At 35.4% G+C, this 65,372-nt stretch overlaps 1 protein-coding gene, 2 long non-coding RNA genes and 1 pseudogene across 3 annotated transcripts in view; 3 read left to right on the plus strand and 1 right to left on the minus strand.

Annotated features, from left to right (window-relative positions):
- LOC124898070 (serine carboxypeptidase-like 9) overlaps positions 1–9,618 on the plus strand; it is a 53,768-nt gene extending 44,150 nt beyond the window's left edge. The window contains exons 7-22 of the mRNA XM_047411691.1: positions 5,012–5,055; positions 5,161–5,242; positions 5,725–5,776; positions 5,890–5,914; positions 5,958–6,147; positions 6,660–6,906; positions 6,983–7,105; positions 7,206–7,308; positions 7,414–7,451; positions 7,594–7,692; positions 7,814–7,891; positions 7,983–8,114; positions 8,493–8,564; positions 8,712–8,833; positions 8,933–9,046; positions 9,150–9,618. Of these exons, the coding sequence (XP_047267647.1) occupies positions 5,012–5,055; positions 5,161–5,242; positions 5,725–5,776; positions 5,890–5,914; positions 5,958–6,147; positions 6,660–6,906; positions 6,983–7,105; positions 7,206–7,308; positions 7,414–7,451; positions 7,594–7,692; positions 7,814–7,891; positions 7,983–8,114; positions 8,493–8,564; positions 8,712–8,833; positions 8,933–9,046; positions 9,150–9,267 (1,639 nt within the window). The 3' untranslated portion in view covers positions 9,268–9,618. The remainder of the gene's footprint in view (positions 1–5,011; positions 5,056–5,160; positions 5,243–5,724; positions 5,777–5,889; positions 5,915–5,957; positions 6,148–6,659; positions 6,907–6,982; positions 7,106–7,205; positions 7,309–7,413; positions 7,452–7,593; positions 7,693–7,813; positions 7,892–7,982; positions 8,115–8,492; positions 8,565–8,711; positions 8,834–8,932; positions 9,047–9,149) is intronic.
- Positions 9,619–15,518: 5,900 nt separating this feature from the next.
- LOC107868667 lies at positions 15,519–16,047 on the minus strand (annotated as a pseudogene).
- Positions 16,048–37,867: 21,820 nt separating this feature from the next.
- On the plus strand, positions 37,868–39,312 carry LOC107869490. The gene is made up of 4 exons (XR_001673822.2): positions 37,868–37,901; positions 38,004–38,159; positions 38,241–38,609; positions 38,690–39,312. It is a non-coding gene; the product is annotated as an uncharacterized LOC107869490 (long non-coding RNA).
- Positions 39,313–47,232: 7,920 nt separating this feature from the next.
- On the plus strand, positions 47,233–48,983 carry LOC107869489. Its single transcript, XR_001673821.2, has 2 exons — positions 47,233–47,771; positions 48,775–48,983. It is a non-coding gene; the product is annotated as an uncharacterized LOC107869489 (long non-coding RNA).
- The last annotated feature ends 16,389 nt before the right edge of the window (positions 48,984–65,372 follow it).

Genomic DNA, 65,372 nt, shown 5'->3' on the forward strand with positions numbered 1-65,372 from the left:
GGACAACTTTGGTGGCCTCGAGTTGGGTAGACATGAATGAGTTATCTTTGAGCTCCCTCTCAACCTCTAAAGCCGCATAAAAGATGCCATCTATGGTGTTGAATTTGTGAAGCATCATGCAAGTGGAGATTTCCTTGTTTAACCCAACCTTGAAGCGCACAATGTCATGAATTACTTGCTCGCCTCGGTGGTCAAGTTTCGATGTCAATTGTTGAAATTCATCGTAGTAAGCCATGACACTCTTGTTCCCTTGCCTCAAATTGTACAATTTAGCAAGGAGCTCATGCCTATAAGTCTCGGGCAAGTATCTTTGTCGCATAAGGTTCTTCAATCGAAACCAAGGAGGAGGTTGTACCCCAATAATCTAATTCCCAAACCGTTTAACATACTCCCACTATGTATTAGCATACCCTTTGAAGTGAGCTATAGCATAACAACTTTTTTTTTCTTCGGTGAGATCATTAAGTTGGAAGATCTTGTCACAAGATGACTCCCATGTAAGGTAGGCTTCGAGATCACTCTCACCTTTGAAAACGGGAAGGCTCACTTTGATGGAATTGAGGCCTACATCTCGGTTTGGGTAGCCATCTCTCACCTCTAGGCCTAACTCCCCATATCTACGCCTCATTCTTTCTTCCCTCAAGTAAACATCATCATACGATCAATAACCATCATGTTTTTCTCTCCTACCATAGCCCTCGACATGGATGGGTCTATTTGGGTCAAGTGGAGCTTGTAGTGGCGGGATTGGATTTGGATAGTGAGGTCTTTGGTCAAGTGGAGTTTAGATGGGAGGGTTCGGGTTTGGTGATGGTATTTGGGTTCCAAGCCCTTCTTGTTGGACTTGGTAAAGTGGAGGATGGCTTGGTCTATCTTGTTCTCGGCTTCGGGAGTAAAGATTGGTTTGATTTATGGCAATTGGTGTATATTGCATTTGGTGCAAGGTCTCGAGAGTATTAGTTGGGGAAATGTTTTGAAGGGTAGAAGGTCAACTCCTTTGGCTTTCCACACATTCTAATCTCCCACTCATTGATTCCACATCCGTATCTAATTTCTCAAGACCCACATTCAACCTAGCCACATCCCGGGACATAGTTTCAAGGCGAGCCAAAATGAGATTGATGGCATTATTATCCATTGTTTGAGCATTTGAAGCCTCAGGTTCCATTGTGGTGGTATCGAAAATAAACTTTCAAGTTACGTTCCAATCAAGATACCAAATCAGTCTGCAATGTCACACACAACAATACAATGCAAAACCTACAATACAAAACACACGTTATTTCAAAACAACCTTCCACAATGAGATCCCACCTTCAAGTTTCTTCAAACTCAAGCTCAACATTGGTGGATGGCTCAAATAACCTCCAATTTAGCTCAAATTCGAACCCTATACTCCTATAGTGTTAGAGAACACAAATCTAACACTAAAAACACAATAAAAACGCAAAATCAAAAACTCAAAATTTGACCTAGGGTCAAAAACGGGTTTAGTATATTTTTTGGGGATTTTTGATTTTGAAACTTCTTTTTTTATTGGGATTTTCAATTTCTATACTCTAATAGTGTTAGGGAACAAGATCTAACACTAGAAACAAAAAAAAATCATGTTTTTTGAAAGACCCTAAAAACGTGAACAGTAACTTTTTTTTTCAAGATAACAATCCCAAGATTGATTTTGTTGGAACAAAATCAAACCTTGCTCTGGTACCAAATGATACGGAACAAACAAGGAAACACGAAATCACACCCAAAATAGTCCACAAATCACAACAAATCATGGACCAAATAGGGACCTCTCTCGGATTCACTATCTATTCACTATCTAGAACAAGAAAGAAGAGGATACAAGGTGTTAATACACCAAAAAAGCCAGCCAACAACAAGTTTAGCAACACAAGATGAAGCTACAGAATATTACAATAGCAACAAGAACAAATGGGTTACATTAACAACACAAGAAGCCGAAACTAAAATAAGATACAAAATAGGTAGTTAGACAAGTGTTGATGTAGTCTTAACAACCCAAGAGCATATTCAACTCTTGGACCTTTAAAACTTCACAAAACAAACACCTAAATCTTACAATTGACACAAGAGATGCGTCCACCACCAAAGCACCAACGTATCAAGCAAAATGTAACACACAAGAGAATCTACCCTTATGTTATGCCCTAGTTTCAATTGGACTCTCTCTCACTCTAAGAGAAGTATTCTTCAATAATAATGATCAACTAAAGAAATAAACTCTACAATGTTCTATTTATACTACATTACAATAATAGACAAAATGACAAAAGGGCCCTTTAGTGACTAGTCTTCAAAAATACTCAAAAGTGTCCTGATCATGATCATACTTGTATCATCATGCTCCCTGCCCTAACTATTGCCGCTTGGCTATCACAGTGTATATATACTGGTGCCACTGGTTTGGGCCAATAAGGAATATCTTCCAAAAAATTTCGGAGTCATTCTATTTTTTCACCAGCTTTATCCAATCTGATAATTCAGATTCCATTATAGAGAGAGCAATACATGTCTATTTGAATGATTTTCAAGAGACTGCTCCTCCATCGATAGTAAATACATATCCACTTGTGGATTTTACTTCGTTTGATCTGGTGATCCAATTTGCATCACTATATCCTTCAAGTACCGTGGGATATTTATTATAATGTAAAGCATAGTCTTGAGTGTATTTAAGATATCCCAAAACTCTTTTCATTTCCATCTAATGAGTTTTGTTGGGATTACTCGTGTACCGACTCAACTTGCTAATAGAGCATGCTATGTCTGGTCGTGTACAGTTCATTATATATATTAAACATCCCAATACTCTTGTGTACTCCAATTGTAAGTCACTTTCACCTTCATTCTTTTGAAGTGCAAAGCTCACATCCAAAGGAGTCTTGGAAATATCAACTTTCATATACTTGAATTTGTCAAGTACATTTTTGATATAATGAGACTGTGAAAATGCCAAACCTTGTGGAGTTCTATGGATTCTTATACCTAAGATCACATCCGCAACTCTAAGGTCTTTCATATCAAACTTGCTCTTGAGCATTCGTTTCGTTGCATTTATGTCAGAAATTTCTCTACCTATGATCAACATATCATTCACATATAAACAAACAATGACTTGGTGATTCGGAGTGTCTTTAATATAAACACATTTATCACATTCATTTATCTTGAACCCGTTTGCCAACATGGTTTGGTCAAACTTCGCATGCCATTGTTTAGGTGCTTGCTTTAGTCTATATAGCGACTTAATAAGTTTACACACCTTATTCTCTTTTCCTGGAACCACAAAACCCTCAAGCTGTTCCATGTAAATTTCTTCCTCTAATTCTCCATTTAGGAATGCGGTTTTCATATCCATTTGATGGATTTCAAGATCATATACCGTCGGCAAGGCAATTAACATTCGAATCGATGTTATGTATGTATCAAAGTAATCAAGGCCTTCTTTCTGGTTGAAGCCTTTTACTACAAGTCTTGCCTTGTATTTGTCAATAGTACCATCCGCCTTTATTTTCCTTTTGAAGATTCATTTAGAACCTAAAGGTTTATTTCCTGGAGGAAGATCAACCAATTCCCACGTATGGTTGCTTAAGATTGAATCAATCTCACTATTGACTACCTCTTTCCAAAAGGATGAGTCTAACGATGACATCGCTTCTTTAAATGTTTGAGGCTCATTTTCTAAGAAAAATGTTACAAAATCTGATCCAAATGAAGTTGACGTTCTTTGACGTGTACTACATATTGGATTCTCTTCATTATGTACATTCTCACTTGATTCATCTCGAGGTTGTTTAGACCCACTAGACTGTTCATGCTTAGTTTTATATGGATAAATGTTTTCAAATAATTCAGCATTATCTGATTCAATTGCCGTATTTTCATTTATATCCGGATGTTCGAACTTATGAACCAAAAATCGACATGCTTTACTACGTTTAGCATATCCTATGAACACACAGTCCACAGTCTTGGGTCCTATCTTAACCATTTTAGGCATAGGAACTTGGATATTTGCTAGACACCCCCACACTTTGAAATATTTCAAGTTTGATTTCCTTCCTTTTCATTTTTCCTAAGGAATCGATTGTGTCTTACTATGGGAAACTCTATTGAGTATACGGTTGGCTGTAAGGATAGCCTCCCCCCAGAAGTTTTGCGGTGAAATGGAACTTATAAGTAAGGCATTCACCATTTCCTTCAACGTTCGGTTTTTCCTTTTCGCAATTTCGTTAGATTGAGGTGAATACGGGGCCGTAGTTTGATGGACGATTCCATTCTCTACACATATTTGCGCAAAGGAAGATTCATATTCTCCGCCCCTATCACTTTTTATCATTTTTATCTTTTTCTCTAACTGTTTTTCAACTTTAGTTTTGTATTTTCTAAACGCATCTATTGCTTCATCCTTACTGTTTAGAAAGTAGACGTTTTGCAGTTTCCAATGAGCAAATGCACTGCAAGCTACAGGTCGTGTATGTGGGCTGTGTATGCGGTCGCATGTCACCCTATAGTGTGAAACAGTGTGCCTCTTCTCAAAGGATCGCATCCCTTCGTGATGTGCGTTGCGTATGCGTTAGCATTGCGTTCGAAATGCGCCCGCACTTGGAGAAAATTAATACCTATTAGATTTTGGATTAAAATTTCACTTGTAAACAAGTTCCAAATAAATTTTGTCTAAAAGATTAGATCCCAAAGCCAAGCAAGCAATGATGACAAGGAAAGGCATCACCTAGTTCTTGCCTCACTATCTATGTGGAGTTAGTGTTTCTCATTATAAACACTTTCAAGTTCTCTTCTCCCACCAATGTGGGAGAAATGAGTGAACTTTCTAATTTTGGAGTACACTTTCTAAATTAGTGTCTCCCTTCTCCCCACCATTTTTCCTCCATTTTCCATTCACGTACACCTTGAACCCAATACTTACATGTTTGAATTTGTGTAAACATATTGCAACCTGAACTTTTCTTATTGAAACATGCAGGTATACAAGGACATACTCAAATAAAATGACATTTGCCACAGTGAAGGAAAGCAACTATTTGACTTCTATGGAGGGACTAGTTTCATTTTCTTATGTTTTTTCCTGTTTCTTTAGCAAGTTAAACATTCGTTTCGTTAAAACTGTTGTGCAGGGTGGAGGACATACAGCTCCAGAGTACAAGCCTGTTGAATGTCTAGCCATGCTGACGAGATGGTTATCTTATCAACCTCTGTAATTAATGTGGAATACATTTCGAGCTCTTCAGATTTATCTACTGCCCACATTGTTGAGTTTATTGAGCATTGCCAAGTTTCATTCAATCAATAATTAAACAATAAATTTGTACACAAAAGATATTTTTATCTTACGTTGATTTCTTTAAACGTTAGTGGTCAGAAACACATCTATGTTATAACCCTTTCGCGAATTTTATACTTCAGCTGCCCATTGTTCTTTTTATTTATCTATCTTAACTGTCTCCTTGTATTAAAATATAACTCGATATTGATTTGACCAAATATTTTTTCCATTCCATAACAACGTGTAGGCAACCATCGAGGAGACGAGTAGTGATGAATCCCTCGCAAATGTTTGAAATTAGAGTCAATTTTGCTCCTGAACTATTTGAAATAGGACAATTTTAACTTTAAAGCTAGTATTTTTAGTTACAGTTGACGTTTTAGTTACGCTATCTCGTTGAATTCAAGCATCAGATGTAGCAAAGATGTTTGTTCAGATTTACATTCATGTGTGTGCATTATGAATGTAACTGGAAAGTTGACTTGTATATATAAAACATTTTCCTGAATTCTTGGATTTCTATATATGAACACCTGATATGCATGTCTAATTAACAACTTGTAAGTTACAACGTGCAGCATCAACCAACTGTCTATTTTATTGGTTTTTCCTAGTTATGTATCTCCATTATAAAGTTCGTAAAAAGGAAGTCTCTATGACCAAAAAAACATGGCCAAAAGAAAGAGAAGTCTTGTGCTTTGCTGCAATTTGTTTTCAGTTCTTCTTTTTCTTGTTGCAGAAATATTGCATTTTCCTGAGCGTGTTGTGGCTGCTGGTTCACCCGTCAAGTTTCTTCCGGGATTTAAAGGGACGCTTCCCTTTGAACTTGAAACTGGGTAAGTGTAAACAGTTTTATTTTATGTTTAGTCGTACATTATCATGGAACAACAACAACAACAACATACTCAATATAATCCCAATAGGTAGGTGGGGTCTAAGGAGGATAGAGTGTGCGCAGACCTTACCCCTAACCTGTAAGTTAGAGAGGTTGTTTCCACTTAATCCTGGAAATGTTTCTGTTTATAGCTACTAAGCAGGATCGTGGCCAATGTTTGAGTTGAAACTGAAAAGTGTATTTGAAGTTAGAAAGCTTTTGTGCAAGTTGTCAGTCGTTTTGAACATAATTTTGATGATTTGTGAGTGAAAACTAGAATTTCACAATAAACCTCCAAACCAATACTCAATATGTTTATTGAATTTTGTTTACTCATGACGAAACAAGTATTTGTAAGTAATGAAGTTTGGAATTTCCGATAACCACTTATACCCGATCCAATTCACCTTAGTAGATCATATTTCCTGGTTAAAATGGATCTAAATTTACTCAGCACTGGGTGGGCGTTTTCAGGTACATAGGAGTGGGTGATTCAGATGATGTGCAACTATTCTACTACTTTGTTAAGTCTGAGTCTAATCCAAAGTTAGACCCTCTTATTCTATGGCTAACTGGAGGCCCTGGCTGCTCTGCTTTATCTGGCCTTCTCTTTGAGATAGGTCCAATAACGTTGGAGCCTGTGGAGTACGGTGACTTTAAGCCAGCACAATATAATAGTAGCTTCCCCTCATTGGTCTTGAATCCTCATACATGGACAAAGGTAAACATATATCTGTCAGTGACTAATTCTTGGATATTCGTAAGCTTGCAGCGTAACTGACATGTTGTTTAATCAGGTTGCAAGCCTTATATTCTTAGATCTTCCAGTTTGTACTGGATTTTCCTATGCAAGAACTTCAGCTGCTCGACAATCAGATGATATGCAAGCTAGTGATCATGCATATCAATTTCTTCACAAGGTGATGTCAAACATTTGCGTGACAGAGATTATGAACTTCAATTTCTAGTTTCAAATTGTTGACTTTGCCATTTAATATAATTATTCACCATTTCTTTCAGTGGTTCAATGGTCACCCAGAATTCTTAAGAAATCCATTTTATGTGGCTGGGGACTCTTATTCTGGATTAGGCGTACCAATCGTTTCTCAACTCATCGCAAATGGTAGGATTTTATGATGAAGTGTGCTGTTGTTTTCCTCCATGAACCCTCATTTACTTATTCTCCACGTGGTTAATCATTCACCATTGCGATGATGTGGTAATTCAGGAAATGAGAAGGGACTTGAGCCATTTATCGATCTTAAGGTTTGTCTTTCTTATTTGTTACATTTTTTACATAATGACTTCTTTTGTTTTGTATAAGTCATTACATACTTAGAGACTCCATGAACATCAGGGATATTTTGCATACTTCTCTCAACATTTTGCATCCTTCAAATGGTTTCAGGGATATTTACTGGGAAATCCATTGACATATCGTGGTGACTACAATTACGGGATCCCATATGCTCATGGAATGGGACTTATTTCTGATGAACTTTTTGAGGTTTGCTTTGTATAATAAAATCTTCTTTTCACTTCATTGTATAATAAAATCTTCTTTTTCTAAGCATTTTCTTCACATAACACTGATTAAATGAATTCCTACTCTTGAACAGTCCTTGAAGAGAAACTGTAAAGGAGAGTATTTCGATAAACATCCTAGCAACACACAATGTCGGAATTATCTGCAGACTTATCATCAGGTTTGTGTCTAGTAATTCATTTCTCTTGTGCTGCTTCCATTGTGCTTGGTTTATTTGACTAAACTTAATATAAGTTATATGATTTTTATAGATGCTAGGTGGAATTAATTATGCGCACATTTTGGAGCCCAAGTGTGAGTCTGCTTCACCAAGGCCACAAAAATGGTTAGGCCAAAGAAGGTCTCTTGATGAAATGCTATATCTTGGACGGCTAAGATGTCGAGTAAGAATAACTGGTTCTTATCCCTTGACAATCATCCACTCTTTAGGGAAATACTTGCCCACTCTCGGTGTTTTAAACACTCAAATTTTAGTATTTTGACCCATATCTCTGACGAGTTAGTACAAATTAAAGTGATAATATATGTGAACATAAAAGTTTATATACACAAGGCATAACTTGCATTAAACAACTTAATTGGTGTAACAACCGGGTGAGGATAAGTCTTGTTTTTACCTCTATTATCAGATATTTGCACTTCATTGTTATAGTGACTGCTGGACTTTTACCTGTATCATCCTTCAGAAAGTATGTTATACCCAAATCTTGAACATTATATCATATTTTAACTTCTTCTTTTTTTTTCCCTCTTCATGCTAGTTTGACTGGGAAGAGATCTCTCACCTTTGGGCTGATGATGACAAAGTTAGAGAGGCCCTCCATGTTCGAAGAGTATGTTCCTTCTTCTTTTTTTCATAAAAGGAAGCGTCATAAACAAAACTGGGAACACATTAGATATTTACACAATCAGTAGGTCCTTCAGTGGATCCCGTATTAGCCCAAAAATGTTCGTCTCTAACTAGAATTTTTCTCATGCAGGGTAGAATTGGAAAATGGAAGCGATGTGCTGGCGATGCTTTGCCTTTTCAAAAGATGGTAAAAAACAGCATACCATATCATGCAAATCTAAGTGTCAAAGGCTATAGATCCTTAATATACAGGTTGAGTAATTATATCTTCTGTCAACAAAGTTGTAAATTTGTTGCATAAATAATAGATTCTCTATGTGGATTTACTTATTTTTCAGTATTTCAAAACAGTGGAGATCATGATATGGTGGTCCCTTACACATCAACCGAAGCTTGGATAAGATCTCTCAACTACTCCATAGTTAATGATTGGCGCCCATGGAATGTTGATGGTCAAGTTGCCGGGTAAGTCCAAAACTAAATGAATGTTCTTTAATATATGCTTAACATGCTTCAACCTGATCTTTTCTTGTCTTTCCTTTTTGTTTCTTTGCACTAAAACATGCAGGTATACAAGGACATATTCAAATAAAATGACATTTGCCACAGTGAAGGAAAGCAACTATTTGACTTCTATTAACCAGTTTCATTTACTTTGGTTTTCTCCTGTGTCTCTATTAAGTTAACATTTTATGTATTTTGAACTCTTTGTGCAGGGTGGAGGACATACAACTCCAGAGTACAAGCCTGTTGAATGTCTAGCCATGGTGAAGAGATGGTTATCTGATCAACCTCTGTAATTAATGTGGAATATATTTCAAGCTCTTCATGAAGCACCATAGCATTGCAATTGATTATATAATTGAGTGGTTATGTACTTAGAGAAAAGAATGTTAGAACCAATAATAAGCCAAAATGGCAGTTCTATCATTGAGGATGGCATCAAATTAATTTTGCTTCCATGGCCAAGTTCCATTATGTCAATTCAAAGCAAAAAAGAAAAATTGATGAACAAAGAATGTCATTTATAGAACTTATTTGCCGCACTTTATTTAAACAAATTATTTTCCTAATCTTTAAAGGGACTTGTTTTCCTAAAGATAATCTTCTCCAAAAAAATTTTCCAACCATACATGGGAAAATAAGAAAATACAAAATGCACTCTACATAAGTAAATGGAATAATGAACAGTCGAGCGAATCTCACACGCATCTCCATCAGAGCTACTTTCAGAAGGTCTGGCAGCATTCCGTACGAGTTAAAGGTCAAATTGTTGGTGAAATTACAATTAAAATACAATTGAAAATTACAAGTGAAGAAAATAAAAAAGTCTATCTTCTTCTTCGGCTTAGCGCGGATATCTCGCTCTCTTTAAAGAGATTCAAGTCCACTGCAGCAAAATATTTCACTGGTCGAGCAGTAATCTTTTTGAGTTGTCCCCTCTAGGATACAATAGCCTTTTTCACAAAGAACAACTCAACAACTCTTGACAAGAGTTGAGTTCAAAGCTCCACAAAAAGAACACCTCCCTTCAACTAATAAACTCTCTTTTTTACTGACTTTTTTGTGAACTCTATATTGTCTCGTATATTCCAAAATCATGCAAGACCACCTCTATTTATAGGAGAGAAATTCTTCCATGCATTGAATAATGAGTAGGATAATGGAGGAATAAAGATATAAGTTACAAGTAACTTATGTCTACATTCTAACCACTAACTCACAAAAATAATGACCAAGGTGAATGCTAACGTAATGAGCAACTAATAGCCAAAATAGGTTACCAAAAAATTAAATCCAAGTAACTGCCAACAAGTTGAAAGAATGCTAGCCAATTTACTGCCAGTGATGAAATGCTCACTGTTACGGTTAACTCTCAAAATGAGAGTTACAGTGAAACTATGGAAGAATGAAAATTATCTCATGCATGGCCACTTGGACGTAATATAAAAATGTCCAAACTCCATCAATCCCCCACTCATTTTTAATATTAACACAAGAGAGTCTACTAGTTGAAATAAGACTATCATGCATAATGAAGGTGTGCTTTGCATTGAACCTCCACTTAGTAAAACAGTAATTTCTACTCCAGAGTTGTAGTAGTCTTAGACTTGAACTATTATTGCTTAAGGAAAATAAAAAGTTACAGCTTACACATAATAGTCAAGGTGTTGACATGAGCTTTATAGCCAGCACGTTACGGCCTTGTGTTATCCCAATTTTAATGTGTCATTTGAGAATAAGCCTAATTCTCATAGAAAGCGGCCTACCTCTACACTCACATAGGTGAAATCCGTCGAGAGTGCTCCTGTTATTTAACACCTCACTCATACGAGCTACAGGTTTTCATTAAAAGTTTTTAAAACTCAACCTCATAATCATTACAGGCAAATGCACTCACACCATAGGGAGGGATAAAAAAAATAGTGCATTTTTTCATAATAAGTCATTATGTGATTCTTTTTTCCCATTGAACCTGGTTATAGGATCTCTAGTCCCCGGGTTGAATTTCCTCACATATGACTCAAGATTCAACAAGCTTCAATCTCATTCCCCTCGATGTGCTCCAGACCTTTTTTCTTACTAAGGCCTTGGTCAACGGATCTGCAAGATTATCAAAAGATTTGACATGATCAATATTAATGGTACTATTTGTCAAATATGATCTCACATTACTGTGTTTTCTCCGTATAGGTCTGGATTTACCATGGTAATTGTCATATCCCAAATTCACCCCTAGGCATGACTGGCTCCCGCTAACACCACTTTTCAGGAGAACCAATTCCCCATACATTCACAATGGTTATAGTCACTGAGATAAAAACATAAGAAACTCCAAATGAATAAACATTATCGCAAGGTAATTATCCAACAAGATATCTCATAACGACTTACAAAAACAACAGTAGTTTAGATAACAAATCTCTACCCCAAACTCCACACTAGATCATGGAACATCTAAACAAGTTACATGAGTTCAGTGTTCGGGTATACAAACTCAACGAAAAGAAATATAATCTAAAATGACTAAAGTTAGATGACAGCCTCCATGAATAATGCAAAGGTTCACTTCAGCAACAGAATCCACAAGTAAAGACCGTCAGCCACAAGTCTCTCTCTCCAATAGCGTATCTGCAGATATGCAATTAAGGAGTGAGCTATTTATAAATATAACTCAGTAAGATCCTCGACCCACTACTTTAATACCCCTGGAACAAATGTTAGAAAATACAAGGCACAACCAAAATGCATAAATTATATACACACACTATCTCTTATAAGGTAATGCTCAACAAGAGGCAAACAGAACTTCAAAAACCACTCTGTAACTCAACTCAATCAATTCTCACAACTTGTCATAAACGGCAGTGAAAGTGATCAACCTAGCACCCCGACAACTCACTTCAGCATATATAATGCTCCAAAAGTCTACTACGACAGCATGTACAAGCCCCTAACATATTACGATAGCATAAATAATGCCCCTAACATATTATAGCAGTAATGTAGGCACTTAGAGACTATAACGGGAACGAAGAAAATACATTCAACTCCCCAACATCACCTCACATATCACCACTGAGTAATTCTCATGACACCTTCCAAATTATCTATCCACAGTCAGGCAAATACCACCAATTCTAGCAAGTTCACACTTGTTTCAACACATGGACTAGGCAGAAAAATATAATTTTTATAAATCAGATTTGAAAAGCAAGCATCAAAGCTTAAAGTCTCACTTACCTCGCTAATGATAAATTCCCCAACTTTGCAATGTGTAGAACACCAACCAACAACGACCAATGGGATCAATCTAAATAAAATATTAAACAACAATATCAATTCTGCTATTCGAAATCAAGTCTCAATATCCTTAACTTTTAAGTTTAGGGCCAAGTCTTAATATCTCACACCTTAACTCATGAAATATGAGAAAAAATAATCTAGATCTCGTGCATGAATAAAAATAATAATAGAAAGGCTCAAAAATACCCCTGAACTATCTGAAATAGCTCAAAAATACCCCTCGTTAGATTTTTGGCTCAAAAATACTCCTCCGTTAAATATTTGGCTCAAAAATACCCCTCCCTCTAACAAAATTCGAAAAAGGATCAAAACTACCCATGAACTATCTAAAATGGATCAAAACTACCCCTCGTTAGTTTTTTGGCTCAAAAATACCCCTCTATAAAATATTTGGCTCAAAAATACCCCTCCCCTTAACGAAATTTCACCAAGCATACCACCTAGATAAAAAAAAATACATGACTATACCACATTACCATCCACATGTAAAATGTTATATTTTTTAATTATATGACATTCCTTTCTTCTTTATTTTTATTTTTATTTTTATTTTTTTGCAAAGCAGTTTTATTAATCTGGAAAAAAATATGATCAGTAAAATTAAAAAATTTTAAAAATATTTAAATAAAATAGATCAGTGTTTTTACTGAATTTAGTTTAACGTTTTTGGAATTTCTCGACATTGGGAAGGTACTAAATAAATTTTGTTAAAGGAGTACAAATTATTCAATTTTTTCATTATATGATAAACTTTTCACTTAGATTATTAAAGAAAATTATATCCATGTTTTTCTAATGATTAAAATATATTAAATGTCATTTACTTTTCTTAAAGTGGAATTTTCAAAAATTCTAAGAATACTTAATGATTAAACATAAAATTAGAAAAACTATCAACCTTCATTGAGTTCAGAAAAAATAAATCAACATCACAGAATATAATCTTTTTATTTAACTCTTTCATCAAGAAGAAAGAAATGTCATATAATTAAAAAATACTAACATTTTACATGTGGATGGTAATGTGGTATAGTCACGTGATTTTTTTTTTTACGAAAAAGGCTCAAAAATATTTCGACTTTGATGATCCTAATGGGATTAGATCGATCTTGTCTTTTAGAGAATCCCTGATGCAACAGTGAAGTTGTAGCCATATGATCAGGAGGTCATATGGTTCGAACTCCTAACCATAGAAACCACCTCTTTTATATAGTTGTGACTTATGAGATGAAGTCATGCATTTATATGATATGTTTCTTCCCTAGTCCCTGTTCATAGTTAGAGCCTTTAACTAACAATTCTCATCTCAACGTTTGTTCTATGTTTTGTTATAACCACTTCAGTGGTAATATTAAAACTATAGTTACAATCTACAATGTATTTATAATTTACTCACTATGCTATTGCGCTGCTTCATGTGTTAAACTTTAATATTCAAGAAATTTTAAAGGTCGATATATAATAAGTTGGCTAACTTTTTCTGGTGAAGTGAAATAATTTCTTTCTACTATTCATTCCGTAAGTATGATTAGATTTTGAATTTCGTTAGGAAGTACTACAACGAAAAAGACATCAAGGTATTTTTGAGCCTTTTCCGTAAAAAAAAAAAACACGTGACTATGCCACATTACCATCTTCATGTAAAATGTTAGTATTTTTTAATTATATGACATTCCTTTCTTCTTGATGAAAGAGTTAAATAAAAAGATTATATTCAGTGATGTTGATTTATTTTTTCTGAACGCAATGAATGTTGATAGTTTTTCTAATTTTATGTTTAATCATCGAGTATTCTTAGAATCTTTGAAAATTCTACTTTCAGAAATGTAAATGACATTTAATATATTTTAATCATTAGAAAAATATGAATATATTTTCTTTAATAATCTAAGTGAAAAGTTTATCATATAATGAAAAAAATTGAATAATTTGTACTCCTTTAACAAAATTTATTTAGTACCTTCCCAATGTTGAGAAATTCCAAAAACGTTCAACTAAATCCAGTAAAAATACTGAGTTATTTTATTTAAATATTTTTAGAAATTTTTAATTTTACTGATCATATTTTTTTCCAAATCAATAAAACTGCTTTGCAAAAAATAAAAATAAAAATAAAAATAAAAATAAAGAAGAAAAGATTGTCATATAATTAAAAAATATAACATTTTACATGTGGATGGTAATGTGGCATAGCCACGTGATTTTTTTTCTTATCTAGGTGGCATGTTTGGTGGAATTTCGTTAAGGGGAGAGGTATTTTTGAGCCAAATATTTAACAGAGGGGTATTTTTGAGCCAAAAAACTAACGAGGGGTATTTTTGATCCATTTCAGATAGTTCAAGGGTATTTTTATCCTTTTCCAAATTCCATTAGAGGGAGGGGTATTTTTTAGCCAAATATTAAACGGAGGGGTATTTTTGAGCCAAAAATCTAACGAGGGGTATTTTTGAGCTATTTTAGATAGTTTAGGGTATTTTTGAGCATTTTTCGTAAGTCTCAATATCCTTAACTTTTAAGTCTAGGGCCAAGTCTTAATATCTCACACCTTAACCCATGAAATATGAGAAAAATAATCTAGATCTCGTGCATGAATAAAAATAATAATTACTCCAGAATAATCTAGTCTCAATAACCTATGAATTCATACACAGAATTTGACTGAAACCTTTCTATTCATTAATAAAAAGATGCAAATTAATCATTACTCCAGTGATTGGAGTTTATTTGGACCAATCATTGGTTCAATTCTTAACAACATAAAGAATTCACTACCTAGTTTTCCCGTGCATGCTACTGTACCCATGCATGCTACTGTACCCTCAAAATAGTACCCGAATGTGCTACTATAATGTTAATTGATGTCAATATTTGCAATTTTGACAGCCGCCAACAGTGATTCAAGATCATTATTTTCACCTTTCAACTCTCCCAAAATTCACCCTAAGTTTCTTGTTGTTCTTTCCAGCAATAAAGGGATTAAAAAGCCCTAATATTCTACTCCTCCATAACTTAACATGAAAACAACTGAACAAGAGAGTGGGTGTGGCCCATTCCTTTTAAATCCTCTTAATTATATGGCCAAATTACCCCTTTACACCTCATTAAAAGGTCTGGGTTATTACATTTTCCCTTACTTAAAGTAACGTTCGTCCTTGAACGGGTATCGAATCATACTTGAAGTGTCAAATAAATGAGGATATCTAACTCGCATCTCCTCCTCAAACTCCCAAGTAGCCTCCTCGGTTGGATGATTATTCCATAATACCTTGACTGAAGCTATCTTTTTTTGAACTTAACTGCCGCACTTGCCTATTAAGAATAGCTATTGGGATTTCCTTATAAGTCAAATTCTCATCAAGCTCTATATCCTCTAGATGGATCTTATGACTATCATCATGAACATATCTTCTAAGCATCGACACATGAAATACAGGATGAACTGAAGACAATTTTGGAGGTAAAGCAAGGCTATATGCCACCAATCCAATTCGGTCCAAAATATCATAAGGACCAATGTATCTAGGACTTAGCTTACCTTTTCGGAAAAATCTCATAACTCCTTTAATGGGAGAAACTTTCAAAAAAACTTTTCCCCCTTCTTCAAACTCCAAATCGCGAACCCTTTTATCTGCGCAGGACTTCTGCCTGCTTTGAGACATCTTAAGTCGATCTCATATCACTGTAACCTTCTCCAATGCTTGCTGAACTAAATCTGTACCCAATAACTTCGCTTTGTCGGGCTCAAACCTGCCGATCAGTGAACGATACTTGTGACCATATAGAGCCTCATATGGTGCCATTTGAATGCTTGACTGGTAGCTATTATTATAAGCAAACTCTGCTAAAGGAAACTGGTCATCCCAATGGCTACCAAAGTCAATAGAGCAAGTTCTAAGCATGTCCTCCAAGAGCTGAATAACTCATTCAGACTGTCCGCAGTCTGCGGATGAAAAGTTATAATCAACTCAACTTGCGAACCCAATGATTTCTGAAAAGATCACCAGAACTCAGTAGTGAACTATGTACCACGATCAGATATCATTGAGATAGGCACACCATGAAGCCAAACTATCTCCCAAAGGTAAATTTCTGCTAACTGCTTCGCACTATAGTAATTCAAACGGGTATGAAATGGGCAGATTTTGTAAGTCTATCCACTATCACCCAAACTGAGTCGTGCTTCCTGAAAGTATTTGGCAACCCAACAATGAAATCCATAGTAATCCTTTCCCACTTCCACTCCGGAATAATCAACTTTTGCATTATTCCACCAAGTGTTTTATGTTCATACTTAACCTGCTGACAATTTAAACAACTAGTTACAGGTTTCAAAATATCAACCTTCATACCTTTCCACCAGTACAATCTATGCAAGTTTTGATACATTTTTGTAGCACCAGGATGGATAGAGTAACACGAGCTATGAGCCTTATCAAGAATTAGTTGTCTCATATCTCCCATAATGGGAACACACAATCTTTCATGATGGCGTAGTACACCTTCACCATCGATAGTGAAATACTTAACACTGTTATTCTGCACTCAATTTTGAAGCCCAACAAGGTAGGGATCATCATATTAGTGAGTCTTAACTTGCACAACTAAGGACGAGTGAACCACCATAACTGCAAGTAACTTTCCAGGAACTGTATGATCAATTCGAACTCCTTGATTGGCTAAAGACTGAATATCTATAACCATAGGTCGCCTTTTGGCTGCAAATCGGGCCAAGCTGCCAATAGACTTCCTACTCAAAGCGTCTGCTGCTATATTAGCCTTCCCACGATAATACAAGATAGTGAGATCATAATCCTTAAGTAATTCTAACCACCGTCGTTATCTCAGATTTAGATCTCTTTGCTTGAATAAGTACTGTAGACTCTTGTGATCAGTATAGATTTTACACGGCTCACCATAAAGATAATGATGCTAGATCTTGAGTACAAACACAACTTTGGCCAATTTCAAGTCTTGAGTCGGATAATTTTCTCATGGACCTTTAGCTGTTGAGAAGCATATGCCACCACTTTACCACTCTATATTAAAACACAACCCAATCCAATTTGAGATGCATCATAAAAAATAATGAAACCAACCTCAGCAGTAGTAAAGTCAAAATCGGAGCCGAAATCAATAATGTCTTTAATTTCTGAAAACTTTCTTCACATTCATCCAACCATTGAAAAAACACACCCTTTTAAGTTAAGCGCATCTATGGAGCAGCTACCTTTGAGAAGCCCTCTACAAACCTCCTATAGTAATTAGCTAGCCCCAAGAAGCTACGAATCTCTGCAACAGTACTAGGTTGAGGCCAATCTAGAACAGCTTTAATCTTCTTTGGATCAACATGAATTCCATCTCTTGACACCACATGCCCCAAAAAGGAAACCATGCCCAACCAAAACTCACACTTTGACAACTTAGCATAAAGCTTGTGTTCTCTAAGTGTTTACATCACAACTCTCAAGTATTGTCCATGCTCTACCTCACTTCGAGAGTATACCAAAATGTCATCAATGAAAACAATCACAAAATGGTCTAAGTATGGCTTGAATACCTTGTTCATGAGATCCATAAATGTTGTGGAAGCATTAGTCAGTCCAAAAGACATCACTAAAAATTCAAAATGCCCATACCTGGTCCGAAAAGCTATCTTAGTGATATCTTCAGCCTTGATTCTCAGCTGATGGTAACCTGATCTCAAGTCAATTTTAGAAAAGTAAATAGCACCATGAAACTTATCGAACAAATCATCAATACGAGGCAAAGGATATTTATTCTTGACTTTTGCCTTATTCAATTGCCTGTAATCAATACACATTCTCATCATGCCATCTTTTTTTTCACAAATAGCACAGGTGCACCCCAAGGTGACACACTAGGCCAAATAAATCCCTTATCAAGTAACTCATGGAGTTGAACTTTCAATTCTCTCACCTCAGCAGGAGCCATACGGTAAGGTAGAATAGAGATAGGTTGAGTCCCTAGCACTAAGTCAATGCTGAACTCAATTTTTCTCATCGAAGGTAGCCTGGGCAAATCATCTGGAAATACATCAACAAGTTCTCGAATAATGGGAACACTGTCAACCGAAATATCTTTTGCTCGAGTGTCATGAACAGTAGAAACAAAACCCAAGCACCCATGATCAATCATTTGGCGTGCTTTAACATAAGATATTATCTTTCCCTGAGTCACAGGAGTCATACCTTTCCACACAAAAGGTATTTCTCCATGAATATCAAAACGTATAAGCTTAGCATAATAATCAACCAAAGCATAACATGACGCCAACCAATCCATACCCATAATCATATAAAAGTCAGTTATTGGCAACATAAATAGATCAACTATGGTGTCCTTACCCTGAACTGATATCACATAATATCTATAAACTCTATCCATCGCTAAGGTCTCCCCTACCTAGGTCATAATAATATATGGAACAACAAGAGTCTCAATCCTTCTTTCTAAGAATAAAGCAAAAGATGGAGACACATACGAGTATGTAGAACCAGGATCAATACGAAAATATGCCTCATGAGAATTTACAGTGATAATACCTATGACTATGCATTAGATGCCTTTATATCCTGTCTAGCCATAGCAAAGAATCTCAGTGGTCCACCTGTTTTCTGAGAACCCTGAGCACCCTGTCGACCCTGTCCATGAGTACTCTGTGGAGCGATCCGAGCTGGCTGAGTGTGAGCATAAGCATTTTCAATATCTCTCTACACCTGAGAGTAACTTGACTAGACCCAAAATCTCCTTTAGGACAAAATATATCAAGGTTCCCTCTTTCACCAGAAGTATAACAAGGACCGCCAACTCCAAAACAATGTCCAATATGATTTCTGCCATAATTAGAACATTTCAAACGTTGCCCAGTCTGAAAGAAATCATTATCTTTCCTCTATATCTATTGTTGCTGACCCTATCTAGTCGGATAACTATTCCTTAAAGATTGGCCCACCGACTCTTACTGTGTAGGCCTAGACTTTCCATGATCAAACCCACTCTTGATCCCAGATGGAGCACCACTAAACCCACCTGAGTTACGTGTCTTTTTATTTTCTCGATTAATCTTTTCTATCTTATAATAGGACTCAGAATGGAGAGCAGTGTCAAACACCTTAGAATAGGACCCATTATGCACATCACGTATCACTGGACCACGATAACGAGCCTTAAGTCCATCCACAAATCATCTTACTTTCTCCCTCTAATTTGCAACTAAAGATGGGACATACCTTGATAACTCAGTAAACTTCGATTTGTACTCAGTGACTGTCATGGATCCCTGTTATAACTCATTAAACTGGCATATCATGTCATCTTGTTTTCTCAAGGGAATAAATCTATCCAAGAACAAACCTGAAAACTCTTACCAAGTGATCGGTAGTAGCCCTGCTTGTCTGCCCCTCAAAAAGAAAGTCCACCATGTCTCGAGAGACCCTAAGAATATAAAAGTTGTAAATTCTACACTATGAGTCTCCTTCAGTCCCAAAGTCGTTAGTATCTTCTCACGGCGATGTAAAAACTTTTGAGGCTCAACAGAAGATGGTGTAGCATTAAACTCCGGTGGCTTAAGATCTATGAAATTCTTAAGATCCTTGGGTTGCACTACAGCTGCAATCGAACGATCAACTAATGGAGTGCCTGAGAGTTACAACATTCAACTAAACTTGTGTCGGCGTCTGCGAAGTAGCCTGAGGAGTTGGAGTTCGACCCTGATTGGGCATCAATGCCTCCAGTACATTCAACATTCTGACCACAATATCAGAAGGCAATGTAACAAAAGGTGCAGCAATAGGTGCTGCAGCTGGAGTATCATGATTAACCTGGTCCTATACTCGCTCAGGAGCCACAACTTGGGGCTGGCCCTCACTCCTAACTCCATGCTGAGGATTAGTCTGTGCCCTAGTTTGAGGCCTGGTTGGATGAGACCCAACTCAACCACCACAACAGTTAAGATCCTGTCCAGCACCACATCCAGTAGGTGTATTAGATCGACCAGTAGAGGAAGAAGCAGGTCTCTTAACCATCTGCAAAATAATATTTAAAGGTTCGACTAAATTCAACTCAACGTACGAACACTAAATAAAAAAATAGAAACATCCTAAATGTTTTGTAGCCTCAAGTTCATAAGTATGGGCGCCTACATACCCATGAACAAGAATCTACTAAACACTGCTCCATGACCCAGGACCTAAATCCTAGGCTCTGATACCAACTTTGTCATGTCCCAAATTCACCCCTAGTCATGACTAGCTCCCGCTAACACCACTTTCGAGAGAACTAATTCCCTATACATTCACAATCGTTATAGTCACTGAGATAAAAATATAAGAAACTCCAAATGCATGAAATAACCATTATCGCAAGGTAATTATCCAACAAGATATTGCATAAAAATTTATGAAAACAACAGTAGTTTAGATAACAAATCTCTACCCCACACTAGACCATGGAGCATCTAAATAAGTTACATGAGTTCAGCATTTGGGCGTACAAACCCAACGAAAAGAAATATAATCTAAAATTACTAAAGCTGGATGACAGCCTCCATGAATAATGCAAGGTTTACCTCAGCAACAGAATCCACAAGTAAAGATCGTCAGTCACAAGTCTCTCTCTTCGCAACTGTATCTGAAGATATGCAAGTAAGGAGTAAGCTATATATAAATATAACCCAGTAAGATCCTCGACCCGCTACTTTAATACCCCTGAAACAAGTGTTAGAAAATACAAGGCACAACCAAAATACATAAATTATATGCACACAGTGTCTCTTATAAGGTAATGCTCAACAAGATGCAAACGGAAGTTCAAAAACCACTCCGTAACTCAACTCAATCAACTCTCACGACTTGTCATAAACGGCAGTGAAGGTGATCAACCTAGCACCCCGACAAGTCACAACACCATATATAATGCCCCAAAAGTCTACTACGGTAGCATGTACAAGCCCCTAACATATTACAGCAGCATAAATAATGCCCCTACCATATTACGGCAGCAATGTATGCCCCTAGAGACAATAATGACAATGAAGAAAATATATTCAATGCCCCAACATCACCTCATATATCACCACTGAGTAATTCTCACGACACCTCCCAAATTATCTATCCACAGCCAGTCAAATACCACCAATTCTATCAAGTTCACGTTTGTCCCAACACATGGACTAGGCAAAAAAATATAATTTTTATAAATCAAATTTGTAAAGAAAGCATAAAAGCTTAGTCTCACTTACCTCGCTAATGATAGATTCTCCAACTTTGTATTGTGTAGAACACCAACCAACAACGATCAATGGGATCAATCTAAATAAAATATTAAATAACAATATCAATTATGCTATTCGAAATCAAGTCTCAATCTCCTTAACTTTTAAGTTTAGGGCCAAGTCTTAATATCTCATAGCTTAACTCGTGAATTATGAGAAAAAAATAATCTAGATCTCGTGCATGAATAAAAATAATAATTGCTCCAGATTAATCTAGTCTCAATAATCCATGAATTCATCCACAGAATTTGACTGCAACCTTTCTATTCATTGATAAAAAAAATGCAAATTAATCATTACTCCAGTGATTGGAGTTTATTTGGACCAATCATTGGTTCAATTCTTAACAACATACAGAATTCACTACCTAGTTTTCTCGTGCATGCTACTGTACCCTCAAAATAGTACTCGAATGTGCTACTATAATGTTAATTGATGTCAATACCTGCAATTTTGACAGCCGCCAACAGTGATTCAAGATCTTTACTTTCACCTTTCAACTCTCCCAAATTTCACCCTAAGTTTATGTTTTTGCAGCAGTAAAGTGATTACAAAGCCCTAATATTCTACTCTCCGTAACTTAACGTGAAAATAATTGAACAAGAGAGTGGGTGTGGTCCGCTCCTTTTAAATCCTCTTAATTAATAATAAATATATGGTCAAATTACCCCTTTACCCCTCATTAAAAGGTCTGGGTTATTATAGTAATAACGGTTTTGAACTCTACCAATTGCAGCAGTGCTATCACAATGAATTAAAATAGGAGTAATTGATTTTTCAAAATAAGGTATTTGAAATAATAAATCTCTCAACCAATTCGCTTCCTCACTAGCTAAAGATAAAGCAATTAGTTCAGCTTCCATGATAGAGTTAGCAATTATAGTTTGCTTTTTTAGACTTCCAACAAATAGCACCACCACCCAAAGTAAAAATATAACCAGTAGTGGATAAGAAATCATCTGATAAAGTATTTCAATCCGCATCACAAAAGCCATAGAGTACAGTAGGATATTTTTCATAGAACAAACCATAATTTTTCATTCTAATTAAATATCTCATTGCTCTCGTTATAGCATGCCAATGTCCATTACCTGGCGTGCTAGTAAACCTGCTAAGTACTCCTACTGCAGATGCAATATCAGGCCTAGTGCAATCAATCACATATCTCAAACTTCCAATTATGCTAGTATATTCCTTTTGATTTATAACATCATTTTTACTTTCAACAGGAAACAAGTAACCACTAGAATCAAATGGAGTTACAACATGCTTGCAATCAAGAAAATTATATTTTTACAATATTTCTCGACATAATGTGACTGGTCAAAGAAAATTTCATCACATGTTCTAGTAATTTTTATTCCTAGAATAAAATTTGTCTCACCAAGATATTTCATATCAAAATGGCTTCTAAGAATATTTTAGTTTCACTAATAACAATCATGTTAGAGCCAAAGATCAATAAATCATTAACATATAGGCAAATAATAACATGCGAATTATTCCAAGACTTATGATATATGCACTTATCACACTCATTTGTTTTAAACCCATTATCAATCATGTAGGAATCAAACTTTTCATGTCATTGATTTGGTGCCTGTTTTAAGCCATATAGGGATTTATTAAGTTTACACACTTTGTTTTCTTGGCCAGCCTCAACAAAACATTCAGGTTGTTCCATGAAAATCTCCTCATTTAGGTCCCCATTTAAAAAAGCAGTTTTTACATCCATTTGATGAATTTATAAATCAAAAATTACCGCAATAGAAACTAAAAGTCTAATGGATGCAATTCTAGTTACCGGAGAAAAAGTATCAAAAAATTCTAGGCCTTCTAGTTGTTTAAAATATTTAGCCACTAGCCTAGCTTTATATTTATCAACAGATCCATCCAATTTTAATTTTTTACGTAAGACCCATTTACATCCAATTGTTTTACAACCCGGTGGTAAATCAACTAGCTTTCAAGTTTTATTAGAAATTAGTGATTCCATTTCATCATTTACAGCCTCTTTCAAGAAAATAGCATCATGTGAAGATAAAGCTTCTTTTAAAGTGAGAGGGTCATCACCAACATTAAAAACATAATAATCAGGACCAAAATCTTTTTCTACTCTAGCTCATTTACTTCTTCTTAACTCAAAATCACCATTTTCTTTATTTTACAAAGTAGAAGTAGAAGAACTAGATAGTGACAAAATATTTTTTTCAGTCCTATGACTTCCACTATTTTTAGAATCAAAAGGAAATTTATATTTATGAAAAATAGCATCACCTGATTCTATTATCACATTATCTTCAAGATTAAAAACTCTATAGGCAGTACTATTTGAAGCATAACCAAGAAAAGCACAAATAGTAACTTTTTTACCCAACTTAGAGATTTTAGGATCCATTAACCTTACATAGGTTAAGCAACCCCAAACTCTTAGATATCCCAAATTTGGCTTGTGACCTTTCCACAACTCAAAAGGTGTTAGTTTGATCTTTTTATAAGGCACACGATTCAACACATAGCAAGTAGTTAAAAGAGCTTCACCCCAAAAACTTAAAGGTGCACAAGACTCAATTAACATAGCATTAGTTAACTCTACCAAAGTTCGATTCTTCCTTTCCGCTACACAGTTAGATATAGGAGAATAAGGAGAAGTTTCATGAATTATACCCAATGATCTAACAAAAGAATTGAACTCATATGACTCATATTCACGGCCTCTATCACTTCTTATTCTTTTTATTTTTCTATTAAACTGATTTTCAACTTCATGGAGAAAAGTTTTAAAATTTTCAAATGCATCACTTTTATTTTTCATTAAGTAAACATATTTAAACTTAGAAAAATCATCAATGAAAGTGATAAAATATCTATTTTCTCTATGATTTAAAATTCCACCAAGTTCACAAATATCAGTATGAAGTAATTTTAATAATTCAGTTTTTCTTTCAACTTGAAAATGAGGCCTTTTTGTGATTTTGGTTTTACTACAAGCCTCATATTTTTCAAAGTTCTTGATCACTGAAATTAATTCTAAACTACTCATGATTCCTACATAACGATCATTTATATGACACAAACGAGCATGCCAAAAATTAGCAGAAGAAAGTATATAAACAGAAGTAGATGTTTTATTTATTTCAACATTCAACTTGAACATACCATCACATGCATTTTCCTTTCCCACAAAAATATTATTTTTAACAATTACATACTAATCAGATTCAATAATCTATTTGAAGCCTATTTTATTAAGAAGAACACTAGACATCAAATTTTTTCTCATAGAATGAGTATAAAGTACATCTTTTAAGATTAATCCCCTTCCAGAAGTAAACTTCAACTCGACATCTCCCATTCTAAGTGCTTGAGTTGTGTGTGAATCTCCAAGCATGATGGTTTTGGGCTCCTCAAAATTTGTATATTTTTTAAATGTCTTTATCATAACAGACATGACGGTTTGTACTAGAGTCAGCCCACCATCCATCAACATTCTCCACCATGTTTATGTTTATTATCACCGCCACAAATGGTTCTTCGGCAATGTTTGCTTGAGGTTTAGGCTCACATTTCTAAAATCTGTAAAATCGAGAAATATGTCGACTCATGCTATAGACAAAGTTCGGTCCTTTTTGTTGTACATGTTGATTTTTTAGTTGTTTTCACTATTATTGTCCTTGGTATGTCTACCATCATTTTTCTTGATTTTTTTCTTCTTAGACTTCAAAGTAGTATTTTTGTTAGTTTTAAGGGTAGCATTATTTGAAGAAGTTAAATCATCTTCAGTGTGATGGTGTTCTCTTCTATTTACAAAAGTGCATCTTGGCCCCTTGCTTCTTCTTCTATGTGGATTATCATTATCAAAGTCTCAAGAAAAGTTTTATTTTGCTTGTGGCGTATAGATTTTTGAAATTCCTTCCACGAAGGTGGAAGTTTATCAATTATGCCACAAATAACAAGGTTATCTCCAATTTTGACTTCCTCGGACCTGAGCTTATCAACAATCATTGTGAAATCCTGAGCTTGGTCTACCACTGATTTTTGTCCATCATTTGAAAACGAAAAAATCTGCTAGCTGCATATTTTTTCGCTTCCGCCTCCTCTGTGTCGTATTTACTCTGCAAGGCTTTCCAAATTTTCTTTGCACTAGAGTAAGTTCTATCATAATAATCATAAAAATTATCAGATAGATAATTAAGTAAAAAGTACCGACAATTGTAGGAGTCACCATCATATTTTTCAACTTTCTCTTGAAGAGAAATGGGTTCTTCATCACTCAAGGACGAGTTATCTACTTTGTTTGGGTTCTTCTCAGTTAACACATAAGAAACATTGAGAAGATTTAAGTAGAAAAGTGCTTTATCCTTCCATCTTTTAAAATGAGTAGCGTTGAACCGAAATGGCTTGTTTAGATCTCTCATCCTGACATTCGCGGATTTTTCAATTGTTTCCATGAATATCCTTAAAATTGTTGGTGAAATTACAATAAAAATACAACTGAAAATTACAAATGAAGAAAATAAAAAAGACTATCTGCTTCTTCTTCGGCTGAGATGTGGATATCTCTTTCTTTTTAAAAAGATTCAAGCCCACTGCACAAAATACTTCACCAGACCAGCAGTAATCTTCTTGACTTGAATCCTCCAAGTTACAACAGCCTTTCTCACAAAGAACAACTCAACAACTCTGGACAAGAGTTTATGTCACGCCCCAAATCTGGCACCCAAAATGCTACATCGTGCTCATGACCCCGAAGGACCATACGCTAATCCATGATTAATATCTGTACCTGTATACTACATAACATCATGAAAAATGTGGAAATAGTAGGCTGAAACATGCCATAAAGTTCAAAACTGAATAAAACACCTGATAAAAACATATCCGAATAAAGTGGTATCACAATACCAAAACTGGAATAAATATCTGAAAATACCGAAGTCTGAATCTAGTCTGAAAGCCTCTAAATAACTGAACTGTCTGAATAAGGAGTTGATGGGACATGTCCCCAACTAATGGGACATGTCCCCAACTAACTCTATCTACTGAATACTAAGCTGAAATAATGAAATAAATAATCATATCGCCCTCGAATGATGAGGACTCACTGCTAAATCTGGCTGCTGAAATTTGATCTACTAAGGATGCTTTGGAGCTCGTACTTCTGAATCTATGGTATAAAACACCATAGCATAAATACGTCAGTACGATTGAATGTATTGGTATGCAAGTGAGGTAAGCTGAATGCAAGGGTTTATATGCATGAACTATGCTAACTGACTGTATAACATAAACGTGAGAATACATGCATGAATAAGTAACTGTAACTGAATTTTTAATGATACTGACTACTGAGTTTGAATAATGATTACATGAGATATTGATATCTGATATAACTAATACTGAGCGATTGTATCTGACAGTCTAGGTTCTGATGGAACTAGTTGAGTTCCATACTATTCTAAGTTAACTGTATCTGATAGTCCTGAAATCTGAAGAACTATCTGAGTTCTTTTACTGAGACTGTGGGAAGTAGTCATCTAACCGACATGCCCCAAATAAAATAATATAGCTGAGTTGGGGTCCAATCTGTAACCCCAATTGGAAGGGTGTCAATACTGCGCCACTGGTAAGGACAAGCTGTGGGTGACCCTCATCTGACAGTGTCCCCAAAAGAGAATGGAGGGACCCTCATCTAACAGTGTTTATCCACCTCATCAACCCTCATCTGTCAGTGTTGATGTCTCAACCTATGCTAGCTACATAGTTCTAGAATGCAAGGACTGCTTCTAGGGATCATACCCCTATCTATCAGTATGTGTCCTCATCCTTAGGTTCACTCGGTGCTAAATCCTACTCCCATCTGAATGAACACTGAACATGATTAACTGAACTGACCTGAACTGAGTTCATTGAATGACAGAATACTACCGAGATTACTGAATTACTGAGCTTTCTAAGATATGGGGATTACTGAGTTTACTGAGTTTTCCTGAGTCACATGACTGATTGAGTTCTATGGTTCGTGGCTTGACTGAGAGTATCTGGAAAACATGAAACTTGCTCTAGACACACAGCTAAATTGTCGGGTATAAGTACCTCTCAGGACTCGATAGCATGAAACTGACAAGACATGACACTTCTTGACACATGACCATAGTCAACAATTCATAGTACAATCATTGGGGATATTCATGAAGTATTTGTATGCCATAAACTTACACAAGAATGGAAATGCATATAAACATGTTAAGTCTAATCTCATAAGCATTACATCAATCCAACACAAAGCATAATAATAACATGGGAGTCAGTTGAACGTATGGATGAAACATGGGTTCATCATTTTGGTCACAATTGAGTCATAAGGCATATTTCCTATTCTCTTAGAAATTTTATCAAACACCTTGCATGCATAACTATAAGCTTAGGCAGGGACATTAAATTAATTCATCATGGTTGCATAAATCAACACAATTTAGTAGATTTCAATCCACATGCTAGCATAAAATCATGAAAACACATTAAAGATTCCAAATTGGGTATCATACACAATATCAACATGATCATAATCAATCCACAACATAAACATCATAATTTATAATTTAAAGTTGGATTCTTCAGTGTTCATTCAGATGGGAGTAGGATTTAGTTTCTTGAAGTTCTTGGACTTGAAGAACTTGGATCTCTTAGTTTCTTGAAGAAGGGTTTGGATCTTGATCTTGGGGATTGATCTTTGAGAGAAACCCTAATTTGGTGTTGGAGATGAATAATGAAGTTATGAGCTTTGGTCTGGTATAATTAGGGGTTAAAAATGGTAAAAGACCTAAAAGACCCTTTTAAAAATGACTTTATATTGTTGAACGGGATCTGCGATAGTCTGTCACTGGCTCGACGGTCCGTCATTCTGACCGTCGCACTTGGATCAGAATAGGGACTCATGGCCTTAGTAGCGACGGCTTGGGCGACGGTCCGTCGCAAGCTCGACGGTCCATCAACCTGTCCGTCGCACCTTAGCCAGAAGATTGACTTACTGCCTTAGTTGTGACGATTTAGGCGACGGTCCATCGCTAGCTCAATGGTCCATCAATCTGCCCGTCGCACCTGGGCGGTTCTGACAGCTCTCAGTAAAACATCCATAACTTTTTACTCCGAATCGGATTTGGACGAAATTGGTATCGTTGGAAAGCTAATTCAATTTTCCATATGATAATAAGTGAAATTGGGGAAATTCTATCTGATTTAAATATTAATCATTTAGAAAGTCATCACTAACTCTTCTGGGGACTAGATTTGACTTAAAGAAAGTTCGGGGTATTACAGTTGAGTTCAAAACTTCACAAAAAGAACACCCCCCTTCAACCAATAAACTCTATTTTTTACTAACTTTTTTGTAAACTCTATACTGTCTTGTATATTTCAAAATCATGCAAGACCACCTTTATTTATAGGATAGAAAGTCTTTCATGCGTTGAATAAGAAGAAGTAAATAGGATAGTAAAGATGGAAGATCAAGGGATTTTAGGTTACAAGAGTTACATGAGTTATAAGATATAATGAGTAGGATAATGGAGGAATAAAGATATAAGTTACAAGTAACTTATGTCTACATTCTAACCACTAACTCACAAAAATAATGACCAAGGTGAATGCTAACATAATGAGCAACTAAAGGCCAAAATAGGTTACCAAAAAATTAAATCCGAGTAACTGCCAACAAGTTGAAAGAATGCTATCCAATTCAATGCCACTGATGAAATGCTCACTGTTATGGTTAACTCTCAAAATGTGAGTTACAGTGAAACTAGGGAAGAATGAAAATTATCTCATGCATGGCCACTTGGACGTAACATATTATTCATATAATAATGCATATAATTAATATAAAAATATCCAAACTCCATCATCAACCTATAGCAAATGGTAAGACTTCAAATGAAGTGCACTGTTGTTTGCCTCCAAGACTGTCATTTGCTTGTCTTGCCCAGGCTGATCACTCACCTTTCGGAATGATGTGGTAATGCAGGAAATAACAAGGGACTTGAGCCATTTATTAATCTTAAGGTTCGTCTTTCTTTTTTGTTATCTTTTTACTGAATGAGTTTTTTAGTTTTATATCCATGAACTGATGAATGTAGCTATTACATGCTATTAACATTTTATGGGAAATCTGGCAACATTTCAAGGTCAATTCAACCTTTTCTAATGCTCATGGAATGGGACTTATTTCTGATGAAATTTTTGGGGTTTGCATTATCTAATAAAACCCTTTTTCTATTCAACTTTTATATGTTAACAATTGTTGAATACAAAAGGAAAAGATCACAAGCTGTGGAAGACTCTAGAAGAGTTAGTCATGTTTGAAATCTTTTATAACTATTTTCTTGGAACAGTTAGTTACATTGTGATTAACGGCTAGTTGAAGTAGTGAGAAAGAGTAGTTGATTCCTCTATAAATAACCAACTATGTACTATTGATTACACAAGTTGAATAAACAAGATCCATTATTCTACTCTGATGACACCCAATTTTGGCTCTCCATGCTTAAAATTAGCACATTTAGGCGTCTTTATCGTTAATGTGCACAAAATGTAATTTTTCGTACATATTTTATAATTGTTAATAAATTATTGATAATCATCATTATTTTAAGATTTTTACTTATTTATTATCATATTTTAATCTTTCATAATTTATTGATAATTATCTTTAATTTCGTAAATATTTTTATCAGTTTATTATTATTTTTAATATTTTTGTATAGTCATCTGCATACAACACTGTAATTTTTTACTGTACAATATAATTTTAATTATTTATAGTATAATATATTTTTCAAGATAATTTTATTTTTTATTTGTTGTCTATATTTTCTGTAACTATATAACGACATTCATATTTTTGTACATTTATTACAACCCATAAAAACTGAGTCGAATTAATTATTTTAATACACAAAATAATAAATTAGTCAAGCCAGAGTCTCGTCACATTTATGACATTTGACTCTTCTTTCAACTACCATCCCTTAAATTAAGGATCTTGTTGGAAGGATACACGATGTACTGGAAGAGCGCACGTTAGAAACCGTTGAAAATCTCTCGGTGCAGGATAGCAAGGGTGCAATTGTGATGGAGAATTAGCAATGGCACGGTAGAAGAAGGCACAACCTACCCTGCCTCCCACTAACCTCACTACATCGGCGAACGATGGAAACCAACCGCGAGCACCGATTACGTTTGGGAGTTTTCTACCGCCTAATTTTCAGACGATCCCAGAGGAAAATGATACGAGCAGCTTGGAGGAGGAGATACATCTAGCAAAGGAGAAAGGGGAGATTAGCATAGATGTTAGACAACTTCATTTCTCGGAGGCTGGCACATCAACGGAATCAATACCAAATGCACCGCCGCCGCCGGAGAAGCCAGGTAATCGCAGTGAGGGCAAGATATTAAAGTATATTCCCCCTTTTATGAAGGATGGCGTTCTCACTGTCATAATTGAAGAAGATGACATTAGGCAACAAGTGGAAATATGGGAATCATCATTGATTGGTTATGTCTAAGGAGAAATACCAACTGAACAACAATGGAGAATTATGTGACTAGGATTTGGGACTTTGTCACTAAACCAAAGGTGTTAATGCATGATGATGGCTATTTCATATTCAAATTCAATTCAATGGCGGAGAAGGAATGGGTGAAGCTTTCAGGACCGTACTATTATAATAATAAACCAATAATACTGCAGCCATGGGAATTGGACTTGGAGTTGAATCAAGAACAGTTTAGTGTTCTTTTTACCTGTAGGCTACTGGTCGATTGAAGGCTTTAGTAAGGTGGCTAGTGCAATAGGAAAACCCATTCGAACTGACAATTATACAGCTAATGTGGATAAAATATCATATGCTAGAATATTGATTGAGGTCGATGTATCTCAACCACTCCCTGATCATATTCACATTAAGACTGTGGTGGAGTTTGGAGACAACCAGTTGCCTATGATTGGAGACCCAAATACTGCAATATTTGTCTTATTTTTGGGCATGAGGAGAAGGAATGCTGGTACAAGGAAAAGGAAGATGAGATAAAAGACCAGCAGCCACCTGCTGAGAACTAAAATCACAGAAACAAAAAGAAAAAAGCTCCTAGAATGGAATGGCAAGCAAAAAAACTAGTGAATATGGCAACTACTGAAACAGGAAATGCAGAAGTTCAGTAGATCCAAAACTCTATGCGAAAGAATATAGAGACAAGCGTCACAGTAGACAACAGGGGAGTAAATGATACAACAAATGAAGATCCTAGAAGTATACATGACCTACTGGTGGAGACTCGACAAAGATAGAGAAAAGGAAAACAGTAGGTGATGAAAGGAACTAGTTCAGCTCAAACTGGAAATCGTGTGGAAGATATGCTGGCAACTACATGCCACTGATCCCTCCATGATCATCTCCACCTGGATCATTAGGGGCTTGAATCAAGCCCATAAGCAGAAAGAGGTAAAACTTTTTCTTGCTAAAACTAAAGTAGACTTCTTTGGGTGTGTAGAAACAAGGGTAAAGGAGCATTGTATTCAGAAAATTCATAGAAAAATAGCAAAAGGATGGAATAGCTGTACAAATCATAGATGTCATCAAAATGGTTGAATATGGATTGTTTGGAAACCACACCTGCTGGTGAGTTTACTAGAAGTTAAGGAATAATTTATTCATTGCCTAGTGAAAGATCTAGGAAACCATCTGGCAATATATGCCACAGTGGTCTATGCTAAAAATGATCTGCAGAGTAGAGAAATACTATGGCATGAGCTTACCCAGGACGATATACAGAATCAGGAACCTTGGGTTCTATGTGGTGATTTTAATATTGTGCTGAGTTTTGGAGATAGATTAGGATCTGATGTCACACAGCAGGAAACCCAAGGCTTTCAAGGGTTACTAGATGCAATGCAGCTCACACCCATCAGAAGGAAGGGATGGCACTTCAGTTGGAGTAATAAACAGTCAATGGAAACTAGAGTGTATAGTAAGATCGATTGGGCATTGGGAGATTTCAAATGGATACAGAATCTGGGGCATGTAGAAGTTGAATATGGGAATCCCTCGGTATCTGATCATACCCCTATTATAATCAGATGCAAATAACATAATATCATTCACCCCAAGCCATTTATATTCTTTCCCTACATTATGGAACATCAAGACTTCACTATAATTATGCAGAGAGTATGGCATCAATAGAGGAATGAGAATGTAGTTGTTAATGTATGGACTAAACTCAAGGATCTTAAAATGCAGTTTAAAGTGCTTAATATCTATTTTGCCTCTCATAAACAACACTTGAGTGAAGCTAGAGAAGAACTTGAGATCATTCAGGACCAGCAAAAGGATCAGGTTTTGGATGCTAATCTGTGTGATGAAGAAAAGAAACTACTTCAAGATATTGAAAAGTGGAGCACTGTAGAGGAAATATTATTGAGACAAAAATCCAGTGTTATGGATTGATTATGGAGACTCCAACACTGCATACTTCCATGCCCAGTGGAAGATCAGAAGCTCACTTAATTCTATCACCTCTATATACACTGAGGCAGGTATGAAGCTTATAGATCCTAACCAGGTGGAGCAGGAGTTCATTTTTGTCTTTGTAGGGTTAATGGGAGATTGCACAAAGAGCCTTCCTTGTCTCAATACTGAGATAGTGAGGACAGGCACCTGCCTAACAATACAACAGCAGAGGAAATTGATACAAGAGGTGACTAAGGAGGAGATCCTAGCATTAATAAAGGCTATGCCTAAAAATAAATCACCTGGGGTGGATGGATTTCCTATTGAATTCTTTACAAAAAATTGGGACCTAGTGGGCAAGGACATATTACTCACAGTGAAACAATTCTTTCAAACAAATAAGTTGTGGCCTGGTATCAATATGACTGCTATAACCCTCATCGCTAAGGTTCCATCCCCTACAAAGGTCAAAACTATCGACCTATTACATGCTGCACCACTCTATATAAAATCATATCTAAGGTACTCACTAACAGATTCAAAGAGGTGATATCAGATCTGGTTAGTTGCTCCCAATCAGCTTTCATAGAGGGTAGAATCATAATGGATAATATCACGTTAAGTCATGAAATCTTCAAGAGCTACAACAGGAAGTGGATTTCTCCTCGATGTGTCTTAAAAGTAGATTTAAGGAAAGCTTATGATACCTTGGAATGGAGCTTCTGACAAAAATTGTTGATTGACATGAGATTTCCTGCAAAATTTGTAACCTAGATTATGGAGTACATATCCACTGTGTCATACTCTCGTCTGATTAATGGAGGACTCACAACATTTTTTCAAGCCAAAAGAGGAATAAGACGGGGAGATCCTATGTCTCCCTACCTTTTAATCCTTGTGATGGAGTACTTGGGTAGAGAACTAAAAGCAATGGCTACAAACAGTGACTTCAATTACCATCCAAAAATGCTGGAAGTTGAGGAACACACACATCGGCTTTGCAGATGATCTTTTAATGTACTGTAGAGCTGATCTTCTATTAGTACAAATGATGAATGCTGTATTCTTAAGATTCTCAGGTGCCTCAGGGTTACAAGACAACTTAGAAAAAAGCTCTCTCTATATTGCTGAGGTGGCAGAGAATACAAAAAAAAAAGATATTGGAAGAGTTGGGGTTTACTGAGGGGTCCCTTCCCTTCAGATACCTGGGAGTACCATTAGCATCCAGAAAATTGCATATAAATCAGTACAAACCTCTGCTAGAAAAGATCACTGCAAAGATTACTTGTTGGTCTACAAAATTATTGTCTTATGCAGGAGGGTTCAGCTCATCAAATCAGTTATTTTTGGGGTGCAAGCATACTAGGCCCAAATCTTTCTGATGCCAAAAAGAGTTATCAAATCCATAGAGCAAATATGCAAGACTTTTTTGTGGACTGGCAATGTAACAATATCCAAAAAAGCACTGGTATCATGGGATTCCATCTGTAAACCACTAGCTGCTGGGGGACTGAATATCATAAACTTGTGCTTATGGAATAGAGCAGCAATCCTAAAGCAACTATGAAATATATTCAGGAATAAAGATTGTATGTGGATCAGATGGATACATGGATACTACATTAAAAAACAAAAGCTTACAGGAAATCCTAATACCTAAGAATGCTTCTTGGGTGATAAGGAAGATATTGGAGGCCAGAACCTGGATCACTCAAAATCCCATGGTGGATAGTGGACTAAAAGTTGCTTTTGCAAGAGTAATGCAAGGTAATTCCTTTTCCATACATAAAATGTACAAGTTGTTGATGCCTCAGTATCCAAGGGTAGCTTGGAAGAACCTTACTCTACACAATAAGATCCACCCTCGATTAAAGTTTATAATTTGGCTAGCAGTACAACACAGGCTAGCAACTGTGCCTCAGTTGATAAAATTTGGTATACAGGTTCCAACAGAGTGTATATTTTGTGGCCAGGAACTAGAAACACTTGAGCACTTGTTCTTTGAATGTGATAAAACTCATAATCTATGGCAAAGGCTGTGTAACTGGATAGGATTCAGAAGAGTAATTCAAGACTAGATAGGAGAGATCCAATGGATAAACACAAAGGCAAGAAGTAAAGATGGAATAGCAAAAATTTTGACAGTGAGTTTTTCTATGACAGTTACATTGATCTGGAGGGAGAGAAGCTCAGGAAGATTCCATAAAACCCAAATGAATACTGACAGATTGTTGAAAGAGATCGTCCAGCACATATATATTAGAGAAAGAAACAACACCAAATGGCACGAGACACTCCAGAAACTCAATGTATATCCCTAGACTAGGATTTTGAAAGAAACAAGCTTAAATTGTACTGATTATATTTATAGCTAGCAATAGTGATAGAGATAGAGATACAAGTTAGTCCATGGCTGTTTTGAAATGATTGTAAATACTTTTGGTTATCAATGAAAATGCAATGTTTAACCAAAAAAAAAAAAGATCTTGTTGGAAGAGTAGATATAATTGGGGAAAAATTGGCAAAAGTTACCATTCTCAAAACTATTTTGTCAACGGGACACTAAATTTTTTTTTTTGAATTATTTTTTAAGGTTAGGATATAGGAAGTGTGAAAAAGGGTGAAAAAGTAGGCCCACATGTGGGCCAAGGGACCATTGTATCATTTTTCTAATTTTACAAATTTAATATAATACACTAACACCCATCTACAAATTTAACATAATACACTAACACCCATCAACTTATTCCAATATAAAAAAAAACGTTCTCTCTCCTATTAAATTTTCTCCCAACTCCCACTTTGAAGAACAGTTCTCCCCAAACACCATTTTTGTTTTTCCTTCTTCTGCATTGCTAAGAGGTCGTTGTTGCTTCATAAGGTTAGTTAAAATCATATTTCGATCATTTGTAGATTTATTTAAACAGGTTTTTTTGCTAATCGATTCGTAGTAATGTAGGAATTTTTTTTTTCGAATTTGGTTGATTAAGGAGTTTTGGTTTAGTTCCGTTGTTTTTTTAGCAAAGAAGTGTTGAATGGTAGGATAATCGATATTTGAAGAGTTATTTTGACAGTTTGATTTGAACAGTCAGTTATTTTTATTCGTAGACCCGTGGTCTATGAAATCAGAATGCCCTAGATTGAAATCAATTTTTAGACATATGAAATTCTTTTAAAAAAATGGTTGCTTAAATAGTGGAAATTGAAAGATTAATAGTTAATTAGTTCGATTAGGTGCACCGGTTTGATTTTTAGCAATTGTTATGTTTTGATATTGCATGTTGGATTTTGGTTCAGTTATTGATGTTTTGGAGTGAACTGTGATGGTGAAATGGTGGAATAATCGTTATTTAAAGAGTTATTTTGGCAGTTTGATTCCAACAGTCACTTATTTCTGTCCGTAGACCAGTGGTCTATAAAATCGACCCGTGGTCTATGAAATCAAAATGCCCTAGATTAAAATCAATTTTTAGAAGTATGAAATTCTTTTAAAATATGATGGCTGAAATAGTGAAAATTGAAATATTAATAGCTAATTAGTTTGATTAGGTGCACAAGTTTGATTTTGATACTCCATATTGGATTTTGGTGGGGTATTTCTTTGTTTTTTTAGGGGGGGTTCATTTGAGCATTGACTTATTTCTATTGATAAACTTGTGGTCTATGAATTGAAAATGGGAGATTTGTTCTGCAGGTGTAGATTGTATTGAAAATGGGTAAAAAAAACCATCCATCCTAAAGGAAAAGTCGATAGAAGTAGAAAAAGAAAAGCCAAGACATTTGAAAATATCTCAAAAAGAAATAAAATTAACGAGAAAGTGTCTGAATTAGATCCGGATTTAAAGGAGATAAGCGACTATGTCGAGTCTAGTGAAGATATCCTTCCCGAGCGCAGTGTTAGTGGTGAAAGTAAAGAGAGCGAGGGAAGTGGGAGAAACAGTGATGATGGGGATAATGACCCATTGTTCGTGCCATATTTGTCAAGGTTTATTTCCGTGGAGCGGTATGACCTTCGAACAACAATGGACGAGGTCGGATCTTACCCGGCGAAGATATCAGTCAAATCAAGAATAGCTGCTTATCAAGAATTTAAGCAAGTTCTTGTCGACCAGGAGTTGAAGAAAAGATTCAAGCGGTCCTGTTTCGGACACCTGAGAAACCTGTTGGAACATCTCAAGTTCAATGGAAAATTGGTCCATTATTTGTTGTGCGACGCGTCAAGAGGTATAAAATACATCATGAGATGTGGTTCTGCATTAACAACAAGCCTGTCTGTTTTGGATTGAAAGAATTTTGTTTGATCATGGGGCTGAACTGCTCATCATACCCTAGTGAATAAAAAATGAAGAAAGTGTTAGACAAGGGGGAGCATTTTTGCTTTAAGGTGACGAAAAACTAAAACATTACGGCGGCCAACTTGTTACACTTGATCAGGGGGAATAAGCTGAACGAGGACCAGAAGTTTAAGTATTGTTTACTGTGGTTCTTGCACACCATGTTGCTTGCAAAAGATTCGACGAAGGTTGTCGATGCGAAACTGATTCGAATGATCGATTCTTTGAGTTTCTTCAAGAATTATCTGTGGGAGAAAGAGACATTTCAACTTACCCTAGACTATATGAAGAAGAAAAGTGACCTGAAGAAGCAAAGGGAAGTATTTGATGAGAAGCAGAAGGCATCCTATGCTCTCTTCGGATTTCCCTGGGCATTCATGGTATCTACCATAAACCCTTTAGTGAGTTTATCGTAAATTCTTGTTTTATTTATACTCTGTCATAGACTCTGAGTTCTTTTTTCACTGTTGTACTACTTACAGGTTTGGATCTATAAGGCCTTTCCTCATCTTGAAAATTTTGCTGGAAAATCAATGGATGAGCCCTTTCCCATTCCCCGCATCCTCAGATGGCACACTACAAAAAGTGACCAAATAATCAAAGGCGACCCATTCAAGTACAAAGAAAAAGTTACCAAGGTATGAACTTATTTTTTATTATGCAATAATAATACTACTGTTGTATCGAATGTTATGTAATTGCTAATTGATATTTTGTAGAACGTGCACCCGTACATCATCCCTACTCTTCGTGAGATGAAGATAGACTACATGATTACCTTTGAGCCATATACGGACGAGGTAAAGAATAATTTCCTTGATGGTTTAAAGAAGATTTAGAAGAGGTGACTGGCTTTATTTCAAATGAGGACAGTGATGATGACGAGGATATGGGTTGTAACCCCATTGAAGTACGCATTGGTGATGATGATACTCCAAGTACCTCTAAAGATGCAGTGGACACCTCATCCCCCGAGGATCTTCATAAGTGTGTTGTTGTGCTCGAGGAAGCGGTGTTGGATATTGCTTCCTATATTAGAGAGAAAAGACTGAAGAAAAAAGAACAGGATGAACGACAACACGAGTGAGGTAGTTTTATTCAATAATTGATGTTGTTAATGAATTTTCAGCTTTAAATAGCAGTAACACTTTGTAATATGATGATACAGTGCATGTGGACCTTCGTGAATCAGAGAGAAATAAAGAAGGATAAAAAAAGAGCAAAATGGATGAGTTGGCCTCTATCGTGGCAGAAGAGGAAAAAGAAGAAGAAAAGAAGGATGATGAAGAAGAAGAAATGGAAGAAGATAAGAGCCAAGAAGAAAGCGTAAAAGAAATAGCTGCAGTAGAAGAAGAAAAAGTTGAAAAAGAAGCAGCAACAGTTGAAGAAGAAGGCAAGGAAAAATAAGGAGTTATAGTTGAAGAAGCCAAGTAAAAATAAGAAGCTAAAAAAATAGGAGCAGCAGCTGATGAAGAAGAAGAAGAAGGTGAGAAAGAAGCAGTTGTTGAAGGTGAAGGAAAAAAGGAAGGTGAGGAAGAAAAGGAAGGTGAAAAAAAAGCAGTTGTTGAAGGTGAAGGAAAAAAAATGAGGAAGAAAAACAAGATGGGTTCAGGGATATCGTTGATAAAATCAACAACACCTATGCTGATGAGGAGGAATATAGTGAAAAAAACATTTGAATTATTTTATTGTTAATGTGTTGAATGATTTGTTTGGTAGGATATTTGAGACATTCCCATGTTTCATAGAATATTTATCTAATATTTCATATACTTCTTTCATAGTCTATCATTACCATGCTGCTCCATTTTAAGTTGATGTGTTGATTGATCGACTATGATTCTATCAAAAACAGTGCTTAACATTGTAGAAAAATAGAAGTATTATTATTTATTCAATATCACTACATCCATGTTACACTTTTTCAAAGAACGAATACTAGTATTATAGCACATAACATCATTTTTAGGTCATTCTCCCTTTCTTCGTCCAAAATCAATTTTTGTTTTAGTTGATCCTTCTCTATTTGGGTGTCATGTAGCAATACTTTGAGGTGATACCTTTTTCCTTCAGCTTCTTTGAACAAATTCAGAAGAAAATCTCTATTTTCTTTGCATTCTTGGAGTCTTTGTAGTAGATTAAATTTTGTCAAGCCACGAAAATTTGATGTTCCGGATCCCGGACCCAACATTGATGAACTGCTTGGAGGTAATAGCTCATCGAACCATTTAAAAAATGAGCATGCGCCATTATCCTAGGAAAAAATAATAATTACACAACGATTAACTTAACTTTATAAAAAAACACAGTTCACCTTCGCAATTGCACAATTATAAAATTTGCGACCTGGATTTGAATCCATGTGTGACGTCCTCAAGAGAGTCGCATTCCCACAATGACAAATTAGAGTATTTTTAGAATTGGATGTTTAAGATTCTTGCGACATTGTAGATTTTTTAAAAATAAAATAAAGTGAATGAAATAAAATAATGAGGGATGGACACCTTATATATGAAGTAAAAATGAAGTATTAACACTGATGGATTACAAAAGTAGCCATTTATTACCGTTGGAACAACATTTTTTTTGAAATAGTGGTGACAATTAATAGACTGTCGTAGACCATGACCTATATCTGCCATCAACGAGATACCAAAGTCTACCATAGACACTCGTAATCGATGAGCCCTCAATAATATGTTAAGTAAAAAATATTACAGTAAAAAATATACTTGTGCTTTGAGGGTCCATCGATTCAGTTGGTCTAACATAGACTTATGACTTTAGGAGTGCATCGATTGATCTCCTGATTATGCATAGACCTCTACTATAGACCAACACTTGGATGTTGTTTAAAAATGAATAAATAAATTAAAAATTAATATAGTATGAGTTTGTACACATATGAAGGAGTGTAAACAAGTCACATAAATATATTAAAGCTTATAAAAATTAGGGGTGGTGAATTAAGGAGTGTGTGGATGGGTATTAGTCAAACAAACAATATCCTAAGAGTTAGGTTGTCAAAACACAAGTGTGTTTTGAGGATGATGATTGTTCAACAACTATCTATTCCACATACTCTTTTGATTTGGGTGTGGTGATTTAAGAGTGTTAATTGAAAGAGTATGTGGAATGGGTAGTCATCAAATACAATCAACATCCTCAAAACATACTTGTACTTCGACAAATATTACTCTTAGGATAATGTTTGTTTCGACCAATACCCACCCAGACTCTCCTTAATTCACCACCCCTAAATTTTATAAGATCTAATATGTTTATGTGTCTTGTTTACACTCCTTCATATGTGTACAAACCCACATTATATTTATTTTTAATTTATTTATTCATTTTTAAACAACATCCAATTATTGGTCTATAGAAGGGTACATAGACCTTTGTGGTCTACGAATAAGAAGGAGACCAATCTATGCAATCCTGAAGGTGTAAGTCTACGGTAGACCAAAAGGGTCGATAAAACCCCAAAGCACAAGTATTTTAACATGGATTTGACATGGATCAACATCGATGACAGCCCCAAAATATTTTTACTTTAATTATTTTATTCCACCAGCCCCAAAACATGTTATTATCAGTTTATATCATTTTTAATTTAATTATTTAATTCCACCAATCTTAACACATACTATTATCTGTTTATATCATTTTTATATTAATTATTCTACTCCACCAGACCCAAAACATGTCATTATCTGTTTATATCATTTTTAATTTAATTATTCTATTCCACCAGTCCCAAAACTTGTTATTATCTATTTTAATTTTACTGTTGGTCCATTGATTAACATGATCGACGATCGACTACTATGTTAGGTCGACGATAGACTATGTATATGCTTGAGGATAGACTATTTATGTGACCGAAGATAAACTGTTTATGTGATCTGTATTTACAGATGCATTCACTACGGATGCAAATACAAAAAATAACAATAACCAAAAAGAGGGAAACTTAATTTGAAAACATAAATACTTTGTTAATTGCTTAATCATACGATTTTTACATTGATAACATTGGCACATCGTCAAGAACTTGCAAAATAAGCAAAAAAAAAAAGAAGAAGCTTTCTTCTAACAACAATCCTACAAGAAAGTTTCTTCTACAATGAACATAAAATAAAAACTTATAAACATAAAAGAAAATAAAAAACTAAAAAACAGATTTCATGGAGATGTTGGGGGATGATGTAGTCAGGGCCATCTATTCCAAGCCTTTCCAGAATTGTCCTCAGGAAACAAGCAATTCAACGGAGTTCTCGCTCTAGGTAGATGCGGTCTTGACCCAGGCCATAGAATAGGAGATCAAAATCATTCCTAAGAAGGAGGAGGTTGTAGTATCTTGGGGAAACACGTCTGACGGGGCGCAGGGGTATTATCCTTCTTGGAGGCATGTTTTTTTATTTGGGAGAAGAAGAAGAAGAAGAAGAAGAAGAAGAGGGTTTCTGATATTGGATTTAAGGACAACTAAAGGGTTACATAGAAAAAGGAACTCTAATTATAGACCAATAGATGATATCCTTTCATATATCCACCCAATGGTCAGTCGACGTGTGTCAGAAGAGAAAATGTTTGGTTTGCGTATGATTCATTGCATCGACTGGATAGATAAAGTGGTAAAAAGACCAATATAGAGTGTTTGATAAGCAATCATATAACCAATACATAATATTTTATAGACAGTGTGAACGATATACCATAGAATTTACGTAGTCTATCGTAGACAATGATTAAAGTCAATTACAACTGAACATTAAATTCTACAGAAATGAACATTTATCCCCCAAAAAAGTGGCTTTACAACTGAAGCAAAAAAAAAGGCTGCCTACGATTTGTTGTCCATTCCACACGTGGTTCGTTTGTGCTCGAATTTCTTGCATATCGAACACCTATTCCTCTTTTTGGACTTGAATGTCTCACCGATTCCCTTAGTACATTTGACTTTATTCCTTCCGAGTTTGCGATCGTAGGGGGTGGAGAAATCTTACTATCTTGCACTTCCTATGGCATAGTCTATTCTGCCTCTTAAGGGACAACGTTAATAGCTTTCGAGTACGCGAGGAGGTAAGTTTCAGCTTTATAAATTGGCAAAGAGTACTTGTAGATGGAGTTACCATAACCTATGCCATCGCCATACTTTGCTCGCAAAGCTGCCATCGCATGTTCGCACGATATTTTCACCAAGTCAAATTACTAACAAGAACAACTCCTCTCCAACAGATTGACCTTGGCAGTAATCTCGTTGCTGAACACCGTGAATTGGTCAAGACCCCCGTTTGCATTAGTTACATACAAGGAATCTCTCTCACTCTTATTATCTCTTAGGATCATTTCCGCACAAGGCACAAATTTATTGTTTTGACCAGCGACAAAGGCATGCCGCTCCCTAAACTTTTCACCAAATTTTCTAGCAATTGAATTGAAAATGTACAATACCGGGTTCTCCCGTTCATCCATCAACACTGAGTTAAGCGACTCGGCGATGTTTGTGGTTATCACATCGCACCTATTGCTTGGGAAGTGTGCTCTGCTTCATTTCTCAAAACCAAGCATATTTTTAAGGACATGTGCTGCCTCGGGGATATTATTCTTCAATTCAGCAAAATGCTCGCTAAATTCATCAACAGTATACGCCTTTGCCGCAGCGTTGAACAGATAAAGATGTTCTCCACAGTGCTGATTTACACGCAGATTTTAAGCGAGGTGCCTCATGCAAAGTCCATGATGTGCATGACTGTAAACATGGGAGAAGGCATTGACAATGCTAACATGCCTATCGGAGATAACACATAGATCTGGTTCATATTCTACGATAGACTTCAACTTCTGGAAAAAAAAGGTCCAAGAAGCATCATTCTCTTTATCGACGACACAAAAGGCAATTGGAAAGATGTGATTTTTGGTGTCCTGTGCAACTGCACTCGGCAACAAGCCCCCGTACTTTTCATACAAATGTGTGCCATCGACGGCAATTACCTTTCTCAGGTGGTCATATCCCCGAATGCAAGCTCCAAATGCTAAGAAGTAGTAAACGAATGATCCATTAATCTAGTTTATGTAGGAAGACCCTGTATTCAACAACTCCACCATGTGGAAAAAAGTCGGCAAGCAAGCATATCCGTGCTCTGGTGTCCCGCGAATGATGTTCTTCGCAATTACATTTTCTTTCCAACACATCCAATAGCTTGCGTGGTAATGCAACTCCTTGAATACAATCCTTTGAATTTCACTTATGCTTGGACCCTTACCATCCCAAAAATAATTTACGCATAGTGGAGCAATCAATTCGGAGGACAATCACTTATGCCTGCGGGTGGCATGTTCAACACCGCACTTGTGCAACCCGACATACTTGTATATCCAAAATCTACATGAGGTTTCGTACTTCATTACCCTTAACAACTAGCCGCAACCAAGAGATAAGCATTTCGCCTTCAAGAATTTGGAGCAGTACTTCTCCAAATAATAATCAAAACACTGCCTTACCGCTACTGCGTCTAGTAGCATTTTGAGCACTTTCTTATCTGCGAATATTTGATCGATATGAAAATTGGCATCGTCGGTGAAGGAATATCCTGGTTGTGATCCTGTTCCATGGTCTTCCTCGTCGTCCTGTGAGTCAGATGAAATGTCTTCCATATGCATAGAATCATCTTTCGTATTAATAGGATGATCGTTATCATTCTCGTAATCACTGAAATTATCGTCGACTGTCGAGCGCGGAGGTGGAGGTTCTGATGAATTTATCGGTACTTCGAAGGACCTCTCAGCTATATTTATCCTCAAAATAGGCCTAAAGCCATCTACATCAACATCCATCATATACATCATCACACGTACATCACTATTTATGATCATAGGATTCACTTTTTCCCTCGAATTCATTAGATAACTAATCATCACGTCGCCCGACGTGCAATCTAGATCCCCGCTCTGCATTACGTTTGCAACCAATTCTTCGTACGAACTGTTGCGGTGAACAGCAACGGGGATTGTCACCTTGGTAAAAGGTCTCCATTTTCAGCATTTGGGAGTCTCCACCCATTCTCCCATAAAATCACCAGAAACCAGAACAAATTCTGTAATAGACATCGTGGAATTAGGCTTTGGTCGACTGTAGATTATGCTTATGGTCTAGGTCGGGTTATATTCACGGTCGATGAATGACGATCAGTGGTCGATAACTGGGCAGCTTTCCATATGAAAACCGTAAAATTGTAAATATTGCTTCTAATCAACGATACTTGGGTTTATGGAATAGAGAAATGAACTTAGAGTCACCTGAGCTGCTGTAATGTACTTTCTAAAGTGCTTTTGAGTAATGTGAATGGTTTTAAGCTTTTTAACAATGGTGAAAAGTGTGTTTGAGAAGATACCAAATAAACGGGGTAACAGTGGGTGCAATGGACAAGCTTATGATGTTTGTGGACTGATTTAGAGCTGATCGCCAAAACATAACGCCAGAACAATGGCTAGAATCGAAACTTTTTGGAGGGAAAACAACCACCTTCTATTTTAGCTTTTGAATTTTTTTTATTTAATATTTTTGAAAACCTAGATATTTTATATATATAATGGTAGATGATGGAGTGGTTTGAAGTGTACTATTTAAAACTTGTGGATGAATTTATTAAGTTGGAAGTATTGGGTTGAAGTTAATCATTATAAAATTTGTGGGTGAAGTTGTTGAGTTGAAAAAATTGATGATGATGTGAATTTAAGTATATTTTTGATAAATTATTCAATAAATTTGAAACTTTGACAAAATAGTTTTTCACAGTGTCCTTTTAGCAAACTTGTCCATATGATTGATAGCATGTTTGGGATTGCTTATTTCCCAAAATAAGCACTTATTTTGAAAAAAAAAATACTTCTTTAAAAAAAGAGGGTGTTTGATAAACTTTCAAAAGTGCTTTTAAAATAAGCAAAAGTAGTTTTTCTGCTTCTGGGAAGAAGCAGAAAATTTCTGCTTCTAAAAAAAAGCAGAAGCAGAAGTAGAAATTTTTTTTTTTATGACACAATTATCTCTATCACACAAATATATATATATATTAACTTATCTTACAAGTTTGATTAACGTTTGATTTTTAAAATTTTACATTTCATATTTAAATCATAGTTCTTTATGATTTATATATTTTTATTTTATTTTCACTCATTTTCTTTAAATAAATTTGAAAATATCATTGATGATGATGATTAAAGAATATATAAGTTATTTTATTATTATTAGTGATAACAATTGACAAATGAATCATGTTACAAGATTGTACTTTGACATCACATATAAATTTTTTCTCGAATATTTAATTTTCAATAAATAATTCATGAAAAGTGAATTAGGTAGTATACGTATATAGTGTATATAAAAATATGATGACTGCTTATTCGTAGTAAATTTTGACACCGTAAAAATATATTAAAAAAAGATAACAAATAATAGATAGAATTTTATTTTAAATATTTGTCATTAGGTAGTATACGTATATAGTGTGTGTATATATATATATATATGATGACTGCTTATTCGTAGTAAATTTTGAAACCATAAAAATATATTAAAAAAGATAACAAATAATAGATAGAATTTTATTTTAAATATTTGTCGTCAGGTAGTATACGTATATGAATTTGGTTACTTAATTTTAGAATTGAAATGGTAAAGACATATCCAAAAGAAAAGGCAAAAAATAACAAATATTATCTCATTTAGATATTTGTAAACATGAATATAGTGTTTGCTAAATTTTAGTAAATTTGATAAAGTAAAATGAATCCTTCTATTTATTTGCTAAATTAAATATTTATTTGACTTTTTTTTCAAACCTTCTATTCATTCAACGAGTTTAGCGTATTGCACACCTTCTCCTTCATCTATAGATACAGATAATATTTCTCATTTATACATATATTTTACTGTTCTCCAAAATTTAAAGTCATCTCTATTATTAATAAGTTATTTTTTGAATCAAAATTGCTTTCTCATTTGAAGGTATGTTTTTTTTAATAATTATCATGATATAATTAAATTTTTTATGTGCATACATATAATAGCATATGTGATAATATCGTTGTCCGTAAAATTCTTTGATTTTGTTAAGTTTTTATTTTGAGAATAATATTTTTATTTCACTATTTAGTGTAATGTTATTATTATTAATCATATATCTCTAATGCATAGAAAATGAGTGATGTTGAGAATTTTTGTGATGTATGAAGGGCCAATTATTTTTGTTGTTAATTTTTTCATATGTAGTGATTTAATTTATTAAATAACTTTTATATTCATTTTTGTTTGATATTTTAAGTAATATTTAAACTATTTAAGTAATATATCATCATTTAATTTTTTAATGTATTTATTTATATAAATATTGATTGAAAATTCTAGAGTACGTACTTTTTAATTAAATAAAAAAATTTAATTGAAAATATTATAATAGATATATAAAATAATTTTTCTCTATAAATTGATTTTAGTAATAAAAGTCTATTGATAGACGTTCTTTTTGGTCATTTGTCTAAAAAAACACTTCTTGAAAAAAATTATCCAAATATAATTTGATTATCAAAAATACTTTTCGAATGAATTTATCAAACACATATTTTTTTTAAAATATCTTTTTAAAAAATTATTTTATAAAAATATTTCTCAAGCAGATTTGCAACAGCAATCTTAAACGGGCCTGAGTCACCTTTTTCTTTACTTTTTTCGTTTTAAACACACACCTATACGTACATACCGACAAACAAATGTTCTCTTCTATCTCACTTTCTCTCTCTTAATTCACTCTCTCTTTCTTTTCTCTTTACTGCCACCCACTCCCCCCAATTCACTCACCTACCACACAATTATTTAAAAAATAACACAATACACACCCACGCCATAATATTTCCCTTTCATTTTTCTATAACAACAAAACAAACAACAACCAGTAACCGCATCACTCCTTCTCCGTTTTTATTTTCATTTTTCATAAACAACAACTACTCCCTCTATTAATCTCCCTTCTCGCCTCCACCCTTCTAGCAAAACACCACCAATTTTTTTCCTTTTCCGCCACCCTTTTTTCAGCCACCACTAAAACGACACCCCTCTCTCTTCACTTTTTTTGATCTTGCAGATCTGTTAGGCTTTGATATCCGTGGCTTCGATCACTGATTTTATTTAGTAGTATACGTTAAATTTGATTGCTTGATTTTTGGTTTCACAGATCTTGTCGGAGTAGGTGAAGCTCTGTTTAAACGGACAAGGCTCCGCTATTTACTATTTTTTCATGACTTTGTTGATTTTTTTGACTAATTTCTTTTAAGATGTTTTTCTTATAAAATTGGTTAGATTAGTGCTTCTTATATTTTTAATTTTTTATATTTTAATTATTGGTTGTTGGCTAATGGAAAGTTGAACTCCATCTATGAGTCTTTATTTGATTATTCATCCATGTTTAGATTTCTTTGTTTATTAATGTTGTGTTTCTATCATTATGTGCTACTATGTTTTGTTGTTATTTTATTACTTGATTGCAATATTGATTATAATTACTCTTTGTTATTTATGTCAATTACTTGGTCCTAACGTTGCTTTGATTATTTATTATTCCTATGACTTTATCTTCTTAACTTTATTATTTTATATTTAAGGCCAATATTTGGCCGATGAAATTATCATTTCCTCGGATATTTGAGGCGGAATGTTATTTATTTTTGAAAATATCATATCTGGCCGACAAATAATGCTCTTTTCTTCTTTCTTTGTTTGCTTTTTAATATTATTGACTTAAATGTTAGTTTATATCTCTTTCATCATTATGGGGACCACGTTTTGGGTCACCTTTTTATTTTTTATTTTTAGTGGGTTCTTATGAACCAAACAGAATGATTGTCTTTTGTTGATTTTCACTCTATTTTTTTGTTAGTGATGCATGCCATTTTTTTTGTGGATATTCTTGTTACTACTAGTTGAGCAAATATTACATAACACTTAGATCGATGAAGAAATTCTTTTTCGATTTTTGAGGCCTGCATAAATAAAAAGATGGATATTACATATACAAATAATTAATAAAAATAAATATTTTAGACAATGATGAAATTGTTATAATTTTTTTGAAAACTTTACTTGAGTTCATTTTTTTTAATAAAAATTAAGTATATTTTTTAAATACACATATGTGCACATGTCTTTTTATTATTTATTTGTTACTAACATTTTTATTACATGTGTTTGTACAGGTACTCGGGAATGATATTTAAAGGAGCTTAATTTTCTTATATCTGTATTTTTTTTATTATTATTATTGTAAAAATATTAATTATAGTGAATTTTTGGATGGTTGGCGGGGATGTTCTTTATTTATACAATATTATGTAATTTTCCTTTAAAAATAATTTCTTCTTTATTCATTCTTTACCTTCTTTTTTTATATATCTTTCTTTTTTTATATATCTTTATATACTTTTGTTTATACATCTTTACATGCGTTTATATGTATTTTGCAATAACATATGAACTATATTATTTTTATATTTGCAAATGTTGATTTTTTTTTTTTAATAATATACCTAAGTCTGGTCAAGAACCACATTTGGGGATTCTGAAGGATATCTAATTCCTTTCCTTTGAAATAATCTGAACCATTACGTGAAATCTAAAATGGTTTCGTAAATTGAAAAAGTTATACTTGTTAATAAATAAATAGGCTTCCTTATTTTCTTTAAAAATTAGGTTGCGACTTTGTATATAATTTATTTTTTTAGAGTTCATAATGTCGTGCTCGTTTTGACCTTAGGTAAAAATAGGGTATTACATACTCTACTAAACTTCTTCTTCTCCAATTCTCTTACTTCGTTCTTCTTCTTATTCTTTTTTTTTGCTATTCAGTGCATATCTCAAAGCTAGAGTTAAAGCACTGATCTAAGAATAATTTCATGGTATTAGAGATAGGTTTGCTGGATCGAAACTAGCTAACTCAATTGATTTTAAAGATTGGAAAAGAATGTGTTCAATTCATTTTGGAAGTCTCAGGTTCTTGAAGGAATTCTTGAGTCAAAGATTTGAAGATTGGAGTCATGGCTAATGGTGTGAATGGTGTCAAAACTGATGGTGGAATAACCAGAAACACAGGAGTTGTAAATGCAATGGATTACAATCATACTCTTTTCCTCAGTCTCTCATATATGAGTGGTATACAGATTGTCTCCTTCCAGTTAACAGGTGTGGAAAATTTCTCTATCTAGTTTAGGTCTATGTGTATAGCTCTGTTAGGAAGAAATAAGTTAGGACTTGTTGATGGTTCTTGCACTAAAGAAAAGTTTTCTTCTGATCTGGGAAACGGGAAAGAGTAAATGCCATTGTACATGGATTATGAACTCTGTGTCTAAAGAGTTATTAGGTGGAATCATGTATGCCTCAGTTGCAATTGTTGTGTGGAATGAGTTGTTTGAAAGTTTCTACAAAGTGGATGGTGCTAAAACTTTCAACGTGCACAAGGAGATTGCAACACTGTCTCAAGGAACAACTTTTGTGTCCTGCTATTTCTCAAAACTAAAGGATATATGGGAGGAATTTGAGGCACTTGTGCTTGCTCCTGGCTGTGATTGTGAAAAATCGAAGGATTTTTTACTACATCTTCAAAAACTAAAGTTGTTTCAGTTTCTCATGGGACTAAATGAAATATATCTACAGGCTAAAAGCCAAATACTACTTATGACCTATTTGCCTACTATCAATTAGGTATACGCCATGATAATGAGTGATGAAAGCCTCAAATCTGTAGCTACTAATGAAGGTGTGCTAGGATCTGGTCATGCAGGTGTTGGTAGAAGTCTTGACTTAGCCATGTTTACAAGAAATGGGACACATAAATTCAAGAAGAACTATAACTTGTGGTGTGACTTCGGTAAGCTAAAAGGTCATACTAAGAAACCAGTTGGAAGTTAGTTGGATTATCCTCAAGATCACAAGTTCAAAGAAAGGTTTAGGTCTGAAGGATCTAATGCAGCATACAAGGTAGCTACTGATTCTCAAGATACTGCAAAAATGACTACAAGGCAAGGTTCTCATTCAAGATCTTTCTAAAGTAACTGTTTCAATAATGGAAGCCATGAAGAAGAGTCTGAAATGCAGCTGGATCAACTAGGTCAAATTGGAACAGCAACCTTTACTAAAGAACAATATGATCAAATCCTGAAGATGATCAACAAAAATAATGGTGCTAGCACTTTTGCTAAGATAACAAATGTTGCTAATGCAGGTATTAGTGTATTTCTAGCTTCATATGGGTCAAGAAATTAGATAATTCAAACTGGAGCCACAAATCACATGGTTGGAAATTTAGACTTACTAGTGGATGAGTCCATAACAAAACTAGATAAGCCAAGAAGGGTGTATTTACCTAATCGTGATCTGACTGAAGTTACACATGTGGGATCTAGTTATGTGTCTGCTGAAAATAGTATAACAAATGTGTATCATATTCCTCAGTTTATACGAAGCTTGTTTTCAGTATCACAACTGACCAAGGAATGGAAATGTTTAGTGAATTTGTTCCCTGGTTTCTGTGTTTTTCAGGATCTTTGTACTGAAAAGGTAAGGGGGATTGGTAAGCTTAATGGAGGTTTGTGTCTCTTAGTGAATACTCAAGAAAGGAAGGTTGCAGCAGCAACAAAAGTCTCTACTAAAGCTAATGAGAGTAAAGCCCAAGCTGAGATTGATCTGTGGCATAGAAGATTAGGACACGCCTCCTCTAATATACTTCTAAAGTTGCTACCTAATAAGTTTCATATAGTAGAAGATAGAGTAAAGAAATGTAGTGTCTGTCCTGGTGCCAAGCAAACCATAATTCCTTTTTCTATAAGTAATACTCAGTTTGCATGTTGTTTCTGTGGGGACCTTATAGGATTCCAACTATGAATGGTAACATATTTTTTCTAACAAGTGTTGATGATTGTTCAAGATTTACTTGGTTGTTCTTATTGAAACTCAAGTCAGATATGTATGTGCAGATACAATAGTTTCTTGAGTATGCTAAGACACAGTTTGGCAAAATTGTGAAAGTGATTAGAACTGACAATAGAACTGAGTTTGTGAACTCATTATGCAGTAGTTTATTTGCAACAAAGGGTATTGTACATCACACCTCATGTTCTTATTCACCTCAACAGAATGGTATGGCTGAAAAAAAAAAGCACAGACACATCCCGGAGGTCACAAGAACATTGGGGTTTCAAGCAATAATACCTGTTAAATTTTGGGGATATTGTGTTTTAGCTGCTTTTTACCTCATAAACAGGTTACTTAGTTCAATATTAATTATTATACTCCATATGAGAAGTAGTATGGTACTAAACCATCTTGTGAGCACCTAAGAGTAATAGGTTGTCTCTGTTATGCTAAGGTGCGAAATAAGTCTGACAAGCTCATGCCAAGATCAAGAGCAGCTGTGTTGATGGTCTATTCTAGTTCCAAGAAGGGATGCGTCTTATATGGCATATCTACTCTTTGTTAGCAGGGATGTGTCATTCAAAGAATGTGTGTTTCTTTTCAAGCTTGAAGCAGCTGATGATCAGATTTCCTATCATATGTTTCTATTGGAAGATCAATATCCAGTAGCAAGTGATGTTATGACATCCTTGCAGGCTCCTATAAATTTCTCATCTCAAGAGGTTCCTAATACTGTGAACAAGAAAGAGTATCTACAGCCTCATGTACCTACTACTAGACAGACCATAACCAAGGTATATCAAAGAAGATGAAGCAGACATCAAGAGGTTACTCAGCAAGAACAGCAACTACAAAGGGTTTCTAATACTACACAGCCTGCAACTCAACCATCTGCAGCTCAAGATCAAAGGAAATCAACTAGAGAAAGGAAGTCACCAGCATGGATAAATGACTTTGTCTCTAAGAATACAAAGAACGTACCTCATGCACTTGCTAATCATGTGTCATATGATAAACTATCTCTGTCCTATAAGAGTTTTATGGTGAAAACCTTATTTGTTACTAAGCCTACAAGCTACTCTGAGGCCTGCAAAGATCCTAGATGGATATATGCAATGAACACTAAAATAGAGGCCTTAAATTACAACTACACATAGGAGATTGTTCCTTTACCTAAAGGTAAAAGGACCATTGGTTGCAGGTGTATATATAAGGTGAAGTATAAGGATTCAGGTGAAGTGGAAAGATTTAAATCCAGACTTGTAGCAAAGGGTTATGGACAAAGAGAAGGAATTGACTACAAAGAAACCTTCTCACTAGTTGTGAAGATGAAAATAGTAAGAACTATTCTTGCTACTGCTGCAAAGAAGAAATGGTTTGATCATCAGATGAATGTCTATAATGCATTCCTAAATAGTGACCTCACTGATGAAGTATACATGGAGTTGCCTCAGGGATTTGCCAGTCAGGGGGAGAATTCAGTATGCAGACTGACCAAATCCCAATATGTCTTAAAGCAAGCACCTAGATAATGGAACACAAATCTATCAGAAGTGTTACTAAGGTCTCAGTTTATTCAAAGTCAATATGATCTCTCTCTGTATATAAGAAGGACACCAGAAGAAATTACTTTGGTATTTATGTATATTAATGACACACTAATCACTGGTGATAGCATGAACCTGATAGAAGATGCTAAAGTTATGCTACAACAAAGCTTCAACATGAAGGATCCAGGTAAGTTAAGGTTCTTCCTTGGCATAGAATTTGCAAGGTCAAACAAAGGAATGCTAATGCACCAGAGAAAGTACACTCTAGAGTTACTATCTGAGTTAGGATTGACAGAAGCTAAACCAGTGGTCACTCCTATGGACTACAATGTCAAACTGACCTCAAAACAATTTGATGATCATGTTAAATAGCTACAACCTACTAATGATCAGCTTGCAAATCAAGATGCATCCCAAAGACTGATTGGCAAGCAATACTTAACCATGACTAGACCTGATATTGCATTTAATGTACAAACACTAAGTTTCTATAGAAACCAAAGAAGTCTCACATGGATGTTATAATCAGAGTTGTAAGTTATGTTAAAAATCTTGGTCAGGGTGTATTACTATCTAGTGAACCAAGTGAACAGGTAAGTGCTTACTGTGATGCATATTGGGCATCATATCCTTAAACTAGGAGATCAGTGACTGGTTACTTTGTAAAGATTGGGAAGTCAGTGGTGTGCTAGAAGTCAAAGAAACAAGCTATTGTTTCCAGAAGTTCAGCTGAGGCTGAATTCAGAAGCTTAGCAACTGTAACAACTGAGCTGGCTTGGATACTAGGACTACTAAAGGAGATTGGTATAGAAGTAAAACTACCAGTCAAGGTGTTTAGTGACAGCAAATTAGCTATTCAAATAGCAGCCAATCCAGTTTACCATGAAAGAACCAAACACATTGACATTGATTGCATTTTTGTAAGAAAAAAGATAAGCCAAGGGATGATCACTACAAACTACATTGCCACACAAGATCAGCCTGCAGATATGTTGACCAAAGGTCTCACCAAGGCTCAACAAGTGCATCTAATGTTGGGTTCAAAGTGTGTATGAAGTGTGAATGAAAAATGGAAAATAGTGGAGGAAAGGAGACATCCAATTTAGAAAGTGTACTCCAAATTGGAAAGTTCACTAATTCTCCCACATTGGTGGGAGAAGGGAACTTTGGAGTGTTTATAATAAGAACACTTACTCCACATGATAAGTGAGGCAAGAAATAAGAGATGCCTCACACCATCGTCATCGTCGCTCACTTGGCTCGGCTTCGAATTTGGATTTGGATTTGGCAAATGATTTATCGATGAGATCTATTTTTTTGGACAAAGTTTATTTGAAGGAAATAAGGAAATCCAGACAGAAATCTAATCCAAAAATACAAAAAATGCAGTAAAATATTTTCTAGTTTTGGTACTCTATTTATACATGCATGCAGAAGTTCGAACTAATGCAATACTTTATCGAACTGGTGCCACTATTTTGGTGAACTGATGCACTATTTCGGTAAACTGATGTACTGCTTCAGAACTAATGCATTGTTTCGATGAACTGATATACTTATTCACGAAATGGCATGCCTGTTCAGAACAGTCACATTGTTTGGACGAATGGACATGAATTTTCAGAAAAGGTTATACCTTTTAGATGAACCTTTGCCTCTTTTCAAAAGAGGCATGTTATGGCTATATAAACCTGGTTTATTCGACGGGTTTAGTACAAAATTTTCAAATTAAAAACTCTCTTCTTATCTCAAAAATATTCTGTGTGATCACTCAAAATGTTCTGTGAGTTCGAAGATATTCCAACCGTTTGAGGTACCGCTACTGTTGGTCTGTTAGCCATTTTATCCTGGGAGTAAAAATTCCATAACCTAGGGTACAGTGAGGGGGATTATTTCTTTAAGTAAAATCCGTGAATTCGGACGACTTGGCAATTTTTTGTTTTATCTTAATTTCTGCAAAATAAAATACACCTCTTGAAAAGGTCATTTTGATCTTGTGTTGAGGGTATTTGATATACTTCATTGTGTTCTCGTTTATACTTGAACTCAAGTTGAAGTTGGTGTTGTAATATAACGATTCTGTGTACCCGAAGTACAAATGAAAATAACAATCTTAAGGAATAAATTTACAGAATCTGTATAACTTGTTTTTGGAGATTAAAGCTTAGGCTTTCTACTCCGCTTGAATTTAACTAGTGATTAGAAGACATAAAATCTTCATCACAAGTTAAAGTTCACTCGGTTGACGATTTGAAGTTATAAAAACTTCATCGTTAATTAGAAACAAGAAGAAAAATTAAAAAGTTATTTAACTTCATAAGTAGTATTCTGAAAATACTAAATTTTTCTGTCGTGTGTTGACAAGAAAGATGACTAATGAAAGTCAAATGATGGATGCGACAACGTCTGTGGGGGAAACTAATATTGCCACATCAAGTCGCACAAATGCTCCGCCAACAATGGCACCTGCGGAGAAGTCCGGAAAAGTTTTGGGCATTGTCTTCAAGCGGTGGCAGCAAAAGATGTTCTTTTATCTCACCACTTTATGTCTGCAACGGTTCACTAGCGAAGACACTCCTGAGGTGTCCGAGGGAACCTCGGATAAAGACCGCTTCGTTATTGCAGAAGCTTGAAAACATTCGGACTTCCTTTATAGGAATTATATTCTGAGTGATCTCCAAGACGACCTCTACAGTGTTTATAGTGGAACCAAGACATCAAAGGAACTGTGGGGGCACTTGAATGAAAATATAAGACGGAGGATGCGGGAAGTAAGAAATTCCTTATTGCACGGTTCTTGGACTTCAAAATGATAGATACCAAATCTGTTGTCTCTCAAGTACAGGAGTTACAAGTCATTATATATGATCTCCTAGCAGAAGGTATATCTTTGAAAAATACCTTAGTTGAACAAATTAGAAATGTTCTTAATACTCACATAAACTGTTTTGTAGGTTTAATTGTGAATGATGCTTTCCAAGTAGCAGCGATGGTTGAGAAGCTACTACCTTTGTGGAAAAACTTCAAAAACTACTTAAAGCATAAACGTAAGGAGATGACTGTTGAAGATTTTATTGTCCGACTTCTTATTGAAGAGGATAATAAAGCTGCCGAAAGAAGGTCAAAGGGGAATTCTACAATTAATGGAGCACATATTGTAGAAGATGACCAAAATAATTCCAAGAAAAGGAAGAAAGTTGAACAAGGAAGCAATCAACCCAAGAAAAAGTTCAAGGGAAAATGCTTCAACTGTGACAAGATTGGCCACAAGTTCACAGATTGTCGTGCCCCAAAGAAAGGCAAGAAGAAAGATCAAGCAAATATGATTGAATCCAACAAAGAATGCGATGATCTGTGTGCTATGTTCTCAGAATGCAACTTGACGGGGAATCCTCACGAATGGTGGATGGATTCTGGTGCCACCCACTATGTATATGTCAACAAGAAGTTGTTTTCGTCATTCGCTCTGGCTCAAGTAGAAGAAATGATCTACATGGCTAACTCCGCTATGGCTAAGGTAGAAGGAATAGGAAAAATTTGCTTAAAGATGACTTCCGAAAAGGTTTTGACACTTAACAATATCTTGTATGTTCCGGAGTTACGTAGGAATTTAATTTCTGTTTCACTTCTAGACAAGAACGGATTCAAATGTGTAACTGTATTTGAAAAAATTGTAATTAGCAAAGGAGAAATTTATATAGGAAAAGACTATCTGACCGAAGGCCTTTATAAGATGAATGTAATGACTGTTGAAATAAATAGAAGTTTGAATTCTTCTTATTTGCTTGAGTCTTATGATTTATGGCATGAACGTTTAGGCCATGTTAATTACAAAACATTACAAAAATTGATTGACTTAGAAGTTTTTCCAAACTTTGAGTGCAATAAATCAAAGTGTCAAACGTGTGTGGAATCGAAGTATGCAAAGCATCCTTATAAGTTCGTTGAAAGGAATTTCAATTCCTTAGACTGAATACACACTGACATTTGTGATATGAAGTCAACACCATCACGTAGTGGGAAAAAGTATTTCATAACTTTTATTGACGATTGCACTAGATATTATTATGTCTACTTGCTAAATAATAAGGATGAAGCAATAGATGCGTTTAGGCAATATAAAACTGAAGTTGAAAATCAGTTAGACAAAAAAAATAAAATGATAAGAAGTGATAGGGGCAGAGAATATGAATCTCCCGTTGCACAAATATGTTTAGAGAATGGAATAATCCATCAAACTATGGCCCCATATTCACCTTAATCTAATGAAATTGCGGAAAGAAAAAACCGAACTTTGAAGGAAATGATGAATGTCTTACTTATAAGTTTTGGTTTACCACAAAACTTATGGGGGAGGTTATCCTTACAGCCAATCGTATACTCAACAGAGTTCCCCATAGTAAGACACAATCAATTCCTTACAAAAAATAGAAAGGAAGGAAACCCAATATGAAATATTTCAAAGTGTGGGGGTGTCTAGAGAAGGTTCAAGTTTCTATACCTCAAAGGGTTAAGATAGGACCTAAAACGGTGGACTATGTGTTCATAGGATATGCTAAAAGTAGTAAAGCATGTCGATTTTTGTTTCATAAATCCAAACATCCAGATATTAATGAAAATACGGTAATTGAATCAGACAATGTTGAATTCTTTGAAAATATTTACCCGTATAAAATTAGACATGAACAGTCTAGTGAAAGATCTAAACGACCTCTAGATGAACCAAGTGAGAATGTACATAATGAAGAAAATCCAAGACGTAGTACACGTCAAAGAACGTCAACTTTATTTGGATCGGATTTTATAACGTTACTCTTAGAAAATGAGTCTCAAACATTTAAAGAAGCGATGTCGTCGTCAGACTCATCCTTTTGAAAAGAGGCAGTCAATAGTGAGATAGATTCAATCTTCAGCAACCATACATGGGAATTGGTTGACCTTCCTCCCGAAAATAAACCTTTAGGTTCTAAATGGATTTTCAAAAGAAAAAAGAAGGCGGATGGTACTATTGACAAATACAAGGCAAGACTTGTAGTAAAAGGCTTCAAACAGAACGAAGGCCTTGATTACTTTGATACATACTCGCCAGTAACAAGGATAACCTCGATTTGAATGTCAATTGCCATGGCGGCAGTATATGATCTTCAAATCCATCAAATGGATGTGAAGACCGCATTCCTAAATAGAGATTTGGAGGAATAAATATACATGGAAAAACCTGAGGGTTTTGTGGTTCCAGGAAAAAAAATAAGGTGTGTAAACTTGTTAAATCACTTTATGGACTAAAACAAACACCTAAGCAATGGCATGCAAAGTTTGACCTAACCATGTTGGCAAATGGATTCAAGATAAATGAATGTGACAAATATGTATATATTAAAGACACACCAAATCACTAAGTCATTATTTGTTTATATGTGGATGATATGTTGATCATCAACAGAGATATTTGTGACATAAATGCAACCAAACGAATGCTCGAGAGCAAGTTGATATGAAAGACCTTGGAGTTGTAGATGTGATCTTAGGTGTAAGAATCTATCGAACTCTACAAGGGTTAGCATTGGCACAGTCTAATTATATCGAAAAAGTACTTGACAAGTTCAAGGATATGGAATTCGGTATTGCCAAGACTCCAATGGATGTAAACTTTGCACTTCGAAAGAATGAAGGTGAAAGTGACTCACAATTGGAGTACGCAAGAGTATTGAGATTTTAAATGTATATAATGAACTGTACACGACCAAACATAACATGCGCTATTAGCAAGTTGAGTCGGTACACGAGTAATCTCAACAAAACGCATTGGATGGCAATGAAAAGAGTTTTGGGATATCTTAAATACACTCAAGACCATGCTTTACATTATAATAAATATCCCACGGTACTTGAAGGATATAGTGATGCAAATTGGATCACCGAATCGAACAAAGTAAAATCCACAAGTGGATATGTATTTACTATCGGTGGAGGAGCAGTCTCTTGAAAATCATTCAAATAGACATGTATTGCTCTCTCTATATAATGGAATCTGAATTATCAGATTGGATAAAGCTGGTGAAAAAGCAGAATAACTCCGGAATTTCTTGGAAGATATTCTGTATTGGCCCAAGCCAGTGGCACCAGTATGTATACACTGTGATAGCCAAGCAGCAATAGGTAGGGCAGGGAGCATGATGTACAACAGTAAATCTCGTCACATACGACAGAGACATAATACCGTTAGGAAACTTCTCTCTAGTGGAACTATCACTATTGACTATGTAAAGTCAAAGGATAATGTATCGGATCCACTTACAAAAGGCCTATCTAAAGAAGGAGTAGAAAGAACATCCAAGGGAATGGGTTTAAGGCCTAGGACGAGTCAGCATGGCGGTAACTCTACCTAGCAGACTGGAGATCCCAAGAGCTAAGTTCAAGGAGATCAATCAAAGTTGTGTCTGGCAGGTTCAACATTGTCAATTACCCAACTCATTCTCATAATGTAGACAATGTATAGTAAACTAGAATAAGAGTTAAGGTGAAAAGTTTTTTAATGATTATCTAAATTTGGCAGATTTGACCAAATAGTTTAATCTATAGGATTGAACATTTAGAAATCACCTATGCGAGGGAGAAGTGGAAGCCGCTTCAAGGAGAATGTTAGTAAAGGCCTATTCTCTAAGCTCTCATAAAACTGGGACGTGTTCATGGCTGAAAAGAATAAAACCATGAGAAACATAAACGTTAAAAAGCTGATTGTGTGACATGTATTGTCTAGGTGTACATTAAAGATTGATGGTTCAAAGATATCAAATCTACCGATTGATCGAGTGCATCCAATGCATGTTCACTACGGAAAGTTCAAAGGGAAACCCACTTTCCAGATGCAATCAGTCTTTACTTAATTATCACATACTTGTCCATAAAAATTTTATGAAAAATAGACATTCCCCATTTATGTGGGGAATTGTTGGGTTCAAAGTATGTATGAAGTGTGAATGGAAAATGGAAAATGGAAAATGGAAAATGGTGGAGGAAAGGAGACATCCAATTTAGAAAGTGTACTCAAAATTGGAAAGTTCACTAATTCTTCCACATTTGTGGGAGAAGGGAACTTTGGAGTGTTTATAATAAGAACACTTACTCCACATGGTAAGTGAGGCAATAAATAAGAGATGCATCGCGCCGTCGTCGTCATCGCTCGCTTGGCTCGGCTTCGGATTTGGATTTGGATTTGGCAAATGATCGATCGATGAGATCTATCTTTTTGGACAAAGTTTATTTGAAGAAATAAAGAAATTCAGACAGAAATCTATTCCAAAAATACAAAAAATGCAGTAAAATATTTTTTGGTTTTGGTACTTCATTTATATATGCATGCAGAAGTTCGAACTGTTGCAATTCTTCATCAAACTGGTGCCACTGTTTTGGTAAACCGATGCACTATTTCAGTGAACAGATGCACTACTTCAGAACTGATGCACTGTTTCGATGAACTGACACACTTATTCACGAAATAGAATGCCTGTTCAGAACAGTCACATTGTTTGGACGAATGGACATGAATTTTCAGAAAAGGTTATACCTTTTAGATAAATCTTTGTCTATTTTCAGAAGAGGCATGTTATGGCTATATAAACATGGTTTCTTCCACATGTTAAGTACGAAATTTTTAGATTAAAAACTCTCTTCTTGTCTCAAAAATATTTTATGTGATCACTCAAAACGTTTTGTGAGTTCAAGGATATTCCAACCGTTTGAGAAACCACTACTGTTGGTCTGTTAGCCATTTTATCCTGAGAGGAAAAATTCCACAACCTCGAGTACAGTGAGGGGGATTATTTCCTTAAGGAAAATCCATGAATTCGGACGACATGGCTATTTTCTATTTCATCTTAATTGCTGCAAAATAAAATACACCTCTTGGAAAGGTGATTTTGATCTTGTGTTGAGGGTATTTGATATACTTCATTGTGTTCTTGTTTATACTTGAAATCAAGTTGAAGTTAGTGTTGTAATATACAGATTCTGTGTACCTGAAGTACAAATGAAAATAACATCTGTAGACACCTAATTTTGTCCCTCCCCAATATATCCTATCGTGTGTGGACACCTAATTCCGTCCCTCCCTGATATCGTTTTTACTCATTTTTACTTAAGCCTACCGTGTACCCTTATCTATTTAATTATTCCCCATAAAAATACAAAAATAAACAAAACAATACCTCTAACTAATTTATCTTATCCTAACAACCTATCCAATAAAAAGCTTCCACCTCCCTACCCACTCACATTTTTTTTATCCTCACATAATACACCTAACAACACAAAAAGGACCCATTTTTTTTGCCACCATCTTCTTCTTGATTCTTTTGGTTATATATAGAGGACAGAACATATAATTTAAAGAGGGGAGGCCTCGGATACACCAGAACCAACAGAGAAATTTTTGGCCTCCTTTCTTCTTCACCAAAACACCCTCACAGCCGATATACAAACGCACTTCCATCGTCACTAACCTCAGGAAATACACACAACACACAGTAACGAAGGGGGAGAAGAGAGTATTCATGGGAAGTAGGGTGTATCTTCTTCACGATTTACGCACAAATCCCGCACACACACTCTCAGCACAACGACAAATACACCCTCTCACCGAAAAACATACATGCACGTACACAGTGAGGGCAGAATCAAAGAAAAGTGGAGGGAGTTTGAGATTTTCGGTGAGAAACAGTGAAACCGGCGCAAAATCTGGCAGATCTGGCCGGAAAATGTCAAAAATTGGCCGGTATCTATTGTTATTTGTCGGTTTTAGGCGTCACTGATCAAACGGGGAGCGGTTTTTTATCCTTGTTTCGAATCAATTTGGCGATTAATCTCGCGCACTGACTTGGTGAATTCGATTGCAATTTTTATTTCTGGTTCATTGCTTTTCGTATTGTTTTTTCGGGAAATTTGGATATTGTTTCCTTTCATCGGGTTGCATTGCTGTTTTGGGGGTTTGAGGTCCCATTCATCTCGATTTATTCCTCATGACCAGTTTTCAGGTTTCAATTTTTGATACCGAGTTTGGAGTTGGATAATAGTCGAGATTTTGTGGTATTCTTTTTGGTTTCGGAATGGCTTTATTCTCTTCTTAATCAAGCGAGAATATTCGAAAGGTCCATCTCTATAACCCTTATTCTTTATTTCATTTTTATTTGGTATAATGATGTTGTGATTATGTGTGTGCTGAGTATGATGGTTGGATTTGGTCGATGTCATGATTATGTGTTTGACGGTGTGATTGTGGTGATATATGAAACGAATTGGAGTAATTTTGGTGTAATTGGTAAAAATGAAGCTAGCGGGGGTTGGAATCGAGAAATTGATAAAAGGTGAATGTAGGTTAATTTTTGTTTGTTGTCTTTTTGTTTAATTCGAAATAAGCATGAATGTGATAGATTTGTGATATGTTGAAATGGGTAGGCAATATAGGTTCGGGTAGGCAAAATTTAGGTGTGATGTGTTGATCGAATGCTTTGAATATTTGAATGTGTGTTTTGAACGTTTTTTAGTTAGCTTATTTAATTCAAATGTATTCATTCGGTCGGGGAATGCCCCGAGACACATTGTATTTATTCACCGGGGAATGCCCTGATGTATAATGTTGGCGGAAAATGATCGTGATGAAGGCCTGCGGCGTCGGGTAAAGCATTGGAGCTTAGTCTAGGATTAGTTTAGAATAGAATTTATATTTTCGTATTTTCTATTTTTGGACTGTATAATTGGACTAGACTTTACATTTTGGATTATTTTGTTTTTGTTTATTGTTTGATTATTTTGCGTACTTTTGTGTGGTTTATACATTTCTTAGTGTCAAAAAAATAGTCGATACACTCTACCAAGCGACCGTGCTTGAACCACGGGATCAAGGGGTGCCTAACATCTTCCCCTCGGTCAACAAAATTCCTTAGCTGGAATCTCTGCTCGCAAATCAATTTAAAGAGTCAAATGGTTTTGAAAAGGATTTTACAATGATGACTTGGCACACCAGATTATGCCAAGTGGCGACTCTGAATAAAAATGTTAATAATCCTTTTCTGAAATAAATTTTCATTTCTTGTCACTTAAATAATAAAACGCTTTCGAACATTAAATTATAACCATTTTTTTTGGAGTCGAAAAAGGGGTGTGACAACTCTGGCGACTCTACTGGGGACAATGACAAGTTTTCAGAATTCGAGCTATTTTTGGTGTCATATCGGCTTTGTTTGGCATTACGAGTGTATAAGCATTGTTTGTGATTTTGTTTGTGTTATTGTTTTCACTTTTGTGCTTTTTTCATGCTCTTTGTTTATAGTATTTATCCTATGTGTTACCATTTTTATATCTGTCATCATGTGTCTACCCCAGGCCTTCTTTCTGCAACAAGTCCGTAGTACACATGTTGTACACGACCTCTAGTTGAGTCACCCTTATTTTAGAGAGGGAGCCGTCGGTGTTATGGAGTAAGTGGAAAGCAAAGTAGTCACTACCGACCATACGTTCCCCCGAACAGCCTTATTAGTGAACCACAACGTAGGTCAGCCTTTAGGTCATGCTTATGTGCATCATACTGAGACCTAGTGGGACCCACATGGCCCTTTGTTGGGACTCACCTCTAAAGCATCCCTACGTGCTAACTATTGCATCTTTAAGGGTAACGTAGTCATTTGACGGACTGATTTGAAAAAAAAAATTGTTAGGATTAAGGTGCGTAGACAAAAATGAAAAGGAAAAAGAGAAGAGGAAAAAAATAGATAGAAAAGGTAAGTTGAAAAGATTGAATCAAAAGGAGTGTCGTAGTTTATTTTAGAGTTCTTTATGACTTTTGTTCTTCACGATCTAAAACTCAAAAAGATTTTTTTTACGTTTTGCATTTATCTTCTCAAAGTACCAAAAAATGATGAAAAAAAAGTGTTTTGTTTGCCTTTTCTACTTATTTGTCAAAAAACAAAATACCAAAAAGATTTTTTTCATAATTGGTGATGTCATTCTTAGTTGAAATGTCTAGTTGAAAATCCAAAAAGTTTTCATTCGTTTGTTTTTGGTTGTCTCTTAAGTTAGGGTCAATTTATTGGTTAATCGTTAATTGTCCAATCTGGATGAACTACGCATACCTGATTCCCTTCCCTCGGGTTGGGATACGTAGGCAACCCTCAGTGGGTCCGGTATTCTTTGTGTTGGCTTTTGTCTTAGTATTAGCCTAGGTCTCTCGCCCCGTAATCTAGAGTTGTTAGCAAAGTAGACTGACCTCTCTCAGTACTTCTATTCGGCAAAATTGGAGTCATAAATGTGGTCTGTCCCATCGACATATGTTTGCGTCAAAAATCCCAAGGGTTGGGAATCTTCTACTCCTGTCGAATTTTTGAGATAACGTCTTGTGTGTTATTACAGGATGGATTTGTCCACCAAGTCTAGAGTTCTGATGGTTGTCAAGGTGCCCAAAAAGTTAATCAAATGGTGGGAAATGTTTAACTATGTTGATCAGCAAAAACTGATTAAAATATTAGGTGATCTTACGGAACTTCTGCATGTTACCCCTCATCCAGATTTAATAGAGGCTTTGTTGACCTTTTGGGATCCAAGTAGTTTAGTGTTCAGGTTTGGGGAATGTGAAATCACTCCTACTTTGGCAGAAATATCCGGTTTATTGCATTTTCCCTATATCGAGAAGGATATGATCGGAGCACGAAATCATACTGGCGTGAGATTTTTGCAGTCTTGTGGTTTAAAAAGTAAGGGTATCCGTTTGGGTTGTTTAAGTGATTCGTGGGTTTCCTTAGATTTTTTGTTCGCTAGTTCGGGCCCTCGAAAGGTTTTGATTGTTTTGGGGATGAATTTCATATGACTAAGGAGAAGTGGGAAAGAAAGCGTCTTGAAATCTTCACCCTCGTTTTATTAGGCATTTTAGTGTTTCCACTAGAAGAAAGACGTATTAATACTCGTTTGCAATCTGTAGTGATGGCTCTATTTCATAAGGATCAAAATGACAAGGGCATTAATCAAAAGGGCAGGTTCACTCTCATACCCACGATCTTAACAGAAATATATAAGGCTTTAACTGAAGTGAAGGGGGGAAGGAGATTTTTTTAGGGCAGTAACCTGATATTGCAGTTATGGATGATGGATCATTTGCATGCGCCTTCTTTAGTTAGACCAGACGTGTTAGATCGTTGTATTCCCAATCGAGTGAAAGCCATGGACTCCAGGTTGCGTTTGGATAAATTCTCGTTACCCGTGGGAGTCGACGCTTGGATTGAATTTCTTGAGTCAAGAACCAGGGATAACATTTTGTGGACTTACCTGTGGCTTCGCCCAAAGATAGTATT

Source organism: Capsicum annuum, chromosome 4 (assembly GCF_002878395.1).
Source record: "Capsicum annuum cultivar UCD-10X-F1 chromosome 4, UCD10Xv1.1, whole genome shotgun sequence".
NCBI classification, from domain to species: domain Eukaryota; kingdom Viridiplantae; phylum Streptophyta; class Magnoliopsida; order Solanales; family Solanaceae; genus Capsicum; species Capsicum annuum.